This window comes from Miscanthus floridulus, chromosome 7 (genome assembly GCF_019320115.1).
Source record: "Miscanthus floridulus cultivar M001 chromosome 7, ASM1932011v1, whole genome shotgun sequence".
Lineage (NCBI taxonomy): Eukaryota > Viridiplantae > Streptophyta > Magnoliopsida > Poales > Poaceae > Miscanthus > Miscanthus floridulus.
This window is the reverse complement of record NC_089586.1, coordinates 128,718,137-128,788,482: the sequence shown is the minus strand read 5'-3', so window position 1 is coordinate 128,788,482 and position 70,346 is coordinate 128,718,137. Positions and strand designations below refer to the sequence as shown.

General features: G+C 47.2%; 6 protein-coding genes across 7 annotated transcripts; 3 read left to right on the top strand and 3 right to left on the bottom strand.

The window, feature by feature from the left end:
* Positions 1–17,877: 17,877 nt before the first annotated feature.
* LOC136466265 (uncharacterized) lies at positions 17,878–20,726 on the bottom strand. Its single transcript, XM_066464666.1, has 2 exons — positions 20,644–20,726; positions 17,878–18,472 (listed from the first exon to the last, which is right to left on the bottom strand). The coding sequence occupies exons 1-2, from the start codon at positions 20,724–20,726 to the stop codon at positions 17,878–17,880; spliced, it is 678 nt and encodes a 225-aa protein (XP_066320763.1).
* Positions 20,511–34,415, top strand: LOC136467931 (uncharacterized). 2 transcript variants are annotated; one of them, XM_066466746.1, is made up of 7 exons: positions 20,511–21,679; positions 21,768–21,883; positions 32,100–32,702; positions 32,792–33,098; positions 33,295–33,460; positions 33,709–33,811; positions 33,914–34,415. In XM_066466746.1, exons 1-7 carry the CDS (start codon positions 20,825–20,827, stop codon positions 34,029–34,031), a joined length of 2,268 nt encoding a protein of 755 aa, XP_066322843.1. In that variant the 5' UTR covers positions 20,511–20,824; the 3' UTR covers positions 34,032–34,415. The 2 variants fall into 2 exon arrangements, with proteins under 2 accessions (XP_066322843.1, XP_066322844.1); XM_066466747.1 differs by having other exon boundaries at positions 20,512–21,679; positions 32,792–33,083.
* An 8,959-nt stretch (positions 34,416–43,374) lies between these two features.
* LOC136464744 (nicotinate N-methyltransferase 1-like) lies at positions 43,375–45,897 on the top strand. The gene is made up of 3 exons (XM_066463696.1): positions 43,375–44,236; positions 45,196–45,260; positions 45,377–45,897. Exons 1-3 carry the CDS (start codon positions 43,468–43,470, stop codon positions 45,674–45,676), a joined length of 1,134 nt encoding a protein of 377 aa, XP_066319793.1. The 5' UTR covers positions 43,375–43,467; the 3' UTR covers positions 45,677–45,897.
* A 121-nt stretch (positions 45,898–46,018) lies between these two features.
* On the bottom strand, positions 46,019–47,912 carry LOC136464745 (uncharacterized). Its single transcript, XM_066463697.1, has 4 exons — positions 47,708–47,912; positions 47,541–47,618; positions 46,330–46,425; positions 46,019–46,239 (listed from the first exon to the last, which is right to left on the bottom strand). The coding sequence occupies exons 1-4, from the start codon at positions 47,708–47,710 to the stop codon at positions 46,171–46,173; spliced, it is 246 nt and encodes an 81-aa protein (XP_066319794.1). The 5' UTR covers positions 47,711–47,912; the 3' UTR covers positions 46,019–46,170.
* Positions 47,913–57,661: 9,749 nt separating this feature from the next.
* LOC136467930 (xyloglucan endotransglucosylase/hydrolase protein 31-like) lies at positions 57,662–59,306 on the bottom strand. The gene is made up of 2 exons (XM_066466745.1): positions 58,578–59,306; positions 57,662–58,236 (listed from the first exon to the last, which is right to left on the bottom strand). Exons 1-2 carry the CDS (start codon positions 59,171–59,173, stop codon positions 57,828–57,830), a joined length of 1,005 nt encoding a protein of 334 aa, XP_066322842.1. The 5' UTR covers positions 59,174–59,306; the 3' UTR covers positions 57,662–57,827.
* A 953-nt stretch (positions 59,307–60,259) lies between these two features.
* Positions 60,260–66,707, top strand: LOC136467929 (uncharacterized). Its single transcript, XM_066466744.1, has 7 exons — positions 60,260–60,714; positions 61,237–64,044; positions 64,257–64,310; positions 64,454–64,781; positions 64,907–65,089; positions 65,185–65,831; positions 66,598–66,707. The coding sequence occupies exons 1-4, from the start codon at positions 60,337–60,339 to the stop codon at positions 64,712–64,714; spliced, it is 3,501 nt and encodes a 1,166-aa protein (XP_066322841.1). The 5' UTR covers positions 60,260–60,336; the 3' UTR covers positions 64,715–64,781; positions 64,907–65,089; positions 65,185–65,831; positions 66,598–66,707.
* Positions 66,708–70,346: the final 3,639 nt, after the last annotated feature.

Below are 70,346 nucleotides of genomic sequence, written 5' to 3'. Positions count from 1 at the left end.
ACCTTAGGATGAGAAGACCAGATATGTTCTCAGTTCTCATATTTATATAATAATATCTAGTTAGATTAAACCTGTGTGGCGTGCATCAGCATCGTTTTATCACTTGCCTAGCTGCTTGCTTTGATCGGATGCAACATCGCTGTTAGCTTGTTATCACTTCCCTGTTAAGACTTTCAATGCCACTTTATTTTCTTCTGCTCCATTGACTTGCTGGATACCATATATAGCTAGTTGCTAGTACTATTTCATTTTATTATATTTTATTTTATCCGCCCTCCTCTTCTTCTTTCCCTCTTGCCTACGTTGGTCATCCAGTTAATTAATAATTTGTTGACTTGGTACATCTGATTTGGTAGCTTTACACATGCGGTTCTTCATCAGATATATAATGCAGTACAGACCTTCTTTAGAACAAAGAGAAAACATAGAAATTTTAGAAATAAACTAACATGAGGCTGGATCTGATGAAAACTTTCCTTTATGTCTTTTTTTTTTGTGAAACTTTCCTTTGTGTGTATCCCTGTGCTGGTTCCTATATTTTTCCTGTTTTTTCTATAGAAATGTGACATTAGAAATTTTCCTGCGTTATATATTCCTGTAGGATTGCAAGTTCCGTGCAACTCTAATCTTGTGTTTTCCTATTCCCATGTTTTGATAATCCCGCGTTTCAAAGAAGGCCTAAGTAATTTACTTAAGCCGTTCCAATTTTTATCTCTATTCCGAATTATATGTTGTTCTATCTTTTTAAGTACTTATGTCGTGTATGTAGACATAGTGCATATCTCTACGTATAGCAAAAAAAAACTATATACTTAAAAAATAAAGTAACTTATAATTTAAACGATGGAGTATGTAATATTTAAGTCAATACCATCTGCATAATAATAAAAGTAGCTGTAGGAAAATATGTATTGCGTTCTTGTCATGATCCTGCCACTTGCCCGGCAGAGCAGTATACATAGCAGTGCTTTTCATAGATATCGCCAAAAGTCCAATGCATCATTTCACTTTGTTAAAAAAGGTAGACGGGGACGAAGGGGTCTATTAGGAGAGGATTACGGTCTATGAGCACACAGCCCTTCCTGCTTTCCCTACACAAAAGATGCAAAGCTAATTAGATTACCCTGCTAGCACTGGTAGAGAACCGAGCTTTACTCCCGGTGGGGAACCCCCTCTAGTCCCGGTTCCCCACCCGGGAGCAAGCATCCGGGACTAAAGGGGGGGTCCTTTAGTCCCGGGTCAGGAACCGGGACTAAAGGAGGACCTTTAGTCTCGGTGGGTAACACCAACCGGGACTAAAGGTGCCTCCTGACATGCCACGATGGCCGGCACCTTTAGTCCCGGTTGGTAATACGAACCGGGACTAAAGGTTTTTTTCTTTTTTCTTTTCTTTTCATTTTTTTGTTTTCTTTTCAAAATAGGTTTTCGAAGTCGTATTGTACGCTGCTAATTATACATTTATATGCGCATATAGTATGTTTCGGTTCAAGCACAATGAACGTATTAAATCACACAATTCAAGCATAGAAATATATATATATATATATATGCATGCATCATATATATATTTACATGCATGCATGCATATGTGTATTTTACATTATATTATTTCATATGCATATATTACAAAAGATTGCATTATAGTTGTTGTGACATAACAAGTTTCTTCTCATCCTCTAGCTTGGCTTCAATGGCAGTGTTGGGTCGAAGTAGAACTCGCCCTTGGAATCGATGACCTGCTCATTAAAAAATCCGGCTATAGACTTTTGAATTGCTTTGATTTGGTCTTGCCGTATGACCTTTTCCTCCAACCATCGAGTCTACAGGTTTGAATTAAAGGAAAATAAATTAATATATGTACATATATATATATATATATAAAGACATAGTAACACAATCAATAATAATAATTAAATGAATATATAGTGTATTTTTAACGTACTTTGAGTCTCTCTGTAGGAGTTCTTTGGGAGAGCACCTTGATAAACTTGCAAACATAGTAACCACAGTAGTTGTTCCCCTGTTCCTGCCTCAGACACCACTTTACGAGAAAAAGATTTGTCATCCAATCTGGTGATCCGGTGAAAGCTATATGTTTAATTAATAAAGATGATGCGATTCAGGGGACTTACTTTCAATGGGATTACATTCAGTGGCGCTTTGCATTTTTCCATGTGTTGCTTCTCAATAAAGGTTTTCCAAACACTGCCCAATAAAAAATTTGCCACGTCATCAGATATAGTTAATCATCATGTTTGTGTGTATATATAGTTGCTAGAGATCCCGAAATTACCTCTGGATAATATCTATCATATCTTGGTAGTCTTGTTGTGGTTTTCTCATCGAGTCATAGATTATCAAGTGACTTTTCACCAGATCGATGTCCATCAATATCCAGTGATTGCTGCATGTGTTTATAGGATATAACGCATAACACTCATTAATTAACTAGAATCAACATATGAGCCATTAAGGCTATGATCGACATGATTAACACTCACTTGAAGTTATAGGGAAAGAGTATATCCTTCTTGTGGCGTTGGTTCACTAAGAAGTTCATGATGTTACTCTCTGACTCAGACTTCCAATTAGTCATTGGAGTAATTGGGTCTTTGAATACTATATGGGGATCAACAAAACCAATTTCATTGCAGCCTTCCTTTCTGAGCTCTGTCATTGTAAATCTGCATATATATAGTACTTGTTAGGATAATTTATATGCATATGCACACATATGATGAGTTTAATAATAGATCGAAAGAATTATTACTTACAGGCAATAGCAGCTAATGATAACTTTGTCCAGAGAGGTAAGGTGGCATAGTTGATGAAATTCTGCAAAGTCAACATACATAACATCATCGCCACGGAACCAATGTTCGTCTCTAATTCTGACACCAACGCAGAAGTCTCCACTGGTAGACGCGGTGTCGGTGCGTGATGTTGTGATCCTATGTACCATGTGATCAACCATGTAGTCATTCATCATATGAGAAAATTCTATATTAATAATATAAGTATAAGCCATTATGAAATGTAAGTATACGTGTCTTATTGCTCATATAACCATTACTATTTCCGAAATGATAAGAATTTATTTTCTTCTTCTACAGGCGATCTCTGATGCTATGATATAAAGTTTGAAGATAGTCTTCCCGGGAAAAAATATGTAATGCTCATATTACTTTAGCAACATTAATATATTATATCTGTATATTCAAAGTTCACAAATGAAGAAACATGTGATATTTTTGATAAACTAAAAAACGCTTAGTTTATAAACTGGGTATCAAAATTGAGTTCCTATTTGACCATTATATATCCTACAACAAATCCTTCAAAAAAAAGACCCTACATGAATATATTTGGATAAAATTTCGTTAACAAACATTGATCTATGAAGATAGAAAAAATTCTTCTATTGAAACTGCATCTTGAAATAATGGCATATCATATAGTGATGAATATATGGCGGTTGATGGGCTGGATCATTAGCGGATGGTTCGTAGCGTTGTTTCCAAATAATATATAGCGTGTAATAAAGAATGCACGCCGTCAATGAACTCTTGTGAGCGGCGATCAGCATTATACATCCAATGACGGCTCATCTGCATTACATGACATAAATATCATATTAAAACCTAGATCATAATTAATTATTTATACAACATGCGTGCCACCACAAAAGATACAAATTTATGAAAGCATCGCTACAATGTAGACAATCCCAACTACCACTAAAAGAACTAAAGCTAAAATACATTTCAGGAGCACAAGGATTTCGCGACCAATCTCAACTAAAACAGACAGATCCCCCGATTGTGCAACATCTTTGGGCTTCTTCGACTGGATCACTGCCTCATTAGCCGCCGTATCTGCCTGTTGTGCAAGATATTTTTGCACGAGTTCAACATACTCTTCCTCCCAGTAGAAGCCTGAACATCGTCCACTGCCATCCCACTGAAATTAAAACAAAAAACTAGAACTTTAATCACAACCATCATGAAAATAGGTATAAACTAACCATAATCATTAAATACGATAAAATAACTCACATTGCGATCCGGACACTTGTAGAAGATACGATCCTTGTTGGGACCCTCCTTCTTCACTCGGTACTCCATCACAATCTTCATCTCATCACGACACTTGCCGCATGGAATGAGAGGAAGGCCCGGCCTAAGTCGCTTTGGAAACCCATGAGAGGCCGAGGACCCGGAAGCAGTTGCCATCTACTCTCTATACTCATTTTTTAATACACTATAAATTTCTTCTTTTATAAACAAATAAAATTAACAAACTATAAAATTATCTAGATCTCTAAACAATGATATTTTTAATGGTCATTGTGTTCTCGTCTTTTACTGCGGCAGGTAAGTAATTCATATGATATTTCCGCAAATTAATAGAAGAATGGGAATGTACACACATAACAGACTACTACGACGATATCGGGACGTGTGAATAAATAACCATCCGTACTAGTTGACCTTGCTTACGTGATCATCTCGGCGAGCATTTCTCCACCGGACAGCACCGTACTTGGTCAAGGAAGAGCTCCGATTCTATGAGGAAGGGAACACGGTCTCCCACGACCGTTGTCGCTCTCCCTCGTAGAATCAAAGCTCCTCCTTGATGTCCGTTACCGCTCGATAGAGAACATGCTTGCCGAGCTGAACACGGTCCGCAAGTTCAACTAGTACGGATTTTCTATAATTTTCTAACTATTTTCTAAGTTTTTATTTATATATACTACGTTTAGGTACGGTGATTGACAGACTACTACGACGATATCGGGACATGTGAATAAATAACCATCCGTACTAGTTGACCTTGCTTACGTGATCAGCTCGGCGAGGATTTCTCCACCGGACGGCACCGTACTTGGTCAAGGAAGAGCTCCGATTCTACGAGGAAGGGAACACGGTCTTCCACGACCGTTATCGCTCTCCCTCGTAGAATCAAAGCTCCTCCTTGACGTCCGTTACCGCTCGGCAGAGAACATCCTCGCCGACCTGAACACGGTCCGCAAGTTCAACTAGTAAGGATTTGCTATAATTTTCTAACTATTTTCTAACTTTATATTTATATATACTTTAACCTTCTTTCATGTAAATATGCAAGCTTAAAGTGATTTTGAGCTCAAATTGCTTACAAATGAAAAAAAAAACCACAATAAAGAACCATAAATATATATAGTGAATAAAATGGCATAAGAAAATGGTAAAAAATGAGAGTATGAGATTGGTAACCTTTACAACTGAAGAATCGACGGAGGAATCGAAGAATGGATGGAGGAACAATGGAGGGAGGGAGGAAGCAAGAACACTACTGCAGTGAGCTTCAAAATGTGCTGAGCTCGGGCTCGGGGAGGAAGGAGGAGACGGCCGATTTATAAAGGGAGAACATTTAGTCCCGGTTGATAGATCCAATCGGGACTAAAGGTAACTTTCCAACCCCGGGCGCAGCCACGACCCGGGAGTAGACCTTTACTCCCGGTTGGAGCCACAAACCGGGAGTAAAAGTATACCTTTAGTCCCGGTTGGTGGCTCCAACCGGGACTAAAGGTCCCTGCCACCTCTGTCTGGCGCAGTAGCCGTTGGGCAGGGACCTTTAGTCCCGGTTGGAGCCACCAACCGGGACTAAAGGTATTTCTAGTCCCGGGGGCAAAAAATTCCGGGACTAGAGCCCATTTTGGCCGAGGATCAAAGGTCTGTTCTCTACTAGTGTAGCTAGCTTTTCATCACTGCTCATGATTCCGTCGTCGTCGCTGGGGGAGATTAGCAATAATAACATAAGAGGGACAAGCTTATTATTATAGTGCCTTTTGAGGCATGCGTTCTTCTTCCACATGTCTAATTTATCATCTCATCTGATTTGGAGGGCATTCTTGGGTGCAAAGCAATGGTGATCCCTCTGGACTGCTCCCACTTAGTTCTGTTGTAGTTTTATTTATCTTTTTATTAAGGTAAAAAATCTATGTATTGATGAAAAAAGGTAGAAAAATGGAAAATAAAACACAATTATATATAGAACAAGAACAACACTAGCAACACAAGCTATGATGACAAAACAAAAGTCACAACAACAAACTTCTAATCTTGCGCCGGCAACAAGGGTCACTAAACAAGCGGCAACAACAAGCACTATGCAGAATGGGTTCTCCAAAGTGATGTCTATAGATGTCGACAGTGTCAAACGAAAAATCTGTGTAAGGTTTTTCAATCGAGAAACCCCGAGCATAATAGAGATAGACTTCACGAGAAAAATAAAGTAAAAGATGTCACCGTTGTTAGCTTCAGCATGAAGCAGGGGCCTTAGCCCGGGGACAACTGTTAAGGGCGTGTTTGGTAGAGTTCTATCTGATTCTGATTCTATGTGGAAGCTGATTCTTTGAGAGAAGTGATTCTGTGGCTGAAAGTGATTCTCTTTGATTTTTTAGCATAAACTCTTAAAATCATGATGGAGAACCACTTCACAGAATTAGGAGAAGCTATTTTTTTCAACTCTCAGCCTCTTAGTTCATTTCAGAGAATCACTTCTTTTAAAAAACTGTTTGGCAAAAGAATTCGAATTGCAAAATTTTGAGCAAAAATTATGTTGCCTAGTAGCCGACTAGCCTGAGTGTCCACGTCCAACTTTCTCCTACTATCTAAGATAAATAGGAGTATCATGTGGCTTTTGTGTCTGTCGGTGGTGCATTCAGCTCTATACTTTTTCTCTCGAGTTGAAGTGAGGCAACAAGGAAGACGATGTTTATTTGTCAAGTACGTGTACTTTGATGCATGACGCCTCTGTAGCACGATAGAGGACAGGTATTTAAGCATGAAAAAGATGCAGTTTAACTAATTATGCCCACAATAAAGCCTCCACGTTTTTACTAGTTAGGTTCCCAGTAGAGGTTCTACGTTTCTCACTAGACACGCTAGAAAAAAAATGTCTAAAATAATTAGAAAATAGAAAGATTTAGCCACCTATTTTATTATCTAAATAATTACTCACCTATGTGTTGTTAAGGGAATATTTTTCATGATTTAAAACATAACATATACATAAATTATAACTTTAGATAAATTTATACTCCCTCCATTCCAAATTAATTCATTTTGGCTTCTCTAGGTAAATTACTTTTGCTATATACTTAAATATATATACACACTATGTCTAAATACATAGTAAAAATCATTTGCTATGTATCTAGAACAATCAAAATAATTTATAATTTGAGATGGAGGGAGTACATTTTAATTTAGCAAAAATGTTGGCATATCTATGCTAATAACAAAACGGTAAGAACTCTACTTTTTATAATAAAACATAAAACTACACACATAACTTTTGTTTATAAGAAAATTCAAAAATCCTGAGAAACGGGGAGGGTTTTTCATATCCTTTGAAATAAATAATGATTAAGGCTCAAATATAATACTCTCTTAAGGTTAGCGCCGTTAGAGCATCGGCATTGGTGAATCGGTGCAGGGCGGCTCATACTTCTCCAGTATTGTAGGGCCCATGGCTGATGTATGAGCTTCAATTTACCTCCTCTGGCAGCAGGAGCTGGCCAAAAATTGCATGGTGCAGCAATCTGACGGAAACAAATTGAGACTTTTCCTTGTGTGCCCTTATAAAAGATCGTAATTCCTTGTGTGCCCCTGAAAAAATTCAGCGGTCTTCAGCGCCACTACTCCAACTTTTTCGTGTCATCCATGCCACTTCCGTCAGTTTGGGCTCTAACGCCGTTAACCTGCAGGTGTGAAAAGACGAAAATGCCCTTAAGTTCAAATATGTTATTAATTTTTTTGAGCATCTTAACGACTTCAAATGAAAAAACTCAAAACTAGAAAGTTGTAGATCTCGTCGAGATCTATAATTTTCATATAAATTTTTTTTTCATTTAATTTCGCAAAAAAAATAATATGATTTTTCGTCTTTTCACACCTGCAGTTTAACAGCGTTAGGGCCCAAACTGACGGAAGTGGCATGGATGACACGAAAAAGTTGGAGTAGTGGCGCTGAAGACCGCTGAATTTTTTCAGAGGCACACAGGGGATTACGATCTTTTATAAAGGCACACAGGGAAAAGTCTCAAACAAATTAGGTGAGGACCATCCACACCACGTCCGCGTACGGATCTATGGCTGACAAATGGCCCACGGGGCTTGTGATTCACCATGGAAGGTTGAAAATGATGTGTTGGCCCACACAACAGTACACACAGACCGCGCGGTGTCCACGTACGGACGGTCCACATTCAATTTTAAATTGAGCCCTGGTTTAGTTCGCGAAATTTGGACTTTGGGGTTACTGTAGCATCTTCGTTTTTATTTGGCAAATAGTGTCCAAACATTGACTAATTAGCCTTAAAACGTTCATCTCGCAATTTCCCACCAAACTGTGCAATTAGTTTTTCTTTTCGTCTACATTTAATGCTCCATGCACGGGCCGCAAACATTCGATGTGACAAGTACTGTAGCAACTTTTTGGATTTTGGGGTCCAACTAAACAAGGGCTGATTTGTGTATGGCTGAACTGAGCTGATGAACCGATGCAACAAGTATGGCTGAACTGAGCTGATGAACCGATGCAACAACATGCGCCGATTCCTCTCTCTCTCTCTCCTCCATACATGGATGATGTACTCCGGTCGTTGAATCGGAGAAGAAGCCCTTACCTCATTATTCCAAATCCTACTTCAAACTCTATCATGGGTCTTGAGTTACATGGCGAGATTTAAATGAGCATCTATGCTATCTTAGTACTTAATAGTGTCGCCTACGACCTAAAATCTAAATTTAGGCAACTAATCTAAACCTTTTGGAATATTTAGAAAGAGAGAAACAGGAGAATTTTCAACAACGAGATAGAAACGGTGCCGCAAGAATAAAGGAAGACATAGAGCAAAGAAAGAGAGCACTCGCTTATGTTTAGCTGTTGTTTCCCCTTGGAGGTGTTTCCCTCTTATCCCTGCTTCGGGGGCTGTAAACCCTCATTTGAAGTGTCTTTACTTGTACATAAACTCTCTTTCCCTATCTTAATTGAAAGACAGAGCTTCTGCTATTGCATTAAAAAAAAGACAACCGACGAGGTTAAAATTTTAAAATTAGGATCTAAATTTAGGCGAAATAATGATTATGTCTCTTGATATTTTAACTCGCACGTACGGTGGATTAGTTGATGCTACTATTGTCAAAATTGCCGCGACTTCCTAGTAGTATAGAGTGAAAAGTGAATGATTATGTGGTGCTTTAAAGAAGAATTTAAACAGAAAAAAAAAATGAATGAACAAAAATATTGTTTCCTTGCAGTCGACTAGCCGAGGGTGTCCACGCCCAACTTTCTCCTGTCTAATTAGATTAAGTTAAATGTATCATCATCCGTGGTTTTTGCGTTGAAGTGGCGACTAGCTTCGTTCATTCTCTGTCCGTCGGTGCTGCGTGCATTCAGCTCTACATTTTCTTTCTCGAGTTGCTTGAACGGAGGCCATTAATAAAGAAGAGGATGTTTATTTGATGCATGACGCTGCTGTTGCACGATAGACATGGACATGTATTTAAGCATGAAAAAAAATGCAGTTTAACTAATTAGATTCTCCATTTTAATTATTATATTATATGCTCCAGTATGATGGGAAGACTTGAAACAATTTATAATTTGATGGTGGGAAATATTTTATCGTAAAAGATAGCATAGCCATATATACTTATCTGGAGAGGGCAACAAAGATTTGCGCAAGTGCAAGCCCATGAAACTCTAAGGTTGTACAGCCTCCCGTAAAAGATAGCATAGCCATATATACTAACAAATATTCCGTGCATTGCAACGAAGGTTGTTTTATAGAGTCGAACTCTAAATTATATCACGAGGGATGCGAGAGCACTCTGAGACGTAAAAAAGAAAGACAGAGGTGTCACTTCACTCTTTAATCCTATCGCTGGACGTAATATTAAGTATAGATTTGGCTTTGCACGGTCTTCGATGCCCATAACTCTAAATTATAATTTGATGGTGGGAAATATTTTATCGTAACATAACAGGGGAACATATTAATTCAAGACTTATCTGGAGAGGGCAACAAAGATTTGCGCAAGTGCAAGCCCATGAAACTCTAAGGTTGTACAGCCCACTACAACAGACGCGTACTTTGCACTCGACAAACAAGTCTTTGCACTCAGCAAAGTTTTTATCGAGTGCTGCACTCGACAAAGAGCTATCGGCATATCCCTTCACGACAAAGGCTTCTTTGCCGAGTGCCGCATGTCGGGCACTCGGTAAAGGATTTCCCGAGTGCCACGACGGCACTTGGCAAAGAAAAGCCGCCGTGACGGTCAGGTCACGGTAACGGCCCCTTTGCCGAGTGCCACGCGTCGGCACTCGGCAAAGAAATGTGTTTTTTATTTTTTAAAAAAAATGCTTTGCCGAGTGTCTGCATCTAGCACTCGGCAAAGCTTGTTTTCTTTTTTTTTTTGGATTTTTTTTGCCGAGTGCTATAAATAGGCACTCGGCAAAGCAGTTTTTTTTTAATTTTCTTTGCCGAGTGCCTTGCCCATGGCACTCGGCAAAGCTGGGAAGCTTAGTGTCCTAGATTCCCAGCTTTGCCGAGTGTCATGGTCATGACACTCGGCAAAAAGTGAATTTTTTTTTGGTTTTAGTCTTCCATCGTTGCAAACAAGATATACATCATATATATATAACACAACTATATATCACACAAATATATATCACAATCCACCACAAACACAAACATAGCGTACAAGTATCACAATCTCGACTCCCAAGTCCAAAGTCCAAACACACAAGCATAGTTCACAAAGTTCACAAGTGCATTATATCACAACGGTTGCCATTTGAAGCTCACAGCGACGGTCCGGGTTGGGATGGCCCAACGTGCGATCCCGGCGACCCTCCGAGGTGGTTCGACGACGCCCCCGATTGATGCTGCACAAAATAGAAGAGATTACACGTGAGCGACAAGGGAAGAGATAAATATGCAAGATAAATATCCACCACTACCACCACCACCACCACCACCACATCACCGCCATCACCAACACTTCACCACCACCACCACACCACCACCACCACCACCACACCACCACCATGACCACCACCACCACCACACCAGCACCACCACCATGAGCACCATAACACCGTGACCACCACCAACAACAACACACCACCACCACCACCATGACCACCACACCACCATGACCACCACACCACCACCACCACTAGGTTTCTTTAGGTTTCTCTAAGTTTCAGCATAGAAAGTAAAACTTCGTACTTGTACTCATCGGGGTAGAATCAGGACGTTGTGGAGGTGGATCTGGAGCAAGCAGCGTCTGTGCGATCGCCCAACCTTGTTGCTGGCCAATTTGCTGCATGAACTTGATCGTCTCGGCCATCTGCCGCTAATCTTGCTCCCGCTGGGCCTCCAAAGCCTGTAGTCTTTCCTGCTCGGCCTACAGTTCCTGCACCTGGGCCTGCAGCATTTGACCCCAATATTTCAATAATGCATAGGTAAGGTATGTAAAAGTTAAAGAACGACGAATAAAACAGGAATGCTTACCTAGAGTGCCGACACCGCGGTCGGCCGTTGGCGTATGGGCATGCTTGAGCTCGTGCACGCTGCTCGGAGCTGATGGAGAGGAGGAGTAGAGGCCGTGTCAAGGACGTCGTCGCCAATCCAGAACCACCCATGCTTCTTGCCTTGCCCCACCCTCATCACGAGCTGAGGATCAAGGCGCTCCTTAGTTCTCGGATCATAGCCCGGCCCATAGACTGACCTTGCTACCTCTATGTACGAAGAGAGGCGGGTGTGGACGCTGGAGTTGGTGTACGCCTCAAGCGGGGCATCTGGATCATACTCGATGTCGGCCGTTGCCTTGCCCATGTGAGCCAAAGCATATGCCTTGAGTTGACCAACTGGCTGGCCACCGTGTGCATCCGACTACGAGAAAGACAACAACATGTGGTTAGAAATGATGCAGAATTAAGCGCGGCTAGATTAGAGCAATGGCAGAGAGTTACATATGCCTTTGCATATTTGCTGAGGTTGCGGCTGCCCTGATGGTGAGGTACACCTGGCATCTGCAAACGCCTATCGCGGGCCTCCTCGTGCTTCTTCTGCCGGTCCCCATCCAACCAGGTGTCCACAATATATTCCCAGCAATTAGGGTAGGTGGCGCACCAGCTTAGAATCGCCTATATGACATCAAGTAGACGACATATCAGAAGATCAAATTAGGCATACTTAATCTCAAAAGAAATAAATATTCATGTTTTGTATTTACCTGTATGTACTGCTCCCTTGTCAATGTCACCTGTCTTGCCTCCTCTTTGTTGACACGCCTGAGTAGGAACTTAGCATTGTAGTCTATGTGGGCCTAGAGGCGGGACTTGTAGTGCAAGTCTGTGACACGCCTTTTACAGGAAGCGTAAGCCACCTGATATGCACTTTCCTCCTGTCCCTCCTGGATTCTAAAGAAGTCCTGCATAAAGACACGAGGTATCCATTATTTTTATTTCAAGAATGCCCAATGAATGCGAGGAATTGAGGAATGTAGTGCAAGAAAGACTTACCCATAACTCCCTAATCACCCGATCTGCCTTGTTTCTACAGCGGATGCCATTATGATCTGGAGCATCCTGCACGAGGGCATAGTGGTCGAACGTCCAAGCCGACTCCCAATCCCGATCTCCTTTCCTAACCAGGCTAGGGAAGTGTTCCTTGCACATAAGTCCTAGGATGCCATTCACATTGCGTGCCAGGGCCACCTAGTCCACAAGCACCCAGTTCCTACACAAGTGGTCCACAATAGTTATTAGTTGTTATTATGATTTTTCAACATATCAAATGAAGAATATATGAAGTTACTTACTTATTGCCCTCAGGTGCAATCAGTGGGCGCCTCTCAACGGGTATCAGTCGCTTCGGGAGCTTTGTGGGACCTCACTGGTAGGGCTTCGACGTACCAGAGGAAGTGGAACCCTCTACTGTCGCCGCCTCCTTGTCCTCCGTCACTGGAACCGCCTCCTCATCCTTTGTCCGTGGACCTCTGTCCCCATCCACCGTGTGCTGAAGGTCGTCGTCGTGCATAGAGTCACATGAGGAGCTGTGCCCGTGGTCAGTCAATGGCTCCTACCTAGGCCTACCTCTCGGCCTCCTCCACCTCTCTGACACCTCCACCTCCTCAGCCGCCGCCATGTCCCTCCGGTTGGCATAAACTGAGGGGTAGCTCCTCCTAGTGGGCCCCATCACCTGCAATTAAAAAGAGTAAACCAGTAAGTATAGATAAACGAGACGTACTTAGTAAGAGATGCAAAATAAAGAAAATGTCATTACAAAATAATATAGTATTACATGTATTTCTAATATTCTTCATGATCGGGATTATCTGGACGATAGGTATCGTCATCACTATCAAGATTGCCCAAATCCTCAACTGCCTCATCCTCATCGTTGTCATTGCCTAGTCGTAGTCCATCAAGCATTTCCAAGTCCTTCGGATCATGCACCTCATTTGTAGCGTCCTTGTCAACAACCCATTCCTCGTCTGCTTCCATTTCGATCTCTCCGGTTAAGTCTATCTCAAGCATCCTTGGTAGCCCTCTTCTTGTTGATAGAACTCTCCGTCATGCGTGTTTGGGTTCAAGTTGTAATCATCAGGGTTTGGGTGAGGTAATCTACCGTGTGATGATACCTTGTGCATAATATACCAACCCTAAAGACGTGGTCAGTTTTGCAAGCATATGGACAATAATAAACTTGTGTGGCTTGTTGAGCCACAATATAGACATCTTCTCCTGGATAGAAGGAATCCTGTCGAGTTTTGACTATCCCAAGTTGATGGGACTTTCTCGATACTATAGGATCAAACCACTGGCATTTGAATATGACAGGATTAAGGGCTTTGGAACCACGATAGTCGAGCTCATATATTTCTTCAACTATCCCATAATACTCCTCCTGATTAGTGCCGAGCGTAAGTACTCCGGTATTCGTGGTCCTTGGATTGGGATGACTCTGCTCGTACCTTGTTGTGTGGAAGCGATATTCATTCACATCATAAGCGTTAAATGACAAGACCTTATAGTCAAAGCCGTTGGCCACCTGTCGTAATTCAGCAATTATAGACACATCCCTTTGGCACTGCAAGTTCAAGCAGGAGAGAAATGAAATCAGGCAACTTGGAACGTCAAATTTAGTAAGAGCTAAGTTGGCCGGTACCTTTTTTTGGAACCATGTAATGAAATCAGGCGAACCATGTTGAAGAAGGGTCTCTCGTTCATGGTCAGAAGGTGGCCTTGAATGATGCCAGGATTCATCAAAAAATTCCCTACACCGACAAGGAACAATATTGTTGGATGTACAAAAGTTACAGAGTATGTAACAAGTTCGTTGAGAACTTACCCTAGATACGTTTTCACTTCATCAAGGTTGGTCAACACATAGAGCATGATCTTGCACCACTCTTCATAGCTCAAGGTCTTTGTGGTTGCTCCACTTGCTCTCCCACGTGGCCCTTTAAAAAGGCTAAGGGTCGATTCATTTTCGTCCTCGTTGTACCGAGCGGGTGGATTATGCACGCTAGGAAGGTTCTCATTATAGTATGTTGTTGTGAAGTTTGACACCTCCTCATGAATGAATGCCTCAGCAATGGAAGCCTCAATCCTGCCTTTGTTTCCACATTTCTTACGAATAGTCTTTATACATCTCTCGATTGGATAGCACCAACGGTTCTACATGAGCCCCCCATTCGTGCCTCGGGCAGGAGATGCAAAATCAAATGCTGCATTAACAAGAAAAAGGCAGGTGGAAAGATCTTTTCCAACTTATAGAGCAACAGAGGTGCTGCTTTTTCTAACTCCTCAACCACTTTCACAAATACCTCCTTGGCACAAAGCTGGCGAAAGAAAAAGCTCAACTCTGCCAGCACCTTCTAGACATTCTCAGGGACGTAGCCTTGAACCATCGATGAAAGAAGCTGCTCAATCCATATGTGGTAGTCATGACTCTTCATCCCTAAGACTCGGCCAGTCTCTGGGTTCGCTCCCCTCCTTAGATTCACTGCATACCCATTCGGGAACTTTAACGTCTACATCCATTGTATCACTTCTGCCCTGTGCTTCTTTTCTAAGACGTAATCGGCCTTAGGCCTTTTCCATGGCTTGCCATCTCTTGGAGGTAGCATCTCTAGCTTTGGTCTATCGCATAGCGTTGCCAGGTCTACTCTGGCCTTAGGGTTGTCCTTTGTCTTGTCAAGAATGTCCATGAGTGTTGTCCAAAGTGCTTCGGCGACATTCTTTTTAGTGTGCATTACATCTATATTATGTGGAAGGAGAAGGTCATCAAAATAGGGAAGCCTCTCCAAGCCTGACTTATGAGTCCACATATGTTCGGCACCATATCCCACAAAGCAATCTTTCTTTGGATTATCTTTCTTTCGACTATCTTTCTATTGATTGACCACGAGAGCATCTATCTGAGCATGAACTTGGGCACCAGTCATCTTTTGAGGTTTAGGGTCAGTCACCTTGACACCTTTCATGAAGTTCTTGGTGTCTTGTCTAAATACATGGTTAAGAGGGAGGAACTGTCGATGCTTGTCGAACGACGAAAACTTGCCACCCTTCTTCAACCAAATAAACTCCAGAGTTGTCTTGCATACCGGGTATGAGAACTTCCCGTGGACACACCAGGCACTGAATATCCCATACGCTAGGAAGTCATGCATAGAGTACTGGTACCAAACATACATTTTGATGTTTTTCTTTGTAGCTCGGTCGTAAGTCCATACCCCTTCATTCCAAGCACTGATCAATTCATCATAAACAGGCTCCATGTACACACCCATTTTGTTTCCTGGGTGTCCAGGAATTCTCAACGTCAAGAATATGCTTTGCCATTGAAGGAGGACCCCGGGGGGGGGGGGGGAGATTGAGGGGGATAGTGAACACGGGCCAACAAGTGTATGGGGCCAACATCATTCCATAAGGATTGAACCCATCCGTTGCTAGCGCAACACATACATTACGGGCCTCAAGATCTTTGTCACGATGCTTGTGATTAAAGCTTTTCCATGCTTCACCATCAGCTGGATGTACCATCTTGTTAGGATTGTATCGAATGCCATTCTTGTGCCATGTCATCTGTTTCGCGGACTCCTCGGTCATGAATAGCAGTTGGAGCCTTGGTATGATCGGAAGGTGACGTAGGACTTTCATGGGGATCTCAAGCTACTCCTTCTGGCTATCACCTTTGTCTACCTCCACATACCTAGAGGATTTACACTTTGGATAGTACTTTGCATCCTTGTGATCTTTCCTAAATAAGACACACCTCTTTGGACAACAATGTATCTGCTCATACGACATCTTAAGTGCACGAAGGAGTCTCTGTGACACATAGAAGCTGCTTAGCAAAATACGACCCTTCGGAAGCAGCCCACCAATAACTGCCAACATACCATTGAAGCAGGCTTGACTCATGTTGTACTAGGACTTCAACCCCATTAGGCGTCCAATGACATCCAGTTGAGAAACCGTTGCCTTCTCGTGTAGGAGCTTCTATGCCGAAGACAACATTTGGTAGAACACCTTTCCGATTGGCTCTGGCTCCTCCTCATCCTCCTTCACCTCCTCATCCTCCTTCACCTCCTCCTCCTCTGTAGGTCTTTCAGCAAACATTGCTTCGTGAAAGTCACCTAACCATCCTGCTACCCCGCCATCAACATCAAATGCCTCCAAGCGTGGTCTCACCACCTCCTCTCTAGTACGATGGGCTTTACCATGGAACACCCACTGGGTATAGTTTGGCGTAAATCCATACTTGCAAAGATGTTCCCCCATGATCTTCCTTGTTTTTCTTTTCCTGTTTCTGCATTCGCTACAGGGATAGAATGTGTCTCTCGCTCTATTAGCTGCCTTGCCAAATGCTTGGTTCAAGAAACCCTCGATCTTGTCCATCCATTCAGGGGTGATTTCAGCCTGACTTGGGCGGCCCATGTACATCCACTCACGGTTATCCATCCTCTAGCATATACATGAGCGAGTAATATAACCACCAATTGAATCTGAACGGCATGCCTATTGTCTAATGGGTGAGGATATGTCCTAATCCCACCGCGGATGCGTAGATGAGGTTAGTTTACATGCTCTACTCCGATCTGAGATAGAATTTTTGCAGCACCTCCCCGCTGTTCTCCCAATACACGTCCTGGAAGGGAGAGTGTGTATCCGGAGAACAACAGGGAGGTGGTGCCAAAACTCTGTCTCGGATCAAAGCAGAACATAGAAACTACCCCATCTACGTATCCACGGGCTGTCCAAAAAGGTGGACAATCTGAAATAGATACGGTCGTAGATATGCGAAGATCCGCATACCTCCAACTGTATCTGTTTCGAACGAGAGACGCCTAACTGGGTTACACCGATCTACGACAACGATAAGGAAGAGAGGTTATTTATACCTAGGGTAGCGGTGGAGTTAGGCTAGCGGGGCAGTGGCGAGGCGACGCTGTGCAGGTAGGACCGTAGCGCCGACAAAGACGATCGTGGTCGCCTACGTACTCCGGGTCCCCTCCGACAGGTCCTGCTCTGCAAAAGAAGAATTATAATACTATAAGTTAAAAATTTCGGCAGAACCTCCCCTGTACGGGGAGGTTTCCAAAACCTATAAGAAAAAAGCCAGCACGATGGCCGACAACATATATACGGCACGAAGGCCCACACATCCACGTACGGCACGAAGGCCCACACATCCACATACGACACGAAGGCCATCAATGACATATAAGGCATGAAGGCCGACAACCGGGGGGCTTTATACCTTGGGTGGCGGTGGAGTCGGGCGACGTGGTGTCGGGGTCACCTTCGTCTCTAGCGAGGGGCGGGGACGACGGCGAGGATGAACGGCGAGGGGCGTGGCCGGCGGTCGAGGCTCCTCCTCCTCCCTTCTCCTTCCTCCTCCCTTCTCCTTCTTCCTTCTCCCTTCTCTCCTCCACCTCCCTTCTCTCCTCTACTCCCCTGCTCCTCCTCTCCTCCACTCTGGTGGTTCAGGGCCAGGGGGCAGCCGGGGCAGGGCACCACCGGCGGGTCCGTGTCCGGCGGCGGAGCGGGGCCGGGGCGGGGCCGGCTGCGATGGAGGTCGGGCGGCGGCAGGGCGGCGCACCACCGACCGGGGAGGGCAGACCCGGGCGTGGGCCGGCCGCGGCGGAGGTCCGGCGGCACCGGTGGTCCACGACGGCGGAGCGGGGCCGGGGCAGGGCCGGCTGCGGGGAGGTCGGGCGGCGGCGGGGCGACGCACCACCAGCCGGGGAGGGCAGACCCGGGCGTGGGCCGGCCGCGACGGAGGTCCGGCGGCGCTGGTGGTCCGCGGCGACGGGGCGGGGCCGGGGCGCGCGGCTGTGAGAGGGAGAGTGGGAGCGGGCCGGCTGGCCCGCTAGGGTTAAGTGGGGCGGCCCTTTGCCGAGTGCTGAGATGCGGGCACTCGGCAAAGAAATTCAGGGGTTCTTTTAATCCGAAAGATGAAAAAAAATTCTGAATATTCTTTGCCGAGTGCTGCAAGCCTCACACTCGGCAAAGAGGTTCCTTTGCCGAGTGCCAATTTCGACACTCGGCAAAGTTTTTTTTTCTTTCAAATTTTTTCTGTGGCATTTATACAGTACCTTGAAGCACATGTTCTAATTTGGAACTTTTCTATGACTTTTTGATATATTTTTTTAATTTTTTAATGTTTACTTGAATTTTTCTCGAAAAAGTAAATTTGAACTGCAGGTGCATGAAATATTAGAATTTAGCGATTCAAAAAATGGTATTCATGTTTTTGAGTGTATTTTGAGGCCGTGTGCAAGGACATTCGTGAAATTTCGAACATCTGTTTCACGAAACATGACCACCAACTTGTTAAAAAAGTGTTTTTTAATTATATAAAATGCAAACGAAGTTCGAAAATCACGAAACTTGTCGAGGTGTCGTGTCATCGCATGTAGAGGCTGTGGTAAAAAATTTAGAAGTTTCCGAGCAAGTTGTGACGTACGATGCCTAAAACCCAGACATCTCCACACTGTAGCACGGAGCCGGAGAAGCTCGAAATCGTGTCTCCACCGGCTCCTCCTCTTCTCCGTTCATTTTCTGCCTCGAAATCCAAAACGGCTCCGTGTTACAGTACTGATACAGTGTTTTTCACGGAGGAGCCGGAGCCCCTAGAAACTATGCCAAACACAGCCTAAGAGTAAGAGAACAGCTTTGGATCCTCTTTTCTGTGGCTGCTGCTAAGTGGTAACCTCCCTTATTTACTAGTTGTTCCTCCTCACTTAAGAATTAGGATTCCTATGTGTGGTTTGGTATTAAGCTAACTATTTAAAATAGTTCAGATATTTCCTTGCCTTGGTGTGGCTCCGGGTTATGAATGAGTTTGAGAGAATGGGAGAACCGTACCCAGCCGGCCCTGTTGCACTTAACCGTACGTCTGTTGAGCTAGGTTAAGCATCTCAAGCAAGATTAGCATTAGGAAAAGCTCCATATTGTTCTTTCTTTTCCCAGAGAGACAAAAAAAAGCTCCAGAATTTTTTGTGCACAAGAGACTTAGAAAAAGATCCCTTTTGGTAGGGTCTGGAGTTCTCCAAAACAAAGAAGCCATAGCTACGTTTTGGTGGCTTGAGCTTCTAGGCTCAAAACTAATTTGACTTCACTGTTTTTGATTTGGTTTTGGTTTTAAAAGTCATTGGTAGAGCTTATAAGCCAACCAAGAAGCACTTGTAAGAGTTTTGCCAAAGAGAACTTAAATCACCACTTGGATGTAGTGGATTTTAAGAATCTGATAGAAAAGTCTCAGAATCTCGTAATCCAATCCAAACAAGCAAATTCTAAGAGTAATCTAACACATAAAATTTCAAAAATTATGAAATAGGGTAATAGGCTCGTTCGGCTGGTACACAAAAGTATTGTGTACTAGTTTGTTTTAACTAATTTTGGCTAATTCAATAGTATTCTGTGAAAAAGAATAAGTCAAGACAAACCAAGCCGAACACGTTGAATATAATATAGAATACTTGGATTATCATTATTGCACTCAAAGAGGGCGAGTCGGCGAGACTCATCCGTTGCGGGCTACTAGCACTACCAGGAGATTGTCCGGAAGAAACAGACAATTCCACGTGTCCGAGTGGGCCCCGCCATGACGGAAACTCCATCCACTTCCGTTCCGCTCCGTTTCTCCTCAAATCCGTTGGCTCTGCACTAGCGGCGCAACCCCCCATTTCATACGCGTGCTAAACTTCACAGCGCCGTGGCATCAGTCAAACAAAATTTCGCTATATTTTGTCCAAAATTCAAATCAAATATATTTATGCACTATGTATGAATAGATACCATATACTAGTAGATATACAGGTGCAAATACGCGTGAGTGAAAGAGATACGCGGCCCAAACCAATTTTGCAACAACCAAAAAAGAATTAAAAGAATAAATCGCGGCCTTTTGTTCTTCGTCTTCCTTCCACCTTGCTCCTCTCTCTCCTTTCCTCCGTGAGTTGCGTCTCCACCTCCCTCCCCCTTCCTTCCGTCCTCGTCGTCCCCACCCAATCCAACCCCTTCCCCGAGGCTGGCTGTGGCCGCCGCTCCGGCTCTGGCTCGCAATCCAACCTCCAATCGCTCGCGAATGCCGCCTCCTCGCCGCGGCCCCAGCCCCGCCCTAATCCCCACCCCGTCGCCTCCGCATTAGCCATCTCCCGACCAATCCCTGCTCCTCGCGTTAGGGTTAGGGCACCCCGTCAATCTATCTATATATTGCGACAGACAGGACGAGTACCACCACCACCACCGCATGGGCGCCGCCGCCGACTTCCGCCGCGACCTCGAGGACCTCGTCTGCGACCACCTCGGCGGCTGCTTCTCGCCGCCCCCGTCCTCCTCCTCCTCCTGCTCCGCCGCGGCGGGGGGAGGCGCCGCGGACCATGAGCCCGACGACGAGGCCGAGTCGTCGGCGGCGCGCAGGCGGAGGCGGGAGTCGCGCCTTCTCAGCCGCTGGGTCGCGCGCCAGGCCGAGGAGGTGCTCTCCTCCATGGAGCGCGAGGTCGAGCGCCGCAACCGCGAGACCGAGCTCCTCGCGCTCGCGCGCCTCCACCCGGTCTCCACCCTCGACCCATCCTCCTTCCTCCTCTCCTCGCCCGCCGCGCCGCCGCCGCCGCGCCCGCAGGCGCCCTCCCCCGCCGCGCCCTCCTCGCTCCTGCAGATGTGGCGCGAGCTCGAGCACCGCCGCGCCGACGCAGCCCACGCCCACCCCTTCGACCGCGAGTCCTCCCCGGACAACGCCGACCGTGACCGCGAGCGCGTGCGCCAGATCGCGCGACGCCTCACGGACACCGCCGACGGTCCAACCGCCGCCGCCACCGCCACCGGGGAGTGGCTCGGCGAGACGGAGAGGCAGAGGGTCAGGCTCGTGAGGGAGTGGGTGCAGATGGCCAGCCAGCCGCGCGACTCCCGTGGGGGCGCGCGCAGGGACGAGCCTGCCGCCGGCGCCGACAGGGACAGGCGAGGGGAGCCTCCTCGGCTACGAGGCCGGCAGGCACGATTGGATGTCATCAGCCGGATGACCAGGGAGCGTCAGCGCGAACTGCAGGGAATATCAGGGTACCATGTCGTGTCGGAGTTCCCTCGCCGCAGCCGCAACCGCATCCAGGTGGGAACCTCGCGGCATTGCATTGCACGAACCACTTACTTGTGATGCCATGCGTGCCGGTTTGTGAAATCTGTGGCTTTCATCACAGGGACTGCTTAGGGGGAGGTTCTTGAGGAATGGGGCGCTTGAAGAGGAGCGACCACCATCTGTGGCAGCGAGGGAGCTCGGGCAGCTGAGGCAGAGCCATCGTATGCCCGCCTTGAGGTTAGCATCCCTTTCGATTATACAATACAAATCTCTATGGTAATAGGACCTATATATTTTGATGATTCTATAATCTACTATGTCATTACAAGTATGTTCCTCCATACACTTTCAGTGCTAATGGAACTCTTGGCTGGATAGTTCAATCACATCATTTCCACCCCTTCTGTACCATAGAATGTTGGGGAGAAATCACTGCATTATTTATGTTACTTTGATAATTCTGATGTATGAGGTTTGGAAGCGAGAATGGTTGCTATTTCCCACTCCCTTCCATTATTATAGTATAGCCTAGGACCCAGTTGTACAGCCTCATTTGTGTTTGTGGTCCCTTGACATCCTGGGGGTGTCTCTAGACAACACATTCCTTAGTCCACTAGCACATTGCTCGTTTGCCTTGTTTTCCTTATCTTCAGCGGCAAAAGTGTTTTACCAGGGTAAAAACACAGCGTCTTGTTTGATTTTCTGAGCCTCATTAACTCATGCTTTATCCCATGTCTCTCAAGGATCTTTAGTATCATAAGTACTGTTGCTGTTCCTAGAAGCAATTCTTTGATGGTAATACACCATATTTGTGCTAAAAGTCTAGAAAGGATCAGGAATTGTTTGTTTCATTGTTTGTTGGTAAAAAGATAAGTCTGAAATTAGGGGAATACACTTGCAAGCCAACTGAGAGTATTGTTTTACAGTAATCTGTCCGTGGCATTGCCAAATACTACAGTGTGGGCGTGGTAAAATAGATTGGAGATGCCTTTTTTTTGTTGGACAGGCAGTGCCTAGACATTGAAACCATTACAAATACCTACGGTGTTTAACTGTGTCCAAGTTTATCAAGTTATTCCATCATGCAATCTGTGCATAGTTTCTTAGTGGCGCCAATGCCACTAAAATTACTTCTAAAATGAACCAGAAGCCTTTTACTACGTGTCGGGGACCAATACTAGGGTACCCGAAGAGGAGGAGCTAATAACCATCAACATTGATTCGTCCGAGCAGTCAAGAGCGCGACTACCGCTTCGCCCGACCCCCAGGTGCGCAAACTCCGCTTCGCCCGACCCCTGAGGGTGGCTCCGCCTTGCCCGACACCGAGGCCGCGGGCTCCGCCTCGCCCGACCCCTGAGGATGGCTCCGCCTTGCTCGACACAAAGGTCGCGGACTCCGCCTCGCTCGACACCGAGGCCGCGGGCTCCGCCTCGCCCGACCCCTGAGGGCTGGCTCCGCCTCGCCCGACACCGAGGTCGCGGGCTTCGCCTCGCCCGACCCCTGAGGGTGGCTCCGCCCGACACCGAGGTCGCGGGCTCTGCCTCGCCCGACCCCTTAGGGCTGGCTCCGCCTCGCCCGACACCGAGACGGGGGCTCCGTCTCGCCCAACCCCTGAGGGTGGCTCCGCCTTGCCCGACACCGAGGTTGCGGGCTCCGCCTCGCCCGACCCCTGAGGGTGGCTCTGCCTCGCCCGCCACCAAGGCCGCGGGTTCTGCCTCACCCGAGCCTTGGGTTTCGGCTCCGCCTCGCCTGGCCTCTGGGGAGGAACTCCGCCTCGCCCGACCACGAGGCCGGGGGACTCCGTGTCGCCCGACGGAGACTCATACCACCGCCAACCACTCCAGGTCCAAGCGTATGGGCCTGGATCAAAGCTCTGACACCAGGGAGGTGACCGACACGTCCCGATATAACCCGTGGCCGTGACGGGCCATACCTGGGGATTCACATCAGGAACAGCGTTGGGCGTACCGGTGCTGTTCTGCCTAACCCCCGTACGAACACTGACGGGTGCGTCGGTTCACCACGACGTCTGCCAGGACGGAGTGGAGCGCCATGACCGGCAGACGACGCCTGCACATGGCGCCAGTGACGGATAGGGCCGCGACGAGAAGCTGTCCCTGTTGGCGTCTACAGGGTCGGCGGGACCCACAGAGGAGAAGAAGGACCCGGCGATCCTGAAGGACTTCTTCCTCTCGTTCTCTTCTCTTTCTTCACTGTAACCCGTGCTTTCCCTTGGCCTATAAAAGGAAAAGCAGGGCGTCCCATTAGGGGGCATCGGACAGAACTCGACTCGAATCGAGCACATCGCAACACATCACACCGATTCGGATTCGAACCCCGAATCGATTAGAACACACAAGCATACAGTAGAGAAGCGACCGAGCCCTCGACGCCCGTTCGCTCCTCTTCCCAGAGACTTGGGACTTGTCCCTCTCTCAACTATTTGTAACCCCTACTACGAACTTTTAGTGCTAGTAACACGAGTAGCAACAACGAACTGGACGTAGGGATATTTTGCCCGAACCAGTATAAACCTCGTGTCCTCTTAGCACACCACCCGAGATAGACGCGCAATATTAGAAATTTACTTGTTGGTGGCAACTCAAAACACCGACAATTAGCGCGTCTGGTAGGGGCCTTTTGCGCGTCTCGACATCCACACCAGGTGTCGGATAGCTAATCGCAACGTCAGCTGGGTCCCGGGCGCGCACGTGCCCTTCGGGGATCTAGACTTTATCGTCACGATGGAGGGAGAATTGGCGATGGCTCCCGCCGCCGTCCGACCTCTCCACTCCGCCGGCCTTGACGCGATCGCCGAGGCGCTTGAGGAGCTGCAGCTGCACGCACTGGAGGCCCGCGCCCCCGGGAGCAACCAGCTCTTCGACTTCGACTACGGGTGGTTGGAGCGCTAGCTCGACGGCTTCCTGGGACCCCGACCGTCCCGGGAAGACCTGCGCCACCTCACCTTCTCGTTCGCTAACGTCACGGCGCAGCTTGCCGGAGGGGAGCCGCTCTCTCCGGAATACCTCATCCGGAGCGCCCCGACAGTGCTCCTGTTCGGTCTCCGCAACGCCGCAGAGACCGATGGCCACCTTGTGGCATGACGCACGCCTCCGTCCCCCACGAACGACGAGTTCGTGGAGGCGATCGAATATGTCGCGGAGTCTTTCCACGACCTTCTCGCGGGAGAATCGGAGTCGTCCTCCAGCTCTGACTCTAGCAGGGGGAGCCATCACCCCTCTCGTGAGTGTTTCATGACAGGTACCCCTGAGGGACACGTCGAAAGCATCCACGAAGAGGAGGCTGCCCTGACGAACGACCTCGACGACGAGGTCGAGGGGGAGATAGGGGCCCCACCCCGCCTGCGGGTGGAGCAGCTGAAGGCCCGACACCTAGAGCTCGAGGAAGCACGACTCCAGCTCGAGTAGGAACACGCGGAGCTCGATCGGGAGATCGACCGCCAAGGAGACAGTGGGCGCGCGCGCCATGGCCCGCGACGTGAACCAGAGGATCATTGCGGACGATGAAGCCCTCCCACACTTCGCCCGGGCGAGCCAGAACATCGCTGCTGCGGCAGTCTTGCTCTGTGGGCTTCCGGGGCCCGCAACGCCCGAGGATCGTCGGGCCCACCGCGAGATTCGCACGCTGCTCGAGCGTGCAGCGGCGCAGCAGGCCGAGAGCTCGCTATCTCGGCGACGCGAGCTCGACGCCAGCCAGCGCACGCCCTCAGAGCGACCCGGCAATGACGCGCCAGTCCACCAGGTGCCACAAGGCGGCAGGCAGCGCACCGCGGTCCCGGTGCATGAGCGTCTCGGCCGCAACCGTGACGCACGCGACGCCCTCGACGCCCGCAAACGTATCCGCGACGACCCGAGAGAGGGAGTTAGCCGCGGCTATCATCCTCGGCGTCCTTTTGGTGCAGCTCGTCCCGCTCCTTCCTGACCTCGGCGGCCTCCTCGTCGTCCCTCCGCGATCTCGCCGACAGGGCCTCGAACGCCCTCTCGGCCTCGTCAGCATGCCGACGTGCCTCGGCCGCCCGCGACCGAAGACTGTACGCCTCCTCGGCAAGGGGTGTCAGCTCAGCCACCCTTTGCTGGGCGGCAACAAGCTGAGCGGTCACTTCCCCGCGCAGCCGCGCCTCCTCGACGACGTGGTCCCAGGTTCCCTTCTGCTCACGAAGGAACCGAGACTTACCCCGGTTGCGAGCGATAAGGGACTGAAAGGAGACGATGGTCAGAATACAAAAAATATATAAAGAAAGAAAAGGGCGAGAACCAGGGTCAAGCAAATACCCGGCCGGAGGGAACGACAACGTCGTGCAAGGCACCTCGGGCGTGGTCCAGGGCTTCGAGCATGGACGCGATCCCCACGTCGAGGCTCTCCCGCTCCATGCTCTCTGCGTCGTCGTCGAGAGTGAAGAGCGTCGACGTCGGATCCTCCGGACTCGCCCACCGGAGCAAGGGCTTGCTCCACGCAGGCGAGTCACTGCCCACCGGCGCCAGGGCCAGGGATGGCTCCCCGCCGGCTCCGATCGTCGCCGACCCTCCTCGCCGTGACGTCCCCGCCGGGACACTCCCTCCGGCGACGGAAAAGGTCAGCGGTACGGACGTTGACTCCTCTCCGAGCACCGCGACCTCCGGGGACCCCTCGGCCGTGTCCCCCTCCGTCCGGCCCACGCCAGACGCCGTCACCTGGGCCCAGCTGCGACCCGCCTGTCACAGTCGCCGCCATCTCCGCTTGCGTCGGTGGAGTCCTAACCGGCTGCGTCGCGCCCGCCACGGTCGGCGCCACGAGCGCGGTCGGTAGCCCTGTCCGCCCCATCGTTGGCAGCGGTATCGCCGCCATTGCCGACTGCTCCGCGACCCCCGATGGCGTCCCTTGAGCCCCCGCGTCCGCCCGTCCCGCCAAGGGCACGGGCACCACCGTGGGTGGCGCCTGACCGGCCGTCGACGCAGTCACGCTGGCACCGCTCCCGCCCGAAACGGGCGCGACGCCAGCCGACGGCTGCCGCCTCGCTTGAAGGGCGACGCTCTTCTTTGGCGCCGGCGCCAAAGGATTACGCTGTCTCCCGACGCTGCAAGAGACGAGAAGCATAAGTCACGATGAAATCCGACCAAAACAGAGAAACAGAGGAGCTGATGACTCACCTCAGCACCGTCGGTTGGCGGATACGTTTGGGGGGCGACCCCTTCGACCTCTGCTCCGCCTCGTCAGGGTGAGGCCGTTTCGAGCCCGCCCCCTGCTCTTGGGCAGAGGGGCTCGCTCCCCTTGGATCTTGGGGCGCGACGGCGGAGCCACCCACCTCCGCTGGCACCTCGGGCGCGGTGGCAGAGCCGCCCGCCCCTGTTGTCTCCTGGGGCAGGCCGGCGGTACGGCCCGTCTCCGCCGGCTCCCTGGACGTGCCCTCCCATCCGTGGAACGGGAAGGGTCCTGACTCCTCCAAGGACGAACCGATACCTATCAGCACATCCTCGTTCTCCAGGTCGTCCCACTTGATGTGGTCGACTACCTCGTCGCCGTCTCCATCATCATCATCACCGTCGCTGTCCGTGTCCTCCCTTCGCTCCCACGCCTACAGCTTTCGCTGCTTCGTCTTCCTTTTGTCCTCCTTCGCCTTCCTTAGCCGCTCGCCCTCGGCGCGATTCGCCGCCCTCACGGACGAATCCCTCGGCAATGGCGCCGTGTGATCCGTGAAGATGAGGTCCCTCAGTTGGTCCCGTCCCTCTCAAAGTTAGTATCAAGGGGTCGGGAAATCAATTGAAGAGGAGATATGAGGAGGGAAAACTTACGAAGACGACATGGCCTGGTTCCGGCCACATCGGAGGATGTCCTGGTACCGGGTAGACGAAGTCGAGGGGGGCGCCCGCGTCGTCCCGCGAAGGCTCCATCGCCTCCTTAATGCGTTGCGCGACTTCGGAGTGGGGGAGCGCTCCCTCGGCAAGCGTCGTTCCGTCGAATAACGCCTCGGGCGCCATCGCGTACAGCGGAAGCGCGCACATCATCAACGACACCACCCTCCTTGCGTGGTAGCCCCCGATGATGCCCGACCCCTTCAGGCCGCTCTCCTTCATGATTTGGATGGCGGCGATGTGGCCCCGGATCTTCTTCTTGTCCTTCGGAACGCCCCACTTCCTCCACGACTCCGGAGACTCTTCGATCAGGCGGCCGATGAACTCCGGCAGAGGGGCGACGGCGTCGTTCTTGAGGTAGAACCACTGCGATTGCCACCCCTTGTTGGACGTTGACAGCCGCATCGGCGGGTACTCGCCGACTCGGTTGTTCCGAAGTTGGATGCCGGCGCACCCCATCGGCATGTGCAGTTCCTGCCTGCCGCTCTTCTCCCTCTTCTAGAGGGTGACGGCAAAGAAGTACCTCCACAGATCGAAGTGGAGCCTGATCCCTAGGAATCCCTCGCACAAGGCGACGAACGCCGCCATGTGTTGGATCCCGTTGGGATTGAGGTGCTGCAGCTCGATCTTGTAGTAGTGCAGCAGCCCCCGAAGAAATCTATGGGCGGGGGTCGCGAACCCACGCTCATGGAAGTGGGCGAACGACACCACATCGCCGTCGGGCGGCGACGGCAGATCCTCCTCGCCAGGCAGCAGCCACTCCTCGGTCGAGGTCCGCGCGCGAAGAAGACCACGACGGACGAGGCCCTCCATGCGCTGGAAGGTGATGTCAGAGCGGCACCACGGATCCATTGGAGGTGGGGACGGTTGGATGCGGGCTCGACGGGGGCGGGGATGCGGAAACGGGGAACCCTAGGCGATTGGTGGCGGCGGTTGTTGCTGCGGAGGCAAGGATGCAAGGTATGGAACTCGGGGGGCGAACCCTTTGGTTTTATAGGGGCGACGGGTGCGAGGAAACCAACCGCCCGCCAGGATCCCCGCGCCTGCCACGATCAGCCACAACATCTCGCCGTGGGAAGTGCGCACGTAATCTCTGTCCGTTCCCTTGGAAAACTTGTTGGACGTTTCGTCTCTCCGGATGGGCCACGACTCGTCACAAGTAAGAGGAGTATGGATAAAAAAAACACCTCTACGGCCCGTCTGGGCCCAGGAGTTCGAAGGTTGGCCCATCAACGGGTTCGACAACCGCTCCGGGCGCCCTTGGAGTAAGGGATGGAAAGGGATGGGCCCGCAAGCGGCCAGTACCCAGGCGCACGAGCGCCACGGGCATCCTGGCCCACGATCGAGTCTCGGCCGGGTACGATCCATGGTTTTTCCCTGAAGAAAGGCAGTGAGCCCTCGGGACCGGTCGAACGGACCCGAGAACTATATGGATTGACCGCTGAGAATCTAAAGTCGGTCACCAAGCGGACCCTAGCCGGATCCCCGCGAACGGGATGCCGGGATCCCACTCGAACTAACCAGCTAACAACTCACCGAGCACCATGGTTCGTCCATAGATGAAAATCAGGGCACGGCTCACCCCTCCGGTTGCGGAAACCATTATTGACGGAGTGATAATCACAAAGGCGAGTCGACCTTCGACCGGACCCCCGCTACACGCGGGGGCTCGAGGAAAGTTGACTCGCAAGGAGATCGGACGCGCGGTCACAGAACGACGGACCCCCGCGGGGGTCGAAATTCAGGAAAGACCTTTTCAAACCCCCCAAAATTTCACGGCCATACCCGCGAAGGGTCCGACCTCGACGAGAGGGAATCACCGTCCCCGGGACATGCCGTGGGCAACAAAAGAAGGCCGAGGCCTTCAGAGTCCTTCTGTTCGGAAAAGCCTCCGAAGGAGTATTCTACTCCTCCACAGGCTCAGGGGCTACTGTTGGGGATCAATACTAGGGTACCCGAAAATGAAGAGCTAATAACCATCAACATTGATTCGTCCGAGCAGTCAAGAGCGCGACTATAGCTCCTGACCGACCCCCAGGTGTGCAAACTCGCCCGACACCGAGGCCGCGGGCTCCGCCTTGCCCGACACCTGAGGGTGGCTCCGTCCGACACCGAGGCCGCGGCCTGCGCCTCGCCCGACCCCTGAGGGTGGGTCCGCCTCGCCCGACACCGAGGCCGCGGGCTCCTCCTCGCCCGACACCGAGGCCGCGGGTTCCGCTTCGCACGAGCCTTGGGTTTGCGCTCCGGTTCGCCCGGCCTCTGTGGAGGAACTCCGCCTCGCCCGACCCAGAGGCCGGGGGACTCCGTCTCGCCCGACGGAGACCCATACCGCCGCCAACCACTCCAGGTCCAAGCGTATGGGCCTGGGTCAAAGCTCTGACACCAGGGAGGTGACCGGCACGCCCCGATATAACCCGTGGCCGTGACGGGCCATACCTGTGGATTCACGTCAGGAACAGCGTCGGGCATACCGGTGCTGTTGTGCTTAACCCCCGTACGAACACTGACGGGCGCCATGACCGTCTGCCAGGACGGAGTGGAGCGCCATGACCGGCAGACGACGCCTGCACATGGCGCCAGTGACGGACAGGGCCGCGACGAGAAGTTGTCCCTGTTGATGTTTATAGGGTTAGCGGGACCCGCATAGAGGAGATGAAGGACCCGGCGACCCTGAAGGACTTCTTCCTCTCGTTCTCTTCTCTTCCTCCACTCTAACCTGTGCTTTCTCTTGGCCTATAAAAGGAAAAGCAGGGCGTCCCATTAGGGGGCATTGGACAGAACTCGACTCGAATCGAGCACATCGCAACATATCACACCGATTCGGACTCGAACCCCGAATCGATTAGAACACACAAGCACACATTAGAGAAGCGACCGAGCCCTCGGCACCTGTTCGCTCTTCTTCCCAGAGACTTGGGACCTGTCCCTCTCTCGACTGTTTGTAACCCCTACTACGAACTTTCAGTGCTAATAACACGAGCAACAACAACGAACTGGACGTAGGGACATTCTGCCCGAACCAGTATAAACCTCGTGTTCTCTTAGCACACCATCCGAGCCATACGCGCAATATTAGAAATTTACTTGTTGGTGGCAACTCGAAACACCGACACTACGGTTGTTGTGTTGTTAGTTCTCTAAAGCAAAACCGTAGGCTAGGTTTCAGGTGCCACTGTTGCTAATTATACGGTCCTTCTGATGGCAGGTCATTCTTGTTCTATACGTTATAGACTATTCACCAACCAAATAGGCTTTAAATGCTACTGCAAACTGTATTGATGATATTGACTAGCATACTCCGGAACCTTTTGTCCCTGAGTCCAGCCTCTGCATGTCTTAGTGTAGTTTGATGGTGATACCAACTATCTTGTTCTTACTACACCCACTCGTCAAGCACTCAAGCTATATCTCTTGTGCTGTTTTAGTTACCCTAGTTTGCTGCTGAAGAGAATCCTCTTCCTCTTATTCAGAGTACCGATAGCATTAAATGATGGTATGGGTCTCTCTTTTACAAGTGGAGCTATTGATCATTTTCATGCAATATGTTTTTGATGTACAAGTGATTGACTCATGAAAATAAGGGATAACGTATCTTTTATTGCTACCAGTCCCAGTTCTGATGCATCAGTTCCATGTATTTTATTCTGTTCTTCCAGTTCCTTCATTGCCAATGTTATTCCTTATACCTTGCTGCATCTAAAGTTCTACAACAAGTGTCATTGCTTTAATTTTTATGGCACCCAAGAAATAGTATATTTATACTAGGATAGCATCTCTTGATTACTTGACATGTCCTTGTTGCTGATCCTTGATACAAAGATATATAGAATTGGTCAAAGTTAGAAATGATTGACTGCTGCACCCCACTGGTGAACTTTTTCTGTGACTGGAGGGATTTTATATATTTTTTTTAAAAAGCAATACATAAATATTATTTGTTCCAGAGCGGTTAAAAGAAGAGAAAGGGTATCAGCGACAGAGATTACTATCGGTGTTTATGTTCTTGTGAGTTGTGACTTCTACTATCTATTTCGCAAGACTAGAGGACTAATATAAATATATGGTATGGGTCTTGTTGTACTGCTGGCAGGCTTGATAAGTGTACATGCTAGGGGAGAGATTATGGACTGACAGATGCAAATGCCAAACTGAGAGCTCAAAGTCTCTGTAGTATATAGTTTATTTTTAAGTTAAATATAAAAATGATTTTAGTAACTTTAAAATGTAAATGTCAAGAGGTTTTTGCTATAATTAATGATATATTGGCCAACATGGTAGTTTCTACACAATATCGACGTGCATCTTGAGTGCTAAAAAAACTGAATCCAAATAACATGAAAGAGAGGCAGTACTTTTTGCCACCACTGTGTTTCAGAGTTTATTTTACGTGTGGTATCAAGGTTCACATGAGCTGATACCAAAAAAAACTCAATGGATGTTTGCCTGTTAAGATTGCTCACAACAGTGCAATTTACATCTCTCGATGCTTGTGTTCTATGCCAAGTCCTTATCAATTAGAGCTCTTGTTATGCGATACTGTATGTAAGTTTATTTCCCTGACACTGTTCCAATTAATAAAAGGTAATTTATTGTACCTTTTTCAGATCAGAGAGTGTTGCAAGTAGTCAAGATGTTAGCCAATCTGATGCTTCTGTGGCTGAGAGTGTTAGATTACTAGGTAATGATGAATCTCAGCAAGGGGCTGATGTGGCTTTTACTGATAGTGAGGATACCGCCCAAACATTGCTGGAGAATGTGGATTTACAAGAAATGGGTGCAGATCGTGCCGAGGCACACTCACCAAGTATACCTTTGGATGGCATGGCTGTGATGCAAGAGTCTCTAACTCAAGGTGATAACATGCGGCAAGATGAGACCGATGACACGGGATTCTGGCAGTCATCTTTGGATGGCAGGCTTGATAGGTGGCCCAGTGAGATTGATGAAGGTGCTGACAGAACTTGGGAAGATAATGCAGAAGACTTACACAGTGAAACTGTGGAGGATGATGACAGGGAGCATGGTCATCTACAAGAAGAGCATGATGGATGGCATGATGACGAGTCTCATGGTACCATGGAGAACTGGCAAGATGATTACCAAGATTCCGCACTTGATACAGGCCCCATTCCTAGGACCGAAAATAGGTTTATCCCACCTGACGATGACAATGTGTACAGCATGGAACTTAGAGAATTACTTAGCAGGTATTTTCTACCTTCAGTGGGTATTTCTCTAAATGTCTTTATTTTCCATCTAATTTATTCTCAAGGTATTTCATGTTTTGAATTGCCAGGCGAAGTGTGTCCAATCTTCTTAGTAATGGTTTTGGTGAAAGTTTGGAGCGATTAATAAGGTCATATGTTCAACGGCGTGGTCATGGTCCCCTCAACTGGAATCTTGATGCAGCCATGCCCGCTTCAAATGCACCAAATGCAAATCAGGAACAAGAAAGGAACCCTGAAACTCGGCAATTCCAGGCTCCTGTCAATAGACCTGCCCTTGTTATCCCTCCTCCACCTTTGCCACCGCGACAACCATTATGGCACAGAGAACTGCGTCATAACAACTGGAGCAGCAGACACAGGGTACATGCAGATCCTGTGCGTTATCTTCTCATTCAATGATGGAGCTTTTGTATAGAAAGGGGAAAAAAATTTCTACTAGTGTGCTGAGTCAAAATAAAAAATGGGATCATATTTGCGGTCATGCCATGGATTTAAATTTGCTTGAATATCTTGTGTTATTTATGTTAAAAAAATTACATCTGAGGATTCATTTGGTTTTGTATTCTTGCAGGAATGGGATGCTATTAATGATTTAAGAGCTGATATGGGTAGACTTCAGCAAGGGATGAGCAGCATGCAGAGGATGTTGGAAGCGTGCATGGACATGCAGCTGGAGTTGCAGCGTTCTGTGAGACAAGAAGTGTCAGCTGCCTTGAATCGATTTGCAGGACCTGAAGGTTGGACATTTCTTTTTCTTATAACATCATGATTGCAGTACTGTTTCTATATCTAATATGAACAATGGTTTGCACCAAACCTGAAACTTCTTTTCATTATTTGCTCAGCAAGTTTTTATTTATTTCCTAGTGACTGTTACCATCAATTGAGGTCTGCTTGTTTTCTGTACCCCTTTTTTTTCGGGTTTCCATTCATTGTGCAAGTATGCTTGGTCTTATTGAACTGGTTGGTTGCTTGTGTTTGGCAGGATTCTCGATGGATCTGTCTGAAGATGGATCAAAATGGAATCAAGTGAGGAAAGGAACCTGCTGTGTATGCTGTGATACGCAAATCGATTCTCTACTGTACAGGTGGGTACTCCGCATCGCATTTCAGGTTCCTTGTGCACAAGATGGTGTATGTGTGATTTGTGATTTGTAATGTTTTAAACCTTTCGGGTGACACGATGGCAGGTGTGGGCACATGTGTACTTGCTCGAAATGTGCAAATGAGCTGGTGCGCAGCGGTGGCAAGTGCCCGCTCTGCCGGGCTCCCATCGTGGAGGTGGTCCGTGCATACTCGGTAATGTAAAGTGGTGGAAGATACAGTCAGTAGGAAAGGGAATAAGTTAACGGCAAGTGAAGTTTTGCTGCAAGTGAAGAAAAGCTTGTTCAGGAAAAAGGGACCCAACCAAAAAAAAAAAGCTCTCTCGTTTTGCTCCTTTTGTTCTTCGTTTCTTCTTCTTTGTGTATCTATAGGGGAGGCTACTTACGTTGCCCGCATATTCGTTGCCTTGCTGCTTGCGGCGCTGAGACGCAAGCGGCAAAGGGCATGCCATTGATTTTTGGAAGAGCTTGCGTTGGGAAGGGAAGGTGTCTCCAGTGCAAGCTGTTTCACTGTATATTTATACACTGACTGATCCTCAACCGAAGCAGACACCAGCAATGCATTGATATATACCAGGTTCCCTGACTACTCTCTAGTCCTTATTTTCCCGTGAGCATGGACCTGTGATGTGGCTAGTGTTTGGTGCGTACCAACAGGTATGCTGCTGGTTACATCTGCATCAGTCCGTGGTGTGGTGAGTGTGTAGCTTTCAGATCCCTTTGCCTTTGGTACACTTTCTCATGCATGGTCCGTGCTGTTTCCAGTTTCTGGTGTACGCTACACAGAATGTACATACATACATATGAAAATTGATGAAATACAGTATTATGCTGTGCATACGTCTTTCGCACCCAGCATTGCCTGCAATATGAGGTGCGAGGCATATGCTGGGCTTGCAATTCCAGCCACGTTGGGGCTGGGCCAAACAGACGACAGGCAGCAGGTGAGACTACAAAAACATGTCCTTCATGTTTGAATGAAATGGCAATTTACACGTTCAAATACAACCGAGGAGTGGTTGGTTGGTGATCCAAGTACTACTCGAATTTTCGGGTTAGGGTACCGCGCGGCGTTTACACATGTTTGATTTGGGCTCTCACGTGCGCAAGCGGGCTGAAATCAATTCTGGTGTACCAAATTCAAACTCACTAAATTTTTGACGTATATGTACCAAAACATTTGAAATATCCGTGATATTTTTAAACCCTATACTAATGCTAGTTGATGGGCCACCGTGGTTTGGTTTCTTTGCCCGTTGTAGCTGTGCCGTCAGGGGTGTTGTGAGATGATGTCAGTACACCAACAGGCGTCCTACAGATGATCTCATCGATTCGTATAAATAGTTAGGATTAGAGATTAGATTAGTAGTTAACTATAGCACTATGAAGGGGCATGTCCCTTCAGTAATAGACTGTTCTAGTGAACAGTTGCCTTTTCCGAACAATCACGTCCGTACGACGTGACCCTTCATTTGTATACAATCCAAAGAGATCAATGAAACAGACAGTTGTTCCCAAATCTTTGTTCATTCCATTCACTTTCAATAGGTTATCAGTCACTTTCGCTCTTTAGGAACAGGAGGAGAACGACAACAGAGGCACGTATGCCTCTGCACCACCATCGTTTCTACGGGGGTCAATCTGATGGAGGAGAAATTATGCCTAGTGGACAGTGGTACCACTAATTCTATACTTAGAGAAACAAAGTATTTCCAAACTCTTACAAAAAGACAAAGAAATATTTTGACGATCGCCGGGCGCGATGCTACAATAGTTGGCTCTGGCCGTGCCACTATTGTACTCTCCATGGGTACCTAGATTACAATTGAGGATGCATTATTGTATTCCGATTCAAAGCGTATCTTGTTAAGTTATAGAGATATCCATCAAAATGGTTTCCATATAGAAACTCGTGATAACAATAATGAGGAAATTCTCCTTGTTACTAAAAATAGCGGATATGGCAAACGAATTGTTGAGAAAATTCTCTCTTTTCCGTCCGGATTGTACTACACATACATCAAACTCGTACCGCATGTTGCGTACAAGGTAATTTTTCAGAATGTTGATACATTCACAACTTGGCATGAACGCTTTGGACATCCTGGTATAGGGATGATGCGAAAAATTATCAGCAATTCTAATGGTCATGAGTTAAATACTGCTAAATTCCCTAAATCTTCATATTTTATGTGCACTTCATGCGCTACAGGGAAATTGATCATACGTCTATCGTTCGTTAAGATCTAAAATGAGCCACTAAAATTTCTTGAACGCATTCAAGGAGATATTTGTGGCCCCATACAATCACCGTCTGGACTGTTCAGGTACTTCATGGTTCTAATAGATGCATCTACTAGATGGTCTCATGTGTGTCTTTTGTCCACACGTAACCATGCATTTACAAAAATAATTGCTCAAGTTATTAGACTTAGAGCACATAATCCTGAACATCAAATTCAATCAATTCGAATGGATAATGCTGCTGAATTTTCCTCAAAGGCTTTCAACGATTATTGTATGGCTTTGGGAATTCAAGTTCAGCACTCTGTCCCATATGGTTTAGCATAATCCCTTATTAAGAGAATTAAACTCATTGCAATACCATTATTACAAATTTGCAACCTACCAACTTCATGTTGGGGTCATGCAGTCTTACACGCTGTTGACCTAATTCAATTGCGACCAACTGCATATCACGTAGTCTCCCCATTACAATTAGTACGTGGGAATATGCCAAATATTTTCCATCTGCGAAAATTCGGTTACACTGTATATGTACCGATCTCACTGCCTAAGCATACCTCTATGGGTCCACATAGGAAACTTGGTATCTATGTGGGATATCAATCTCCATCAATTATCAAATATCTCAAGCCTCTTACAGGAGACTTATTCACGGCTCGATACGCTGACTGCATATTTAATGAGGACCATTTTCCGGCATTAGGGGAAGACTTTAAGTACCAAAACGAATGCTAGGAAATCATCTGGAATGCCCAAGGCATCCCCCCTCAGATCCACGTACTCTAGAGACTGAACAACAAGTTCAGAAAATCATAAACTTGCAACATATTGTAAATAACCTGCCAGCAACATTTACTTATTATAAGGGTGTCACTAAATCCTCTTATCCTGCTCGCAATGCGCCTGAAAGAGTGGAGGTACCAATAAAAACCATTCAACTCCCACTTTCAAAGAAGAGGGTGAGAAGTACAGCCGCTCCTAAGGATAATGCTATAAGTAAGCGTCCGAGGATATCGAGGGCGAAATCCTCCAAATCAGTAAATCCAAGCCAACCTCAAGTTGGTAGACACCCAATAGTAAATAAAAATCCAACACTAGGACCAAATCCACAACCCGGATCAATGGTGCATCCAAATTCTGATCCTAGGATATTGGAACACCCTGACTCTATAGTTTTGAGAAATGTTGAGTCAAATAATAGGGTAAAAAGAAATTTCCATCAATTACATAGATTCTAGAGAATCATACGATCGTAAGACTACTGTTGTCGACATGTACTTTTCCGCAACAATTGCAGAAATATTTCTCAATGATCCAGATCCCAAGACCATGGCAGAGTGCAAAAAGCGCTCCGATTGGGCTCAATGGAAAAGAAGCAATTCAAACTAAGATAGCCTCGCTCACTAGAAGAGGGGTATTCACATCTGTAATACCTACACCTTCCAAAGTCTTTCCTGTAGGCTTTAAATGGGTTTTCGTCCAGAAACAGAATGAGAACAATGAGGTGGTGAGATATAAAGCGAGGCTAGTAGCACAAGGGTTCACGTAGAGACCCAACATTGATTACAATAAAACCTATTCTCCAGTAATAAGTGGAATTACTTTCCGATACTTAATATCATTGACAGTTCAAAATCATCTATCTATGCAGTTGATGGATGTGGTGACAACATATCTATATGGGTCACTTGATTCGGACATATACATGAAGGTTCCCGATGGAATCCAAATTCCAAATCCAAACGCAAATCGCAACATGTATTGTGTAAAACTACAAAAGTCATTATATAGCTTGAAGCAGTCGGGATGAATGTGGTACAACCGACTGAGTGAATTCCTTCTAAAAAAGGATACACTAACAGTGATGATTGCCCATGTGTTTTCATTAAGAAATCTCGAACAGGATTTTGTATCATATCCGTGTATGTTGATGATTTAAATATCAGTGGCAGCCCAAAGGATATAGAAGAAGTACGCAAACATTTAAAGATGGAATTCGAGATGAAGGATTTAGGTAAGACTAAGTATTGCCTAGGCTTATAACTTGAGCACCGTCTTTTAGGGATTTTAGTGCATCAATCAGCCTATATCTAGAAAATATTGGAGAAATTCAATATGGATAAATCATGCCCTAATAAAACTCTGATGGTTGTTCGTTCCTTAGAAATAGGGAAAGATCCATTTAGACCACGGGATATTGAGGAAAAGATGTTGGGACCAGAAATCCAATATCTCAATGTCATTGGCGCACTTATGTATCTTGCAAATTGCACCAGGCCTAATATCGTATTTGCAGTTAACTTACTGGTTATGCATAGTGTGGACCCAACTCGTCGTCATTGGACGGAAGCGAAGTGTATCCTCAGATACCTTAATGGCACAAAGGATCTTGGTTTATTCTTCAAGAAAAATCATGATCCCAGTATGATTGGTTATACTGATGCATGTTACTTATCTGATCCTCATAACGGAAAATCCCAAACAGGATTTGTATTCCTACATGGAGGTACATCTATTTTATAGAAGTCTTCTAAGCAGACTCTGACAACGACTTCTACTAATCATTCTGAAATTATTGCTCTATACAAGGCATCACGAGAATGTGTATGGCTTCGTAGAATGATTAACCACATACAATAGTCATGTGGTACTGGTTCAATTGAATCACCTACAATTATCTATGAAGATAATTCTGCTTGTGTTACATAGATGCAAACATGTTACATAAAGAGCAATATCACTAAGCATATTGTTCCTAAATTGTTTTATTCCCATGAATTACAAGAAAGCGAGAAAATAAACATCTTGCAAATCAAGTCATGTGATAATCTCGTTGACCTATTTACTAAGTCTTTACCAACTTCTGTGTTCCAAAAATTGATACATGGAATTGGTATGCGGTGACTTCGAGATTTGCCAGAATCAGGGGGAGACATCTCCTAAATGTTAACCTGTACCAGCATCATATATACTCTTTTCTTTCACAAGTTTTACTTACAAGGTTTCTTGTTAAAGTTTTTAATGAGGTAATATTAACATAAACATGTGTCATATTTCCTATTTTCCCCACCAGGTTTTTGTGAGAAATATCAAAGACACATATTGTCCTCACAACTCATCCATGGTTTTTCCCTAAAAAAGTTTTTCATGTGAGTTATTCAAGAGACAATACCAATAATATATCGTTATATTTTCTCCTAATTTTTCCACTGGATTTTTACATGAGTTTTAGCGCATATCACTTTATATTGCTTCTCATATTTTTTTCTGAAATGTTTTTTGGGGAAGTAATCTATATGTTGTATCTCTAATATTTTTTCGGTCACTTGATTTGGACATATACATGAAGGTTCCCGATGGAATCCAAATTCCAAATCCAAACGCAAATCGCAACATATATTGTGTAAAACTACAAAAGCCATTATATATGGCTTGAAGCAGTCAGGATGAATGTGGTATAACCGACTGAGTGAATTCCTTCTAAAAAAAGGATACACTAACAATGATGATTGCCTATGTGTTTTCATTAAGAAATCTCGTATGGGATTTTGTATTATATTCGTGTAGGTTGATGATTTAAATATCATTGGCAGCCAAAAAGATATAGAAGAAGTAAGCAAACATCTAAAGATGGAATTCGAGATGAAGGATTTGGGTAAGACCAAGTATTGCCTAGGCTTATAACTTGAGCACCGTCCTTCAAGGATTTTAGTACATCAATCAGCCTATATCTAGAAAATATTAGAGAAATTCAATATGGATAAATCATGCCCTAATAAAACTCTAATGGTTGTTCGTTCCTTAGAAATAGGGAAAGATCCATTTAGACCATGGGATATTGAGGAAAAGGTGTTGGGACAAGAAATACCATATCTCAGTGTCATTGGCGCACTTATATATCTTGCAAATTGCACCAGGCCTGATATCGTATTTGCAGTTAACTTACTGGCTAGGCATAGTGTGGACCCAACTCGTCGTCATTGGACGGGAGCAAAGTGTATCCTTAGATACCTTAATGACACAAAGGATCTTGGTTTATTCTTTAAGAAAAACCATGATCCCAGTATGATTGGTTATACTGATGCAGGTTATTTATCTGATCCTCATAACGAAAAATCCCAAACAGGATTTGTATTCCTACATGGAGGTACAGCTATTTCATGGAAGTCTTCTAAGCAGACTCTGACAGCGATTTCTACTAATCATTCTGAAATTATTGCTCTATACGAGGCATCACGAGAATGTGTATGGCTTCGTAGAATGATTAACCACATACAATAGTCATGTGGTACTGGTTCAATTGAATCACCAATAATTATCTATGAAGATAATTCTGCTTGTGTTACACAGATGAAAACATGTTATATAAAGAGCAATATCACTAAGCATATTGTCCCTAAACTGTTTTATTCCCATGAATTACAAGAAAGTGAGAAAATAAACATCTTGCAAATCAAGTCATGTGATAATCTTGTTGACCTATTTACTAAGTCCTTATCAACTTCTGTATTTTAAAAATTGGTACATGGAATTGGTATGCGACGACTTCGAGATTTGCCAGAATCCGAGGGTGACATCACCTAAATGTTGACCTGTACCAGCATCATATATACTTTTTCCTTTCACAAGTTTTACTTATAAGGTTTCTTGTTAAAGTTTTTAATGAGGTAATATTTATATAAGCATGTGTCATATTTCCTATTTTCTTCACTGGGGTTTTTGTGGAAAATATCAAAGACACATATTGCCCTCACAACTCATCCATGGTTTTTTCCTGAAAAGGTTTTTCATGTGAGTTATCCAAGAGGCAATACTAATAATATGTCATCATATTTTCTCCGAATTTTCCCACTCGATTTTTGTAGGAGTTTTAGCAACATATCACTTTATATTGCTTCTCATATTTTTTCTAAAATATTTTTTGGGAAGTAATCTATATGTCGTATCTCCAATATTTTTCCCACTGGGTTTTTAATGGAATACCAATGATATAGTGATTTATTTAAATCACACTCATATATGCTATTTTCTCCTTATTTTCGTATAAGGTTTAAAGAAGTTTTTATAGCATATCTATATATACATATTCCTTAGATTTATCTCACAAGATTTTTCGAGGAATCCAATCATACAGCTGCATTGATCTCAAAGAAGATTCGATCAAGGGAGAGTGTTGTGAAATGACGTCAGTACACCAACAGACGTCCTACAGATGATCTCATCCATCCGTACAAGCAGTTAGGATTAGAGATTAGATTAGTAGTTAACTGTAGCACTACGACGGGGCATATCCCTTCACTAGTAGACTATTCTAGTGAACAGTTGCCTTTCCCGAACAGTCACGTTCGTACGATGTCCGTACAACGTGACCCTTCATTTATATATAATCCAAAGAGATCAATGAAACACACAGTTGTTCCTAAATCTTTGTTCACTCCATTCACTCCCTGTTCGCGTGCCCTTAAACTCGTCTTGGTCCGCTTCTTTTTTCATCCAAAATAGTGTTTTTCTTTCACAGATTCCTTTAGATTCATTTAAATCCTTCCAAGCGAACGGGACCAAGTCGAAACAAAGTTCCAGTGTTCCTCACCTGTCCATTCTGCGTCTCCATTCCTCAACAACCTTTTACTCTCCTCCATGCATTGCGGGCGTGTTTGGACGACGACTTGGCTGGCCTGCCATGCAAAGCATCCTAGCCACAGGCATACGAAATCCGAAGCCTGGTGACCTTCCCTGAGCTAGGCAAAAATCCGTGCATCCTTCCTTACCAATACCACCACTCGATTGCATTGCACAAAGGCTTTGAGGAATCTGGAAGTTGGATTGACAGACCCGGATTCAGGTGGTGTTTGAATTCAGTGATTAAAATTGAGAAGGTATATCCGGAGGATGTTGTATATGGTGTTCGAATACTAATAAAAAAATAAATTATATAATCCGTCAGTACTCCACGAGACGATTTTTAAGCCTAATTAATCTGTCATTAGCACATGTTTACTGCAACACCACATTGTCAAATCATTGACTAATTAGGCTTAAAAGATTCGTCTCACAAATTAGTCGCAAACTATACAATTAGTTTCATAATTAGTCTATATTTAATACTCCATACATGTGTCCAAACATTCGATGGGACAACGACAAAAATTTAGGAGGGGCAACTAAATACCCCCTCAGTTGGGCAGTTCGCTACCAACGTCCTGTTTATTTGGGCTTGTTTGGCTTATAAGCCATACTTTTTCAGTCAACGAACGGTATTTTTCTCTCGCACCAAATCAACCAAAAGTATTTTCAGTCATGGCTTATCGGTCAAAGGGCACGTGTTGTTCAGTTGAGGTCTCCATCCTCCTCCGTTCGCCTCCGCTACTTCTCTCCCAGTTGGACAAGAGGGTGGGTCTCTTTCGCTCTCAGTGCTCTGCCGGAGCCGCAGCCACAGCCGCCGAGTCTCTTATCTCATCTAAGGCCTTATTTAGATTGAGGTTAGGAATCAGTATTTGGCACTGTAGCACTTTTGTTTGTATTTGACAATTATTGTCCAATCATGGTCTAACTAAGCTCAAAATATTCGTCTCATAATTTACAATCAAACTATGTAATTAGTTATTTTTTTATCTACATTTAATACTCTATGCATGTGTCAAAAAAAATTAATGTGATAGAAAAAAAATGAAAAAACTTGCAATCTAAACGAGGCCTAAAAATGGCTGGCGGCTGCCTTCGGACATCATCCATCGGCATCGGATCGTTCTGAAGTTGAGCTCAGGATAGGCCGCCGATTCTTTCGGATTGGCCTCCTGCGACTGCAGTCGGGTCAACCATTTTCCATACCTTTTTCCATACTACTATGAGAAAAATAGCAATCTTTTATGTTTCGCACAAAAAATATTACTCCACTATCACACACAACGGGTTCGACGAGGAGAAAATTCCCTTCGATGCTATTCACTTTCCTTATGTGTTATTGAAAAAAAAATTACTACATTTTGTGCCATTGGTATATAAATTGGATCCGAGCATTTATGGCCTGGCCCGAATTTATTCTGTTCGCTTGGCGGATAAGGCATAACTAAAAATACCTAATTTGTTGTGAGAAAAAAATGCTTATAACCCGGCGAACAGGCGCAAAATCCAGTGTCGTGATTGAGATTCGGGCTCGTGATTTTCGGCGCGGGGGCCGACAGGGTCATGTGAATTTGATCGGGTCATGTGAATTTAATCGGGTCGTTGCAACTGGCCATCTCCGCATCCTCGGGCCCCACCGTTCCGTCGCTGTAGCAGTAGCAGTACCAGTACCAGTAGCACCACCACTCCTGTCGCTCCCTCCACCACACACGCGCGCGCCATCCCCCTCCCCTCGCGTCGCGCGCTTCAAACCAATCCACCGAAACCAAAAAATGCCGCCGCCGTCCGCCGCCGCCGCAGCCGCAGCCGTCGGCGCCGCGAGGGACGACATGTCCCCAGCGGAGGCCCGGCTGGCGATGATGGAGCTGGCGAACATGTTGTCGGTCCCGATGGCGCTGACGGCCGTGATCCGGCTGGGCGTCCCCGACGCGATATGGGCGGGCGGCGCCAACGCGCCGCTGTCGGCGTCCGAGATCCTCCCGGCGGGCCACCCGGACCCGTCGGTCCTGGAGCGTCTCCTCCGCCTGCTGGCGTCCCGCGGCGTCTTCTCCGAGTCCACGTCCACGTCCACGTCGGAGGACCCGACGACGACTACAACGACGCGGCGGTTCGCGCTCACCGCGGTGGGCCGCACGCTGGTTCCCGAGGGCGACTCGGGCGCGTCGTACGCCGACTACGTGCTGCAGCACCACCAGGACGCGCTGGTGGCGGCGTGGCCGCGGCTGCACGAGGCCGTGCTGGACCCGCTCGGGCCCGAGCCGTTCGCGCGCGCCAACGCCGGTGTCCCCGCCTACGCCTACTACGGCAAGGACAGGGAAGCTAACCAGGTGATGCTCCGCGCCATGACGGGGGTCTCCGAGCCCTTCATGGACGCCCTCCTCGACGGCTACGGCGCCGGGTTCCGCGGCGTCGCCACGCTCGTCGACGTCGGGGGAAGCTCCGGCGCCTGCCTCGAGATGATCATGCGCAGGGTCCCCACCATCAAGGAGGGGATCAACTTCGACCTACCCGACGTCGTCGCCGACGCGCCGCCCATCGCCGGTACGTGCGACGCTACCTGCCCTGGCCTGGCTGGCCCCTCTCACCTCTCGTACATACATAGTCAGTCGGATGCAAATGCAATGCATCACCATTCATTCAACAATCCAAGGATGATTCGTCTGATCCGATCCGATCCGATCCGTAGTTGCATTGCCTCGGGATTATTAGTTTACCATCCACACACATAGTCACACGCAAATGCAAATGGAATGCATCATTCAACGAGTTTTATTAGCATCGATCGTTCAACATTGCAGGCGCGTAGAGATCCGTGCAGAGTCAACCAAGGAACTGAACCAAAACTGTTAGTGTATGTACTTCCCTCAGCAAAAAAAATAAAAAAGCGATCTACTCACCCCGTTTTAAAATAACTAAAAAATAATCTCGCTTTACAGCATCTGTATCTGTATCTACTAATATGACGCATACTATATCATAAATATTGCTAGTAGTACCTTTTGTATGTATAATCCATTGATTAATAAAACTAAAAAAAACAACTTCTTGAGAAGCGATATGGAACACAGAGGAACTAGACGTGTATGGTGGCATCTCTCTGATCTCAATTCTTCCAGCATCATATAGTCAACAGCTAGCGATAAAACACTGCCGTATCATACGGGATATGGAGGTATGGTAGGTGCGCGAGGCTTTCAGCGAAAGCTAGTGATCAGATCCCTCGCCGCTTGAAGGAAATAATCCCGGACAAAATGTTTTCAAATTATCTGGATATTGGCCAAACTTGAAGGAAATAATTTGGACTTTTTTCCTAGTATATATAATGTAAATATGCTCTAAGGTACTTCCTCCGTTTCAAATTATAAGACGTTTTAATTTTTTTTAGATACATTGCTTTTCAAAATGTTTTAGAGGGACTAGTAAACAATCCTGATGGATGGAAATGCTTGCAGACAATGTCTTTTAAGAAAAAAAATAAGGTGACATATCTTTCGTTACAGGAGTGAGGCATGTTGGCGGAGATATGTTCAAGTCCATCCCCTCTGGTGGTGCCATCTTCATGAAGGTACGGTACCCCTCGCTCGCCTCCATTGCAAGCACCACTACTTCAGTTCCTTCTTCAGAGTCCAGACTGACCATAAGGAGCCTCCTTTCCCAAAACCAAAACCTCGGATCATGCAGTGGGTTCTGACGACGTGGACCAACGACGAGTGCACGACCATCCTGAGGAACTGCCACGCCGCGCTGCCGGATGGCGGCAAGCTGGTGGCCTGCGAGCCGGTGGTGCCGGAGCAAACGGACACCACCACCAGGACGAGGGCGCTGCTGGAGAACGACATCTTCGTCATGACCACCTACCGGACGCAGGGGAGGGAGCGCTCCGAGGAGGAGTTCCGCCACCTCGGCCTCGCCGCCGGCTTCACAGGCTTCCGCGCCATCTACCTCGACTCCTTCTATGCAGTCCTCGAGTATACCAAGTGATCTCAATCAAGCCAAACATCATCCATCGATCCCATCATGTTTTCTCTAGCGATATACGGTTGATGAGTTGAATACTAGCATAATAACGAACAGATAAAATAATGTCAGGCAAAGTTGAGATTCACGTTGGAACTGCGCACTGTACTGTACTGTGGTTAGCTTCTGAAACCAGAATCTCTCTTCCAAGCGTTCCAACAGCTTCTGATGACACCATAATATCCAGCTCGTTCAAGCATTCTATTCTAAAAGATTTTGACAACAAAATTCAGTTCAGCTATTTGCAACTGCGAATTCGACTCTATTTCAGCAGTGATTAGTCACGCAACTGGTAAGGATCTGGAGTGGCATCACAAGTACATACAATCATCAACCCGTCAATCCAAATACATATTCATCAATCACAACAATTATTTCTTAGTTACGATATGTTCGCATATAGAGCAGTGATCTCCATTTTAAGCGCCTGCTGACACGAGCAGGATTCAATACATGAATTATTCCTCTTTCTTATCTTCTGCCGCAGCACCATGTGGATTGACTAAGGGTTTTGATTCACTCGCACCCTGTAAAGGCGGAGTACAATAAGCAATTGGAGATGCACTGTAGCATGAGCATATAAGGGCACAAAAAGTAGGATGAACATGTAGGCGTACCTCATCGTTCTTATGAGCTGCAGGCTTGTAAGGACAAGCAGGTGGGACTCTTTCAGGTCTCCGGTACTCCCATCCAAATAGCCGATACACCTTGCTCTGGAAACCGTCCAATATACAAATCAAATTCCATAATGTAGGCAACAGAATTTTATTAGAAACTAGAAATGAAACAGAGACCCTCTTCATTTGGTGTGACCAAATGCACATGTAAACCTACAAGGCTATGTGCAGTTAGAAAGCGCACCACTATTGTTTTTTGTTCACAGATCAGATGTATGGTTCTGACAGAATTTTTAGTAAGCAACTGACCAACATAATCCTAGAAAACCTAACAAAACCGTTAATGAAAATAAACCAGCTTCGGCCCCTAGCTGGCTCTTCCAAATCACATACAAGAATCTTTGTAATTGACAGGCAGATCTTCCCTAGAGAATCAATGATTTAGTGTTCCAGCTAATAACACAAGGCCTAGACAAACAGAGGCATGAATGCATGGCTAGACCCAACCAACATGACTGAACCACTTTGTTGTAGAAGGTGCATATTACTCCAAAAAAAAAATCAACAATCCGATATCTTCCATGCGGCCTGACTAAATTGAAATTATGATTTCCTTTATCCATTACAGTGTCAGGAATTGGTTTATTCTCAAATCTTACATTCTTACATCTGTAGTGTTATCACTAATCAAAAGGAGGCATATCGCTAATCTAGAGGAGGTATGTTCACATGCATCTAGAAGCTGAATTTACTGCACAAGAAGCTCATATCTAGAATCAACAATCTAGGCTCAGGAAGCTGCTGGGCACAAGAATTCATAATTCAAAATGCATATTGCTTATCAATTTATTGGATGATGTTATTGCTATGCGAATTTGATGGGGAAATCTGGATGGGTACAATTTGCTGATAAGGAATTGTCATCATAGAAAAGAAAACAGCTCCGTTCGTAGCTGGCTCATACGAATCACAATCTATAACCGGCAGCTAGGTCTTCTCTATAGTTCTATAGGAACGGTGAGCTCCGGTTTCCTGCTCCAACGAATCCACGAGTCCTAGACAAAACCATCAGGGCAGCAGTCTAGTAGACAAACGAGCTCCAAGATCCCCCAGGACCGCTGAATCGATAGAACCCCAACCACCACCACGGACTATGCGGGTGGCTGGATGCCTGGATCTTACAGAAACCGGGAAAAGGGGAGGATCCGTACGATGATGAGGTCGATGAGGTAAGGGAGGGCGTTGACCACCGGGATCAGGAAGAGCGGCAGCAGGCACGCGACGCAGACCTGGCCAAGCACATCCACCACGACGTTAGTATAGCACCGGGATCTGCAGGGAGGGGAGGGGAGGGGAGAGGGAGAACTGAGCGCCTCACCATATCGTCGGATCGGAAGCTGGAGGATGGATCGGCCTCCTTGTCTTTGACCCCGCTGCTTGCACTGATTCGTCTCCTAGCTCCTCCTCGTCGTAGTCGTCGGGGCGCGGTGGTCGCCGATCCGGAGCTCGTGCGGTGCGATGAGAATGCGATCGGGGACAAAGACCGGAGAGGAGAGGAGAGGAGGGACGAAGGAGACGACCATGGGGATACGGGCCCCACCAAGTCGTCCACACTACAGACCAGGGAATGCAAGGCACGGCCCAGTTAGACTGAGGTCATTGAGGCCGGGAAAGGCCTTTTGGGCTTCTTTCTCCTCTCGTCTGACTCTCTGAGTAGAGAGAGAGAGAAACTTGGGATCTTCGTGGGCTGCTCTTGTTCTTCGAGTACGAATACTTCGTGGGGGGAAGATGACCCAGCACTCACCCCGAACACTGCAAAGCCACAAGATTAAGGACAGTTCAAACCATTCAGTTTGCGCAATGTGATCTACAGGATTGCATCGGAGGTCTCGAGCTCGTGGCAAATAGGCTCAAGGCGTTGTGTGCAATAATCTTTGAAGAACAGTTGGCCTTGGTTCCTGGGCGGCTAATCGGATCACCTGTTCGCTTACGCTGAAATACTATAAGAAAAAAATACAGTCCCATGGTTGAAAAATAGCTCAAGCGAACAGAGTGGATGTATGAGTGTATATGTTGTTTTAGAAGAGAGGCGGGAATGCTCTCAAGCTAGACACAACTAAGGCATTCGACCGGGTAGAATGCAACGAGCAACTATGAAGAAGACGGGTTTCCACAATATCTGGATTAATACAATTAGTCCTTGTTTAGTTCACGAAAAGTTTTTCCAAAAAATGCTACAATACCCATCACATCGAATATTGCGATACGTGCATGGAGCATTAAATGTAGACGAAAAAAACTAATTGCACAGTTTGGTTGGAAATTGCGAGACGAACGTTTTGAACCTAATTAGTCCATGATTGAACACTAATTGCCAAATAAAAATGAAAGTGCTACCGTGGCCAAATTTTCAACTTTTCACCAACTAAACACAGGCTTATGCGGCTAGTAACACCGACGTCATTCTTAGTTTTATGGAACGGAGCACCATTTGAAACCATTAATGTACTACTTCCTCAATTCTAAATTATAAGAATTTTTATTTTTTAAAAAATATTTTTTACTATATATTTAGACATACTTTATATCTAAATATATAGTAAACATTTTGTATATACAAGAAAACTAAAACGACTGAAAATTTAGAACGGAGAGCTTCCTCGCAAAAATAAAAGAGTAATGATTAAGCTAGAATAGCATGTGCCTAAGTGTGAGATTCACTCCAGAGTTCGGACTAGCCCTCTCGCGTGTGTAGTTAACCAAAGGACAGGTCGATAACAATTCTCGTGTGGGTTGTGCGCCAGTGTCGGTGCCGAACGAAGCACCCCTTAGGAACAACCAGCTTTTTATTTCTGGCTTTGGTTGCCGGACCTACCGGACATATTTGGATGAGTGAAAGGACGAACAGCCGGTTCGTTGGATCGTGTTTGGCTTATAAGTTATAGTTTATCGGTCAATGAATAGTATTTTTTCTCATATCAAATCAGCCAACAGTATCTTCAGCCATGACTTATAAGTCAAACAAGCCCAAACGAACAGGACGGAAATAATGAACGACGAAAGCGCGTAGCAGCAATACATGTCAAACCGGAGCGACCAGCGCCCGGCATCAGTCCGGATGCCGCTCCCGCGCTGGCACCCAAGCACGCAGCTCCCTTCACCTCGTGTTCATCCCGCTCCAGAGGCAACGTCCTTCCGACGGAGCTCCCGCACCCGTGTCCGACGCACACCGCTCCCTCGCCCACGTCCCATCCCGCCCAATGTGTCGTGCATGCGCCCATCTCACTCCACATCCCGTCCCCACCGCTCCCATGTCTGCGATCTCCATCTTCGCCACACCAGGGGAGCCGCAGCAGTTGGACCACGAGGGCTTGGCTTCCTCCACATCTACATCGAGATCTACTTTTGCAATATTCAGATAAAATAATTGCAACATAAGTCTGAAACAGATGAGAAATTTGAAATATACATTTGCAACATATGCAACATGTAAATAAACCACTTGCAACGTAATATGAAACTCATAGAAACATTTTGAGCAAACTTTCGAAACATACGTGCGTAGCCATTGCAATATGTGCAACGTCCATATCTACCCTTGCAACATTCATATGAAACGCTTGCAACATATCTCTGAAACATCTGGAGCACTTGACATACGTTTGGAACATACGCTTTCAGTGCAACATGGGTGGGTAGCGCAAAGAACTGACGCGATGGAGGCGGCCTTGCGAGACGGTCGCGATAGGTGGGGCGTGCGACGGCCGAGGCGAATCCACGTGGGTAGGAGCGAGCAATGGCGCAGGCAGGCAGGCGCGGGCGGGTGGGAGCGAGCAACGGCGTGTCGATGCGGGCATGGCACGCAGAGCGGTCCGTCTGTACGGGACGGACGTCCATGCCTTATTATTATTATTGTTGCAACATCCATATGAAACACTTGCAACATACTTTCTCCGTTCTAAATTATAAGACGTTTGACTTTTTTGACCCCAAGTTTGACCACTCGTCTTATTCAAAAAAAATTATGCAGACATAGTCAAATTTAAGTCATTCCTGAATAACTTTTATTAATAAAGCAAGCCATGACAAAAGAAGTGATATTTTGCAAAAAAATTTAAATAAAACGAGTGGTCAAACTTGGTGTCAAAAAAGTCAAACATCTTATAATTTGGGATGGAGGAAGTATCTGTGAAACACTTGACACATATGTTTACGACATACGCTTTTCAGTGCAACATGGGCGGGCGGCGCGCGTCGAACTGACGCGGTGGAGGCGGCCCAGCGAGACGACAACGACGGGTGGGGCACGCGCGGTCGGAGCGAATCCACGCTTGCGGAAGCGAGCAATGGCACACGCAGGAGTGGCGAGGGGCGCTCGAGGCGAGCGGGCGGGGCACATGGAGCAAGCGCGGGCGGGCAGTGGAAGTATATTAATTGTCTTACAAATATTAATATTTTTCTCGTATATTAAGTGATATAATATATACTTGATTAAAGTTAAAAATAGATTGACACCAATCTAAACGCGTTAGCCCCCGCGTCGCCCCCCGCACAGGTGACTCGGGCGGCAACCACCCGAGCTCTGCCGCCAGCTCTCCGTCCCCTCCCTTCCCCCTCGCCGCTGCTAGAGGTGGCTGCCGGAATGCCCGCGCGGCCCCCTGGGATGGTGGCGGCGAGGCCTTTTGCCCAGGCATGTGCGGTCTTCCATGCGGGGCGAAGTTCTCATTGGCGGCGGCCATGGCGCGGTACCTACGCGCTGAGGAGCGGCGAGCACGCGGAGGCGTGGCGGAGGAGCAGTATCTGCATGGGTGAGGCTGCTGCTCACCGTCGTGGACCTCGCCGGTGACTTCGACAGGCACGGCGACAGCGGCAGCGGCTCCGGTGCCTTGGTAGCCGGATCCGGCCTCCCCTGGGGTGGATCTGGTGCTCTCAAGGTGGCGATAGTGTGCGGCGCCGGTGATGGGGACGGAGGCCGACGGCGACAACTAACACCAGCGACGGCGATGTGTTGGCTCGGTTACGTCGGTACAGTGAGCATGAAGGCGACAGTGCGGGGGAAGGGAGGTGCCGGCCAGACGCCATCAAACATGGTGGTGGTGGGCGGCTGCGTTGATTGTGTGGCGTTGGCACCGTGGTGGCGTGGACGGTGATGGCCTGCTCATTATTTCACGTCTACGGCGCCATTGTGGCGAGGCGGGCGATGGTCGAGCAGACTACACTAGCCTCTCAGTTCAACAATGACATCGAAAGCGTCCTACGTTGCTACCTACGGCCTAGGGCAGGCGGCCATGGTCATGGCCTCAGCGAGGAAGGATGGCGTAGCGAGTTTGGGCCGGCCACTGTCGTGCAATGGTTGAGAAGCCATGGCGAAAGCTTTGCCCGTTCTTCGGGCCGATGACGACGACGCCTTCGGGCGCCTTTTACTTCCTTGGAAGCGTCTATCGAAAGACCCTCATCCTTGCACGGCGTGTCCGTGGCAGTGGTCGGATCCATGGCGAGGAAGGTGAAGGCCTAGATGAGGATTCGAGTTTCGGTGTCCACGATGGTATAAGGCAGCCATGACGAGTGCATTGACACAACGAATGGAGGGCTTCACATCTATTTGCTAGTGGAGGGCGACGGTCTGGCGGGACTGTGCGCCATGGCGCCCACGAAGATGGCGAGGAGGCCGACGTGGGTGGTGCCCACGGAATTGACGAGGAGGGTGACGTGGGAGGTGGTGGCTAGCAGATTTGTGTTGCCAAGGTGACCTGCGTGGGGTGGTGGCGGGCGGTCCCGCTCAGCGGCGATCGTTTCGGTGCAAGGAGGCGCACTAATGGTTGCTCGAATTGGTGTGTGACACTTCACCTTCGTTGAGGCAGCTAGGTTGCTAGAAGCGACAGGGTTCGCTCGTGGATTTCAATGGTCGGGGTCAGCTTGGTGAGTGCCAAAGGCAGCTGCTCATGCTTGAGTTGCAGCTTGCAGCGGACTACGGCGGCTAGTCCTGCTTGGCAGTGGCTAGTCCAACGTGGGACAACGTCTTGAGAGGCGGCGCAAGTGGATTCGATTGTGGGAAGGCTACACGGCCTGCGGCGGCCTACGACGACTAGCTCTGCTTCACAGCGGGCTATCTCGGTGTGGGACTTCGTCAGCAACGACGACGCAAGTGGTGATGACGGCGTTCTGTTTTGACGCCTTCGTCGGCCGGAGGATGGCGATGCAATGTAGCTACCGGCTGTGGTTTCGAGGCGATACAGTGTGCGACTGTGTTGAGGTCATGTCGATGTTCCAATTCGACCGCTTAGAGTTGTTTTTCTCTTTGAGTTTGAGTTCGGCGCGTGTTGATGTCCTAATCCAACCAGCCTGAGTTGTTTTTTCCATGTTGATGTCGTTTGTTGTTTTCCAATCTGGGTTGATCTTCTTTTTAATATAGTCAGGCAGATCTTCTACGTGATTCGTTTACAAAAATAGATTGCCTTAGTAGAAAACTATAAATATTGTATGCAATAGGACAGTGGAAGTAGATATTTTTGCTTATGCATGCATCGTGCCATCGTGGCATGGGTAATCTCCGATCGATGATGGCACTGTGAAAAAAAAAACTAAATAAAATTGGTCGTTGGCAGCAGCAGCCGGTGGACTAGTTGCAGCAATCAATAAGGCCTCCATTAAATTCACTCGTACGCGCGCAGTTCCATCCTTGGCATCTTATTCCCCATTTCCCTCCGTAACTATAACATTTTTTATTCTTGTTGTAAAAAAATGCAATACTCACTTATCATGAAGTCAAACAAATTTAAATTTGATCATATTTATAGATACAAAAAATTACTAATATTTATGACGCCGAGTAAATATCACTAGATCAACTATAAATAAAATAAGAGTATTTTTATAGTAAATAAACCGATTTAAAATTATAAATGTTGATATTACTCTCTATGAACTTGATCAAATTTATAAAGTCTTACATGCTACTACTAATAATCTACCGCTCAATTACATGAAGTTGACTAGAATAAATGAGAATGCATGTCTGTCTGTCCACACGTGAAATGTCGGTGGCGGCAGCTGGCTTATTACTGCCTACAAATTAATCCATGTTTAGATATACACCGGACAGACCAGTAAGTTTTCCTCTTAATATAATAAAATAATAAAAAGAGATGAATGGATCAGCTCGTCCTCCAAATTAAATCAGGTCGCATCGTCGTCGTTCGATCAACTCACAGGTGATACCTACTGGTCTCTGTTTTAAATTACAAATTATTTTAACTTTTTTAAATGAATAACTCTTTTTTAAGAATTATATAGTTATGAGCATCTTTAAATGACTGAGCCGACAGATCTTGAGATTCACGAAGTCACCACCCGCTAAATCCTAGAATAAATCCAGCAAAATACGAGCACATGTGTCAAGTCGATGACTTAAACCCGGATAGGCAGGTTCCACCACAAGGAACCTAACCAACTGATCTATGATCAGTTCGCCATAACTTTTGTTATATACAAGTAAATACATTGCAAAATATATGTGATTAGAGAGACCACATATATTTTGCTAATTTTTATGTCACCGACGATCAAGCCTGGTAGATGCATATGTGTTTCGTGAGATGACCAAATTGACACTTGCGATAAAAGAGGTGAATCGCTGTCAGTTAAAACGAAATCACGTTGACAATTTTTTTTAAGATTATAGTGATGACTTGACCAAATTTCTGATCGTATTATTGCGCACTGAAGGTCTCATACATAAAAAAAAGTCTTCATGGCGCAGCTACAACTCCGAGATATATGCATGTTTACTTTGGTTCAATTGAAGTGGTTTAAATATTATGTTTTTTTAATCTAAATTACAAACGAGATGATTCACACAGGTTTCCTGGAGGTGGAGTTCTGCTGAACAAAGCTATGCAGTATGTGTGCATCTATACAGGTTTCGCTTGTCATCGGCTGGTTCCTGACAGTCACGGAACCCCAATCCCAGCTGAGGGAGAGCCGGAGAGGCAATGCCCAAGACCAAGAGTGTGGCACACGACATCAAGACAAATTCTATCTTCATCCAAACTCTCACTGTTTTCACTTGAAAGAAACGCAATCATCGCACGCATGACACACACACAGATTTATGTGCAAAAAGATATTTACAGACACGAATGACAAGCTAGCTAGCTATAGCCATGCATTACCCACGGCCCCGTGCACAAAATTTCATTGTCATCCACAGGGGTATTTGGGCCTTGTTTAGATTGCAAGTTTTTTCGTTCTCTCTCCGTCACATCAAATCTTTAGACACATGCATGGAGTATTAAATGTAGATAAAAAAATAACTAATTACATAGTTTGATTGTAAATTACGAGACGAATCTTTTGAGCCTAGTTAGGTCATGATTGGACAATAATTATCAAATACAAACGAAAGTGCTACAGTGCCAAATACTGATTCCTAACCTCAATCTAAAAAAGGCCTTGGATCACAGATTAAAGTTTAGGAAATGTCACGTCAGATATCATATCTATTGTTACAGAAGCCATAATTAATTCGTGAGACGAATCTATTAAGGCTAATTAATCCATCATTAGCATATGTTCACTGTAGCACCATATTATCCAATCATGGACTAATTAGACTTAAAAGATTTATCTCACAGATTAGTCTCAATCTGTATAATTAGTTTTATAATTAGTGTATGTTTAATACTTCAAATAGTGCCAACATGTTGTCGGTGTTTCGAACAGCCGACTAGTAAATTTGTATTATTGCGCGTCTGACCCGGATGATGTGCTAAGAGGACACAAGGATTATACTGGTTCGGGCCGAATGTCCCTATGTCTAGTTTCGGGCTGCTCGTGTTACCAACACTGAATTTGTAGTAGGGGTTATAAACTGACGAGAGAGGGAGAAGCTTCCAAGTCTCTGTGATTCAATTGCTCGATGCTTCTACTGCTAGATCTATCGGTTGATAGATCTCCCCCTCTGAACGGGATACCAGAGACTGAGAGAAGGGAAGAGGGAAAAAAGAAAGAGAAATAAGGCTCCCGGAGATGTGCCATCCTCCTCTTCGCGTGGGTTCCGCTGACCCTGTAGATCGTGGTGGCAGCGGCGTCGTACCGGGGTCCTATTGACCGCTGCAGCATACGTGCGGACGTCGTGCGCCGTTCTTGTCTTCCATCCCATCCGAGTGGACGGAATGGTTAAGGGGCCCATGACAGAAGCCATACTGAGGGATGGCGGTATAGTGCCAGTCAACTGATGCTGGTTGACTGACGTTAGACGGTGGTCAGGCAGGGAGTTGGCAGCACAGTGCCGACCTATTGTCGCAGTGGGTGACGTGAGTCTCTCAGCATGGCCTGATGGGACCGCCAGTCGCATCAGGACGCGCCCGAGACATGCTCTCGGGCGTGTGCCTCCATGCTGTAGTGGTTGAAGCGATTCGGGTCCTACCCTGGGGATACTGCTTTTGTCCGGTAGCAAATCCGAACCCCAGGGAACGGGCGAGGCAAAAATCTCGCCCTGGGGGCCGGGTGAGACAGAATCCGTCCCTCGGGGGTCGGACGAGGTGGAGCCCTCCCCGTGGGATCGGACGAGTCGAAGCCCACGCCTTGGGGTCGGATGAGGCGAAAACCTCGTCCCCAGAGTCGGGACCCACGCCTTGGGGTCGGACGAAGCGAAAACCTCGTCCCCGGAGTCAAAGCCCACGCCTTGGGGTCGGACGAGGCGGAAACCTCGTCCTTGGAGCTAGATGAGGCGTGGCCCCGCCCTTGGGGGTAGGACGAGGCGGAAACCTAGTCCTCGGAGTCGGACGAGGTTGCAATTGCGTCCTTAACCATCGGATGAGCCGACGTGACGCTCATTAATCATTTGGCTCGGATACCCGGGTATAGATATCCGACACATGTTTACTGTAGTCGATGTGACAGGGACTAAAATTTAGGAGGTGGGAAGCAAACACCCCCTTAGTATAACAAGAGCAACTTTTCTTTTTCTGAAACATATAGAACATGTAGAGACACCTTGCTTCTGTAAATCTTATGTTGAGAGATTAATAATAATCTAGTAAGTGTTTGTTTGAAGAGTAAGATGAACAAGCGATCTTTAGACTTATCTCATTATGTCATTCAAGTCGCTAACTCCTAAAACACATTTTCATGTACCAGGATTTGTCTTGGGATGTTATCTGGTTAAAAAACTCTGAAAAGTTCATTTTATTTAGTTCTCAAACTTGTCTCACGGTATGTCATGTAGGTCTAAACAAGCTACAACCAGCCCACATATGTTGGTCTCTCTCACCTTTGTCTCAATGCTCTCTCTCCTTTGCATCACACAGAGACCAACGCGCCATCCTCAAACTATGCCTTCATCATCTTCCACATCAAAGGCCACAACGTCATCTGGAGTGGTGGTGACAAGGCCAAAGCTAGTGCTCCTTAGACAGGAGAGGAAGACAAACGATTGCTTTTCCATTAAGTTCCTAACCTGGTCAAGAACGAGGTGTGGATCCAACCGTTGTGGTATGTGCCATCATATGGTGCGGAGTAGATTGGATCTATTTGGAGCTAATTGACACACCATGCCAAGTTTAGGGACCTAAATGATACACCGAGGGACCTAATAAAAAAATAATTTCAGAAGTGCGGAACCTAGATGAGACACGGAGACAGGTTCGAGGACGTAAACGTGTGTTTTAGTAGTTTGGGAATTTGAATGGCACTCGAAATAAGTTCAAGGACAACTCCTGTCTTTTAATTTGATTTCACTAGGACTAAAATTTAGTTGTAGCCGAAGTTTAGGTAGATGTTTTTTTAGACACTAGCTAAACTTTATGTGAGTTATATTTTTACTCCTGTATTTTGTACTTCTTATCTCTCATGTCCCACTCAAGCCTTGTTCAGGTTAGCCTCCAATTTAAGAGGATTGAAGGGGATCAAAGGCATTCTGACTTATAAGGACTAAATCCCTCTCAAAACTTGTTTGGTTATCCTCCGTTCCACGGGATTAGAGAGGATTGAGGAGGATTTTGATGTGTACTGGACAGAATCTTTCTGAACCCCTTCCAATCCTCTCGGATCGAAGACTAACCAAATAAACGCTCGATCCCCTCTAGCCTCCTTGGATTAGAGACTAATCCAACAAACCTTCAATGTTATGTTTGTCCTCCTCCCACCTATCCTCGTTCAAGACGCCTTATTACAGGGTCTGCACTGCAACAATCAGCCTGTTCGTTTGTTCGTTTCAGCCAGTTCAAACTAGCCAGTCAACAGTGTTTTTCTCTCACAACAAAACAGCATCAGTCAGCCCAAATCAGTCTAGAAACCAATCAGCGAACAAGCCGAATGTATAGTAGGTCGTACCACAAAACAAAACAAAAAAACTGTCGAATGCACATCGGATGGTTATGAGCGACAAAGGATAAATAAAATTTCCGCTCTTTAATATTAGAGAACAGATTTATGGTAGATATGATGATGATGATGGTTACTAGTATGTAAGCACATACATATATAGGAGCTAGGAGCTAGGAGCTAGTAGCATTATGAGCTACTGGGTATGTATCGCCTGCGTCTGCGTGGTGAATGCACTCGGGGGTGAGTCTGTGGTCTCGCTTGGGGTCGAGGCAGTAGTTGTACACCATGTGATTGCGCTGCACCCACCGCATGGCCGCCTCCTGCTGCGGGCTGAGCGCGTCGCCGGGCGCGCGGCACCGCGGCGGTGCGCGCGGCGAGCAGGCGCGGAGGAGCAGCCCCGAGAAGCGCGCCACGAAGGGGCTGTACCGGTAGTCGGCCCTGTACCTGCCGTCGTCGGTGGCCCAGGACGAGGCGTCCCAGATGGAGCCGTACACCCACATCGGCCGCCGCGGGAACGTCGCCGCCGCCGTCGCGCTCCGCCGCGGGTACCGCCGGATCGGCACGTCGTCCACGTAGAAGCTGCATGTATGTACACGGACATGAGTGAGTACGTGATGCATACCCATACGTAGCACAGCTGCTGAATGATTAGATGCGATGCGACGACGACTGGACTGCTTCATTTGTCAGTGACAGTGAGGAGCTAGAGGTAGGCGTGCAGCAAGCGTCAGTTAAAAGCAGCGGTACGGCCTCCTGCAGGCGCCGTACGTACGGCACAGTGACACACTGTCCCTGTCCCTGTTGCTGATTGGCCGGCCGGTTGCATTTGTGTGGCATTGCACACAAGTAGCAAAAATCTACTCCTATCTGTAGCAGCAGCAAAGGAAGCAGCATCGCCATTGACAGACAGGAGGTCTTACATGATGTGGGTGGGGCTCCAGAGGATGGCGTAGTGGTGGAAGTCGGCGGTGGGGTCGAACCAGTCCAGGTGGAACTTGACCTCCCTTCCGACGACCCTTCCTGGCCCGCCGTCGCCGGAGCCGAGGACGTACACGTTGGTCTGCAGCGTGTATGGCCGCCCGGGCGTGGTGCCCAGGAACTCCATGTCCACCTCGTCGTGGAACCCCGGGTGCGCGTCCGCGTTGGACAGGTAGAACGCCGTGATGACCCCCGCCGTGTACCCGGCCTGCAGCTTCACGGACGCGCCGAAGTAGCCCGACCGGAACGCGCGACGCGACTTGAACCCGCTCCCGGACGTCGAGTCCAGCCAGATGGTCACGCCGCCGCCGTTGCCGGTGCCGGACACCGACTGGTGCTGCGCGCCCCAGAGGGCGCGGAAGTCACGGGAGAAGGGGCGCGCACGGTAACGCTTGCTCGGGTAGAACCCCGGCGACGGCGGCTGCTGCGCGTCTGCTGCTGCTGCTGCTGCTACGAGAAGCAGCAGCAGTAGGGGCGGCGCCGCCGCACCAGCTCCAAGCAGCGCGTGCCGGTGCCCGGCAGGCGCGGCGGCGGCCATCGGTGGCGTCGCAATGCGACGGCCGACGAGCGAGCTGCGAGCTCGATCAATGATTGGCAATGGCGGCCGGCCTGCAGGCGTGTGAGCGTGACAGGGAAAGCTGCTGCTGCTGGCTGTGCTGTGCTGTGTCACCCGTGTGTGCGTGGGATGCATATGGATGGACGTGATGGGATAAATAAATAGATGGTCGCCAGGCCCACCACCACGAGGGGCTGCAGTTTTTTTTTTACCTGCCCGGTTTAACTGGGCTCTCCATCTATTCTCAGGTGAAAACGGGCCGGGTCGATCTGGGCGGGCCACACCCGGCCGGACCGACGGCCTCTTCTCTCCTCTCCGCAGTCCGCACCGCCGACGCCCCGGCCCGACCGCATGTGTCCAGTCCAGTCACCAGTGAGGGTGCCTCGGCACGCGTGCCTAAAGACATAGCAGTGTCGGTGCCACACACATTTCATTTTTATTACCTGCAATGTCGTGTTTTTTCTCGAGCCATGAATACAGATTTGTTAGCCAGGGTCGATGGAGACACCAAACATGGCCAAATACACATCCTAGCTACCTAGCCAAATGAGTAGGTTAGATCAATTGGTTAGTTTTTTTTTTTACGGAAAGGAGTGTCTAGGTTTTGTAATGTGCTTAGCAAAAAAAAAAAAATGGTCGACAATTTAACCACCATGCATTAGACCAATTTCAGTAGAGAGCTTTTAGGGTGCTGTTATCAAGACTGTCATGTCAGCTTTTAGGTTGGTAACTATAGCAACGGATTTCATCCAGGTGAACTCTATGAAACTCTCTCTATATCAGTCTTTATAGTTAATCTGCTATGTCATCAAATCTACTGATTTGTTACAATATTAATTATAAATGAAACCTAGATAAAACCCCACTAAAACTGGATTTTATGGTTCAACAAAGAAATAGATCAAAGAATAGTCAGGACTGTGATGCTTTGTAAAAAAGAATCGGCAGAATAAACGCTAGACAAGCAAGGTGGGATGGGCCAGAAATCAGTCTGAACCAAGACCAAATGTGAGATTTGTGGCCCACAACTGCACCATCCCCTCCGAATTCTGAAAGGCCTCCCTAACCCCAAACGAAACCACCCTCCACGTATAGGCTCCAGGCAAACTAGCGCGACCTCCTCCGCCCGCACCTCGCCGCCGGCGATGGAGCCGCCGCCGCCTCCTGCTCCGGCGACCCACTCCGCGCCCGTCCGCGTGCTCTCCCGCACTCCGCCGCCGGCCTCCCCGCCCCCCTCCTCCGCGGGCCCCGCACCGTCGCCCGCCTCCCGCGACGGGGTCGTCGCCGTCGGCTTCGTCGGCGGCGCAGGGAGCGCCCGCCTCGCGGACCGGATCCTCGACGCCCACGTCTTCTCCCCCGGCGGCTCAGCTGGCACCCTCGCCGGGAGCGTCAGGTACCACCGCGACGCCGGCAGGAGGATGGTGTTCCTGCACCTCACGCCCCCGCCTGCGCCGCTCCAGGCGGCGGTAAGAGGCTGCGGCGACGGCGACCTCCCGGACCCGGAGATGCTCTTCATGTTCTCTGTGAGCTCGGATTCTTACTCTGCTTTTGCTCATTATATTATAATACATAGAGTAGGTCTGCTATCCTGGGAATTGAACTGCCAAACTGACCCCAAAGCCTCTGCCTGATTTGTCCGTTTGTATATGATCCACCTATTCTACTGCATCACGTCAGCTAGTTATTGACGATTTGATGCACTTAAAACACCTTTTTGCCTCGTTTAAAATTTCATAGTTTTCTATACATGCTTCTGATTACTGCCATTGACTATCTTGTTGAATTGACATCTTAGAGCTAAACTTGTAAAGTATTGCTTGCCTGTGTTCAAGCTTGGCTAATGTCTGGTTCTCTGACCATAGATAGTTTATACTTTGTCATCAGATTTACCAGCCTGTTACTTTATAGTTCACTGCTTCATAATGATATTTCTAGGATAACATGTGCCTTTGACTGCCCAAATGACTACTATATGGTCTTGTTTCTTTGGTTTTCTGTGGCAAAATGAAGGATTTATTGATTGGTTTTACTTTACGACATTCTAGGTCTGCCACGTAATTATATTTATGCAAGAAGGCTTCAGATTTAACACACAAACCTTAAAGAAGTTCCGACTGCTGCAATCTTCAAAGCATGCTTTGGCTCCATTTGTCAAGTCATTGGTAGCAGCTGCAATGCCTGCCAAAACTGTTGCCTCTGACGCCCCAACAAGAGCAACCCATAGGGCTTCCTCCATATCCCCTCCAGCACGCCGTGGAGGTCACGCTGGTCGTCAGTCCTCGGCCATCTCACTTATGTCCGGAACCAGTTCAAATCCTTCTGTATTGCCAGGCCAATGCATTCCTGCATTGCTCTTTGTCTTTGAGGATGATGCGGTTGATGTTTCAAGTGCTGCAGCAAGTTCCGATGATATGGGTGATGCATCTTCATCAAATCAGGGTTCTACCTCTGATGGATTATCAAAACAAAGCTTAGCTTCAAAGAGTTCTGGTTCAGTGGTTATGCTTGCCCGAGCAGCAAACAAATCTGAGGGTAATTCAGGCAAAAAACTGCATTCATCCCTGGAGGGACAGATCCGTGTCTTGCTCAAGAAGTGCAGGGTACTTGCAGGCATGGAGCCAGGGCATATTGGCCTGAGGGGTGTAAGTAACATGAGTCATCATTTACCCCTGTTCTCACTCGATACCTCGAGGGTTGTTGCACTGTTGGAACGGTACATTAATAAGAAACGGGAGCCACTGGACATCATTGCAGGATTATTTGAAGATTCTTTGTGCTCCAAATCGCCATTGGATATTCTTTCACTGGAAAACAACTACAACCCAACAAACAGTGATGACTTTCAGTTGATCAAGGATTTTATATTTCGGCAGTCTGATGCGCTGAGAGGGAGAGGGGGATATTCAAGCAATGCAAGTGCTGGGTCTGTTTCTGGTGTTGGCATGGTGGCTGCTGCTGCTGCAGCAGCAGCAGCATCAGCTGCATCTGGGAAACCAGTTAATGCACCTGATCTCCCTACTTTTGATAAATGGTTTTCCATAAGTACCTCTATTCTAACTGCACTGTTGAGTGGAAGAAATGTGCTGAGTGGTCAGTCTGAAAGCAAGACTGATACAAGTCCTATTGAGAAGAATGACCAACTTCCTGCTGCAGGATCTAATGCTATTGAGATCGCATTATCGTGCTTGGAAAGTAATAATGGGCTGAACATGAAATTTTCTTCATCATGGTGCCAAAGGGTGCTTCCGGCTGCTAAGGAGATTTACCTGAAAGGTTTGCCTGCCTTTTACCCCACAAGCATGCATGAAGTGCAGCTACAGAAGGCATTGCGGTCCTTTGGCTCGATGGTTAAAGGACCAGCAGTCAGGGTATTCTCAAAGAAGCTAGAACATGAGTGCCGGGCAATATGGGAATCTGGAAGGCAGCAATGTGACGCTGTTAGCCTAACTGGCAGACCATGTAAGCACCGCAGGCATGGAGATTTCTCTTCATCAGATGCAATGAAGCAACATTCTAGTGGATATGTATTCCTCCATGCATGTGCCTGTGGCCGGTCACGTCGCCTTAGAGATGATCCTTTTGACTTTGAGACAGCCAATGTGTCTTTTAGTTGTTTCCAAAATTGCGATGATCTACTACCTACCCTTGCGCTTCCAAGAGGCAGCGATGCTGGTTCATTTTCAGTATCTTCTTGGCGCTTGGTGCGTCTAGGAGGAGCAAGATATTACAAGCCAACAAAGGGGCTCCTCCAAAGTGGATTTAGCTCCAAGGAGAGGTATCTTCTAAGGTGGATTATATCTGTTGGTAAGGGGCAAGTGAGAAATGGCATTCGTTCTAATACTGTTACTTCATCCACAAGATCTGGTATGAACCCTCAGACTCCCCCAATGGTCACTGGTGAAGTAAAATCTGCTGTAACCCAAGTCACAGCACAAATTAAATCTGCAAAGCTCGAAAGTTCTGGAAAACAACCTGAAATGGAACCAATGAGCAACTCAGGTATTAATTTTGGTAAAGGTCTGCCAAATTTTATTATGAAAAAACCCTTTGCTGAAGTTGTTGCTGGCACCACATCAAAAGATTCCGAGTTTCCTGCTCTTCAGCAGATGAGGCCACCGAAACCTGGTGGTCGAAAAGATGAGCGCCAAATGAATATAGGAGACCAGGCTAATGGCCGAGGTCATGCAGCTGTCAGCCAAGGGCCTGTAGCTGAAACTGAATCTGCGAAAGCAAGCAGAAACAAGAGTAGTGAAAATTCTGATGGGAAACCCTTTTTACAGATAGGGAGCAATATAGTACTAGTGATGGTTGGAGATGAGACTAGAGAAACTAATCAGCCGGTACAACAGTTTGTTGTGTATGTTGGATTTGAGCATGAGTGTCCCTATGGTCATCGCTTCTTACTGTCAGAGAAACATATGAAGGAGATTGATCCTTCCTGTTTGCAGTATCAAAGACCTCATTTAAACAAAGAAGCAGAAGGCAAGCATGCACAAAAGTTGCTCCAGAATGCATCTGGTTTAATTGCATCTGCAGTGGACATAAACAGTACACGGAAAAACAGTAAGCCATTGCAATCATCAGGGAGAAACAGCCAGCAGCAATCACTGCAGCTGAGGGTTGATGCAGAGACTTCACAACCTTCTCCTTGGCTTTCAGATCCACAGAATGGCAAAAGGGGGGAGCATTATTTTCCAAGCATTACAATTGATGATGGCGGAGAAGCATTTTCACTGATGAACAGAAACTTGCCAATATATATGCACTGTCCACATTGCAAGATCTCAGAAAGGAAGGAACATCAAGATGTAAAGTTTGCTGGTGCCGTGTCGCAACTTCAACGGATTTTCATTGTGAGTTATAATGTTCTAACTGAAGTTTTTTTTATCATAGTTAGATATGACGAAGTATCATCATCACAATCTTACACCAGGAAAATAGATTTTTAGTTGCTCCCTGTTTCCTATAGTACCGTTGAAGTTGAGACATGTTTCTTGTAGTATCCATAGGGACATTGTTCTGTAATCTTGCCTTCTTACTAATGTCTAGGTTCTCTTTAATGCAGGTGACACCTGATTTCCCTGTCCTGTTGGCAAGCTGCCCACTTGTACAGTTTGAGGCAAGTGCACTCATCTATATTCAGCGTGAATCATATATTTCCTTTACTCACCCCATAGAGTAGCTATGGGAAGACATAACCTAGATGTAACAGAAAAGGTCACTAAGTGGAGTTATTGCCTTTTCCCTTTCTCTTCCAATCAGGGGTCATGTTTGCCATCAAATGTCTCTGATCATGATCGAGAAGGATCATTCAGTATTGGGTGCCGAGTTATCCTCCCACCTGAGAGCTTTCTTACAATGAGGCTTCCTTTTGTCTATGGTGTTGAGACAAAAGAGGGAAGTACATTTCCTCTCAAAAACTTTGAGCAACAACCAGAACTCACAGCATGGCTTGTTGGAGGCACAGCCTTGCAAATCGTATCGGTAGGGGACGTCACTGAGAAAGAAACCATTATGAAGTGATAGACATGTCATCTAAAGCTTTACTGGTTTTAGCATGTTCTAGTCACATATCAGTGATGTGACATTGGTGAGATGATAATAACTGTTCTTTTTTTCTTTCCTGCTATCTTCCCCACACAGTTTTTCTTAGTTCCCCTTTGTTTTGAATACTCAAGGCATTGAATAGGTCTGTTGTTGGTTTAATTCATGCAGGATGCAGGATGGATGATTATATTCCTGTCTGAGGTTTTACTTCTACTCCTGAACTCGTGCTGCTAAGCTGTTGATACAACTATTGCTTCCTTTCACTGTGCTCCAAGCATTGTGAAACAGAAGTTTTGCTGATATCTACCTGGATGGTGTACATAGATGCACACAGAGGGGACAGGCCCACAGGTACAAGTTTGGTAGTTATGTACTTTCACCCTTTTGATACCACAGTACTTGGCAAACTCGTTCAGTGCTAAGCACAATATGTGTTACTGATGCAGGCAATCGCGCCGTTCTTGTCTTATACACGAATAGGTGCCAGGAGGTAAAGTTTAGCTGGTTATGTAGGGTCTGTTTTTTTGAGGAACAGTGGATAAATCCGATTCCTTGACTGAGGCCTTTGGGCTGGGAGCTTTTGTAGTAAGATTATTAGTTCAGTTGAGCTGTGTAGTGTAATATTTTTTGGCCAGTTGATGTGCTGTTTTATTCCTAGGCGTGTTGAGAAATCTGGCCTTGGAATATAAACAAGAACAAGGAATTTTCTGAATGATATTGTAGCAAACGGTTGCTTGAAATGCATGGTTTCCTCAAATAAACTTGACTGATCTGCCTGTATCCCTTATCCTTTCTTGTATATATATGCAGTACAGGAATTTCCCGCAGCCTTGGGGAAAAAAGAAGATGGGTTTGAGAAGTGAAGTGTTAATAACAGGAAAAACACAGAGTTGTGTTGGAATATGTTGGAGGGTCCAGGTTGGCATCAGCCGCTTCTGGTAGACTGGAGACTGGGCTGGAGAATGTTGAAGCTAGAAGGAAACGCACGAACAACTCCTGCTTGACAAGTGTAAAGGAGGCAGCAGGGTGTGCGAGAAATTAAAGGTGGACGGACTGCGGGACGGCCGCCGTGTTGATGATGCGTCGAGTCGAGGTGTGCCCTTTTTGTTCCTTCTCACCTGCAAAACAGGCGTTTCCACGTGTTGTGAATCATTCCAGAATGGCTGCTGCAGCCTGGAGGCGTGGCTTCTTGGTTTACTCATGCAGCCCGCTTGGCTCCAAAAGCTTCTTTCTTGTGGTGTTTCTCCAATCCAAAACCCCTGGTAACCCAACCCTGCAGTCCATGGTATGGTACTAGTACCATTTGTCCAATCCAATGAGTGAAGTGAAGCATGACTGCACGAGTTTGAGTTGCTTGGACAAGTGGCTGTGGGTGCTACTGCTACTGCTACCAAACCTTTTGCTTGGCTGATAGATAAGAATACCTGACTTGGACTTGGACTTGAACTCTCTGCTGCTACCGGACTGATGGAAGTGGATGTAAATGCGAACAAACAGCTGGTTGGCATGCTCCACACCAACGGCCGGCCGGAGCAGATGGAGATCCCTTCTAGCTTAGCTTTAGCTAGCTTCCTTTCCTTTGTGATTGTGATCTGCTACTGCAGGAAACCATGCATGATTCACAAGAAGCTAGCGTTGGTAAATTTTTATTAATTAACTGCCTCTTCTCCATTTATTTATCCATCATCACTCATCAGGTTTCGTTTCATGTGCACTTTCAAATGTGTGTGCAAGTTTAAGAAGCATATAAGGAACCATGCATGTTCAGGGCCTCGTGTTTCCAAATTAAATCAAGAAAAAGAATCGTCACATGATCTGACTGAGTATTGATCTGTGATGTTCCGTGCTTGCACAAGCAGGAGCACGTGAACGTGATGGTGGAGCATGTGACGTGGAGGCTGGAGCTTGGCTTGGCTTAGAGGTAAGCTACAGCAAAGTCTCGCGTTGTACCTGACCTGCTGAATGTGATGGTGATTGAATCTTTACGCCTGTAGTAGGCTTGTAGCTAGCCCTGTAACCACTCTGAATGATCTTCAGGCAGCAATGGTGGTTGCAAGTCTCCAACTCCAGCCACAGCGAGCTGCAGGAGTTGGGAGTTGGAGCAAGTTGGGTAGTGTTGGGTTTGGGGGCTGTACATTGACGCCGTCCGCCTCACTGTGCACATGCCGCGTTCGACGCGCTGGGAATGAGGAGGTGGCCGGCCGGCCGGCTGGCCGGCGCCAACAGGCTGCTGCTGACGCGGTGGCCTTGGCTTTGCTTGCTACCTGGCGTCAGTTCGTTCCTGGCATTAAACTATAAACTGAACCTATGGAATATTGGTGGTGGGGGTCCACCGCCAGCTCCTTTAAGAAACTTGCAAAACGGCGATCGATCAGAACAACTCGGATCGGACTGGGATCAGAACAACAGGTGGTACTGCTAGCTCCCTGCAGTCTGCACTCGGCAGCTAATCCTACTTACGACTAGCTCTCCAAGTAACGCCCGTGATTAATTAAGCTCAACAGCAAACTCTTCAACAAACACAAGGTACTCTCCATTATTAATACGCCCCTCTGCCTAAAAAGATGTAAGGAGTCAAGCCATCTTAAATTTGATTATATTCTATCTATAGAACACACTAACATTCATGGTACCAAATAAGTATTATTAAATTAATTATAAAATATATTTTTATAATAAACCTATATGGAGATGTAGACGTCGATACCATTTTCTGTAATCGCAGTCAAACTTAAAAAAAGATTGGCTTGGTTTAATCCTAGAATTGTTTTTTTAATGGAGGAGTGTATAATCCACCTTAACTATCTCTCCTCTCCACTGCAGCAAGCCTGTAACCTCAATGCAATCATTCAGCCATGTAGTCTTGTACTATAGACTAAGCTAAGCATCGTGTCCTCCCTGTTTAAGCCATGATGTCAGCTGCATGCGTTGTGACTTGTGAGAAGAGATCAAGCTAGAATTAAGAGCCACCCATGTGACAGTGTCAACCTCCCACGTTTCCCCCATCTTCTATCTTCTTTTATTTCCCCCCTTTATTTCCTCTTATTTGCAACAGTTGCTTTTGCGAGGTCTCTTTCCCTTATTTGCGGCATTATCCATTTCTTTGGTCACATCAATATAGTGTTGTGCTTTAGTTGGTTAGGTTTGTTGTGGCGAAACACACTGTCCATTTGGACACGGTGTACCTCCACTTTTATTAATTAGTGCTAGTTCTCTCTCGTGCTTGTAGGATATGGGGTGTATATGTTCATAGTGGCGATTACAATCGCATAAATGTGTATGCATGTCTAAAAAAAATATAATGCACATTAATTTGTACAGTTGATATAATAATGGTACCATTGCTTCCCTTGATAAACAAAATATATTTGCCTAGCTTATTGATGTTCCCAATGGAGATTATTATATTAATCAACAGAGTAATACTTTGTTTGACTTAACATACTCTCGCCATCCCTAGATAATTAACTTCTAGAATTGCCCTAAGTCAAGCTTACTTTTTTTTACCAAATTTTATATAAAAAGGGTATTAACATCAATGACACCAAAAAAATGTGGTGTGAAAACTTATTCCATGTTGTATATACTTGTATTTAATCATACTAATTTTATGTCATAAATATTCGTCATTTTTCCTTATAAAGTTCAACCAAACTTTAAAAAGCTTAGCTTAGGACAACTTCATAAGATGATATTATTTAGATAAAGACAGTATACAAGAAAATCAGGCGATTCAATGAGACACGGCAACAAGTAAAGCTTTTTTTGGACGCAAGAAATTGATCGAATTGCATCACGAGCGTGCATATATAGTATCTGTGTATCTCTAGTCCGAATCTCCGATTCTCTGGGTCTACTACCCACGCAAATTAGCTAGCTAGTAGGATGTACCAAGCTACTCCATCTAGAAGGTAAGCCACTTGAATGAAATGAAATAATAATAATATTATTAGTACTTTGCACATAAAAAAAAGAAATGATGTTAATCCTGCAGCCCATGTGTCTTAATAATTAATATAATTCTAGAATATATATACGTGCACTGCACTGGCACCTCAAGGGGAAAAAAAAGTCGTTGGGCGGTCGATGGAGTCATGCACAACAAGACGTACAGCTTGGTACAAAACGATCGCAAATTCGCAAGGCAAAGCGTCGTACCATACCTTGTGCACAAGTCCATCTCATATACTTGACTCTGGCACGCATATGCAATTTTGTTTTAAAAAGAAAATTATAAAAAAAGCACGTACGTGTTACTTAGGTAGCTAAGTGGCAACACGTACACAAGGTGTAGCTAACTTGGACCCATGGGTTATTAGTTAGGTTCATTAGGATCTGAGGCGAACTCGGGACCCCTGACCCCTGCGTCATCTCTGAGGCGACTCGGGGGGCCTCCCGCCGCCACCCCCTAGGGCCCCTCGGGGCCGGCCTTTCTGCCGCCATCGCCACTCCCTTCGACTTGCGGTGGCGGTGGCCCGTGGTGGCGTTGCTCAACAAGGCAGCGGGCGTAGTTTCCTCTCCCCCCACTCCCTCTCTTCCCCTCCCTTCGCCCTCCCCAAGCTCCCCCTTTGCCGGTGGCGTTTCTTGGCGTCGGTTTGCCGACATCTGTGGAGGTGACCGGCTTGGCAGTACAGCGGCCACGCCCTCACGCTGGTGGCCGACCTGGCAGTTCAGCGCCCGTGTCCCCTGCTTGCTGGCGGCAGGATCTGTAGATTTGACGGCCGTACCTGCCCCCTGGCGTGTGGCGGCCAGATCAGGCGGCCACGCCCGCCCCCTGGCCGGAGGCGACTGGATCCGTCGGCCGCACCTACCCCCTGGCTGGTGGGGGATGGATCCGACGGCCGCGCCCCGTCCCTTGGCGGATGGCGGTTGGATCTGGCGCGTACTGTCCGCGGTCGCCGGGGCGGCGGTGGCTGGCTTGCGGTCGCCCGTGGCTTGCCTTCTGCGGGTCGCCTAGGCCCAGGGCCGAGCAACCGGACCTGTTGTTGGTCGGCCATTGCTCCTGCAATGACCGACTGCCGGCGGTTGGTTCGAGCCCTCGGTGGCCGGCGACCAGTCTGCGGCCTTGGCCATCCTTTGATGCGTGGAGTTCTAGGCGAAAGCTCAGCTCGGCTCTGGCTGAGCGGATGACGGTGACGACTCGGGTGCCACATACCTCCTTGGGGGGGGATGGGGCGTTGTTGAACTCCATGTTTCCTGCCGATGACCACGGATTCTGGACACAAGGCGTCGCTGAAGAATCCCTTTGGCTCGCCCCTTGTGCTCGTCAACATCAGTGCCTCCTTTCGTGTCGTCGGCTCGTGGTGAAGTTCCTCGCTGTGCCTGTATGCGCATATGTTTTACTCGTAATGGTTTCTCCTGCAACAATTGACCTTGTCATCGTCGTTTGGCTCTCGTAGCGGATGCTTTGCCGTTATCGTTCTTCTGGCGGATACTTTGCCGCCGTTGTCGTTGGCCTCCTCTCTGGCAGATGCTTTGCTGCCAAGTGTGTCATGGCCGTTCCCCCTGCGGATGCTTCGCTGCAGTGGGCGATTTGGCGGATGCTTGGACGGCGTGGTCTTCGTTGACGGATGCTTTGCCGCCGTTGCTGCTTTGAGTGGATAGTTTG

Excerpts from the sequence above, each read along its gene's own strand:
- LOC136464745 (XM_066463697.1), bottom strand. Across the intron at positions 46,426-47,540 it reads ACCTCATCGACCTCATCATC|AGCAAGGTGTATCGGCTATT; the intron begins GTACGGATCCTC and ends GACGGTTTCCAG. Across the intron at positions 46,240-46,329 it reads CAGCTCATAAGAACGATGAG|GGTGCGAGTGAATCAAAACC; the intron begins GTACGCCTACAT and ends CCGCCTTTACAG.
- LOC136467931 (XM_066466746.1), top strand. The coding sequence starts at position 20,825 with ATGGGCGCCGCCGCCGACTTCCGCCGCGACCTCGAGGACCTCGTCTGC. Across the intron at positions 21,884-32,099 it reads CATCGTATGCCCGCCTTGAG|ATCAGAGAGTGTTGCAAGTA; the intron begins GTTAGCATCCCT and ends TACCTTTTTCAG. Across the intron at positions 33,812-33,913 it reads ATCGATTCTCTACTGTACAG|GTGTGGGCACATGTGTACTT; the intron begins GTGGGTACTCCG and ends ACACGATGGCAG.
- LOC136464744 (XM_066463696.1), top strand. The coding sequence starts at position 43,468 with ATGCCGCCGCCGTCCGCCGCCGCCGCAGCCGCAGCCGTCGGCGCCGCG. Across the intron at positions 44,237-45,195 it reads CGACGCGCCGCCCATCGCCG|GAGTGAGGCATGTTGGCGGA; the intron begins GTACGTGCGACG and ends CTTTCGTTACAG. Across the intron at positions 45,261-45,376 it reads GTGGTGCCATCTTCATGAAG|TGGGTTCTGACGACGTGGAC; the intron begins GTACGGTACCCC and ends CGGATCATGCAG.
- LOC136467929 (XM_066466744.1), top strand. The coding sequence starts at position 60,337 with ATGGAGCCGCCGCCGCCTCCTGCTCCGGCGACCCACTCCGCGCCCGTC. Across the intron at positions 60,715-61,236 it reads AGATGCTCTTCATGTTCTCT|GTCTGCCACGTAATTATATT; the intron begins GTGAGCTCGGAT and ends ACGACATTCTAG. Across the intron at positions 64,311-64,453 it reads GCCCACTTGTACAGTTTGAG|GGGTCATGTTTGCCATCAAA; the intron begins GCAAGTGCACTC and ends TCTTCCAATCAG.
- LOC136467930 (XM_066466745.1), bottom strand. The coding sequence starts at position 59,173 with ATGGCCGCCGCCGCGCCTGCCGGGCACCGGCACGCGCTGCTTGGAGCT. Across the intron at positions 58,237-58,577 it reads TGGAGCCCCACCCACATCAT|CTTCTACGTGGACGACGTGC; the intron begins GTAAGACCTCCT and ends ACATACATGCAG.
- LOC136466265 (XM_066464666.1), bottom strand. The coding sequence starts at position 20,726 with ATGGCTAATGCGGAGGCGACGGGGTGGGGATTAGGGCGGGGCTGGGGC. Across the intron at positions 18,473-20,643 it reads GCATTCGCGAGCGATTGGAG|CACTCGGCAAAGGGCCGCCC; the intron begins GTTGGATTGCGA and ends CCCGCATCTCAG.